General features: G+C 42.1%; 1 protein-coding gene across 1 annotated transcript; it reads left to right on the top strand.

Annotated features, from left to right (window-relative positions):
• The first annotated feature begins 16,272 nt into the window (after positions 1-16,272).
• On the top strand, positions 16,273-57,360 carry LOC126263609 (fibroin heavy chain-like). Its single transcript, XM_049960695.1, has 3 exons — positions 16,273-16,406; positions 51,937-55,429; positions 57,205-57,360. Exons 1-3 carry the CDS (start codon positions 16,273-16,275, stop codon positions 57,358-57,360), a joined length of 3,783 nt encoding a protein of 1,260 aa, XP_049816652.1.
• Positions 57,361-72,089: the final 14,729 nt, after the last annotated feature.

Here is a 72,089-nt window from a genome sequence, read left to right as displayed (position 1 = left end):
GACGGACTGAAAATGAGGGAGAACAAAGCGGTCATGGGGACGCAGCTTTGTTTCCTGGAGACAGAAGGTGACCGGCGAGTAGGATCGTAAGAGGACTGACAATTCATCCCGATTGGCTCGAATGCCGCAGATATTCCAGTGGATAATGGACATATGGTGAACAGAAAATGGAGGAATGTGACCAAGGTCGCTGTCAACTCAATGACTGCTCAGAGCTTGCGACCAACAGCATGGAATGGCATTCAGCCGAAGGCAGAAGATCCTGATCCATGGGTTGTTCAGGAGCAGCTCCTGCCACCAGTGATCAGCCGGTTGATCGGCCGCCAGCAGTGCACCTCGGCGACACAGAAGACTGCCGAGGGCGATTTCTGCCAGGTGGTGCTGTAGATGGGACACGCCTTGGCGGAGAATGAGAGGAACTGGGTTTCTTTGTAGCCTTCTTGGAAATATGGTGTTTAGAAGGAGGAAGAACCGATGGTTGTGAAGTTGGTGTACGTAAAAAGTCTTCACGAGTATGTTCTCTTTTCTTAGTCTTTGTGTCTGATTTTTGGGCTCAAGATTTAGCAGAACCTGATGAAGGGTGAGCCGTAGAGTGGGCAGGCGAAAGTGGTGAGGTTGAACGGGCGATCTTTGCGCTGGCCGATCTGACGACCGTGGCACTAAAGGTGAGGTCGCAAGTCTGTGTGGCCGCCTCCTTTGTTGGCCGAGGAGAAGCAAGGACAGTGCTGTATTTTCCTGTCTGAGGCACAGTGGGCTGTCGACTGGCGAATAATTTTCGAGCAGCAAAGGTCGACACCTTTTCCTTGACTAATTTCCTGGATGAGCTTTTCGTCCTTAAAAATGGGGCAATCTCGAGAGGAAGCAGCGTGGTCACCCATACAGTTGATGCAGCGAGGGGATGGAGGTGGACAAGCACCTTCAAGTGCATCCTTGCCACACGTAACACATTTGGCCGGATTGGAACAGGACTGGCTGGTGTGATTGAACCGCTGATACCGATAGCAACGTGTAGGGTTTGGGACGTAAGGGTGAACGGAAATTCTCATAGCCTGCTTTGATTTTCGATGGGAGTTGAACTTTGTCAAATGTCAAGAAGACAGTACGGGTTGGAATGATGTTCGTGTCAACCATTTTCATAACTCTATGAACAGCCGTTACGCCCTGGTCAGACAGGTAGTGCTGAATTTCTTCGTCAGACAAACCCGTCGAGGGAGCGTGTATAAATGACTCCATGCGAGAAATTTAAAGTGCGGTGCGCTTCAACCCAGACAGGGAAGGTGTGGAGCAGTGAAGTACGCAGCAATTTTTGTGCCCTGAGGGCACTCACTGTTTCTAACGACAAGGTGCCATTCCGTAATCTGGAACAAGACTTTACAGGACCTGCAATTGCGTCGACACCTTTATGAATAATGAAAGGTTTGACCGTGGAGAAGTCGTGACCTTCGTCAGACCAAGAAACAACAAGGAACTGTGGCAACGATGGAAGAACTGTCTGTGGCTGAGACTCACTGAACTTACGCTTGTGAGCAGACATAGTGGAAGGGGAGGAAACCATTGCGGAAGAATCCTCCATGATTACCAGCGTCTCCGAATGCGCGCTCCTCCCTTGTGGGGGCCCTCTCTGAGGGCACTCCCGCCTCAGGTGATTGTTCACACCTCAGGTCACACCTCCCGACAAATGGATGGAGGTACCAATCGGCACTTTCGGAAGGTATCAGCTCGGGTAATCACCCCTCCCTGGGCCTGGCCGTTACCAGGGGGAACGTACGTGTCCTACCTGTCCACCCAGGGCAGGGAATTATGCGTTACCCCGTCACCGGTTACGCACAAAAATGCGTGGGTCGGCCTTCAGACACGCACAGGGAGGAAGAAAGAGAAAGGGAAAAACAAAGAAAGAGAAAGGAAAGAGGAGAGGTCTCAAACGCTGCAGCGGAGAAAAGGGTAAAGAGAAGAGGTAAGGAAAAGAGAAGGACAAAGTAAGGTTAAAGACATACAAGCAGAGAAGGCGAAGAATGCGGTACATTTACGAGCGTCCGTCTCCGGACATAGGCACAAACCATACTCCCAGAGGGGGAGAAAGGGAATGAAAGAGCCAGCGGTGAGGGGAGGAGGGGAGAAGGGGAGGAGGGGCGAAGATGTGGGACAGGGAAGGATGCAGAAAAGGAAGGTATGCAGCCCGGAAAGGAAGGAGGGCCACATTAGCTCGGGGTCCCGTGCTCGCTACGCATGTATCCACAAAAGAGTAGTGGACCCCCTGGGGGGGATCAAGTCAATCATTTAGATGCCATGTTTCTTGATTTTCAAGAAGCATTTGACTCACCTATGCTTATTGTCAAAAGTATGATCATATGGAGTACAAAGTTAAATTTGTATTGAGGACTTTTTGGTAGGAATGGCACAGCATGTTACCTTGGATGGAGACTCATCAGATGTAGAAGTAACTTGGGGTGTGCCCCAGGGTAGTGTGTTGGGACCCTGGCTGTTCTTGCTGTATATTAATGACCTCACAGGCAATATTAATAGTAAAACCCGGCTTTTTCCATAAGATGCAATTATCTATAATGAAGCACTATCTGAGAGAAGCTGCATAAATATTCAGTCAGATCCTGAAAAGTTTTCAACATGGTGCAGAGATCGACAACTTGCTCTAAATGTTCACAAATGTAATAATGGGTAAAATGGGGTGTACCCTCTGCCGTGCACCTCACAGTGGTTTGCAGAATATAGAAAGGGAAACATGACATCAAAACTGAGGGCTCAAAGTTAATGTTTAAGAGTGCAGCTCAACAGAGCTACCATCAATGGATGAATTCTCTATTGTTGTCACATTCAAGCATGTAATACAGAAACTGCTAGATCAGTTGCTCTGTACAATTTTAAGGCTTCTTCACATTTTGTCCACGCAAATCACTATGGTGAGCAGGGCACAACTGGACTGAGGCAACCAGGAAACTAGGGGGTACACTGGCACAAGGAAATAATTAAATAATGAAAAAGTAAAATGCGTCTAGAATATACATCATATGTAAAGTGTGTACTGTAAAATCCACCTTCGTTCAGGAAATGAATGGCTTTCTTAGCTACTATCTCATCATCCCATGTATTTGGGGTGTGTGGTAGACAAGTTGATGGCTCATCTTACATCAAGTAGCAGGGCACATTCTACAGAAATATGAGTTGGCATAAGATGATCAGCACAGTTGCATCAAGGGGTGTCCTCTATTAAAAAGGAACCTGTGGGAAACTGTGTAGTGGTCACTATGCAGTCGACAGTAAAATTGCACCTTTCTGAGTGGCCGGGAGTGACATACACCACAGCGGTCCCATCAGTTATTCTCAGCTCGCTGAGGGTTGTTGTAGCCTGCCATTCATATCCTAGGCTTTCAAAATCTTATGTTGCAGCTGAGATCTTAGGTCTCTCTCTCCAGTACACACATTCAAGCTTGCCTCTTGTGGTTGCCTCTTTAGCCGATTTGTCAGGTCATTTCACAGAAAACCCACATTGCTCTGTGTCCAGATGAATGTTAGTACTCTTTACCTGTGTAGGTCATCTACTATGACTTGGATGTTCACTTCTGAAATGTACATGGGGTGATATGTCCTTTGTAAGCAGTTCACGTAGTCCCTAGAAACCAGTTGTCCTTTATGGTGATTTTTTCAATAAACTGCAGAGCCTGGCCATGATGACCAACTCTCCAGTGTGTACACTGTATGCGTGAGGCAGGAAATACATTCTGCATGTGAAAAACCACAACCAAACCTGCCATTAACTTTCAGTCTGTCCATGTACATGCTCGTCGAATTAGGGTAGTTGTGGGGAACTGAACACAAGTTACCTGAGGGTGGTGGATCTGCATTTTTCTTATGGCCACAAGAGAGATCTACTTGAATCATAAGGCTGGAGGCATATCACAGGAGATGCTGAGAAGGAGTTATGTAAACAGACAAGTGGGGCCCAGTCCTCGCATACAGTTTCCAATGTTATCTAAACTAGTTTAACCATTTTTGGAGTATTCAGAATGAATATGAACAGTTAGTTGTGAAACAGAGTTGACTAATATAGATGTTTAGGTATGTGGCAAATTTAGATTGAATTCTTCACCAAGAGCTGCTGGCACTTGACCCTCAATAGTGGGATACCAACTCCCAGCAGTATTTTGTGTATGGGACTCTTCACAGAAAGCACCAGCTGCCAACCGCACACCATTGAAGTGGATACTGGTAAGGTCTAACAAACTCAGAATTTATGTGGTATTGACTCACAAGCAACACATCCATTGATCAGGTGGGATAAAACCAAAGCTCTGCAAAATTGTAGGAGAGCTGTGCAGTTGGGGCTCCAGGTAGTGCTGCTGAAAAATCTGAGGGTATTGAGTTTCTTTGTGCAATTTGGAGAAATTACTAACAAACACACAACCATCCACTATACTGAAACATCTGAAGTTCAATCTTCATACAAAGTCAAATATTATGTGGACGCAGTGAAGAATTACATACCACAGACAATGTCAACACAATGAAAACTGTAACTTTGGAGAAGTTTAAATCCTCTTGGGACAAAGCGATTCATAATGTACATAATGTGGGAACTGTTGTGTATCACAGTAAGTGAAACTAAAGATAAAAGTATCATTTATGGATGGCTGAGTTAGAGTAGTGTTGGGTGAGGGACGTCAAATATCCTTCTGACTTTCTCAAATGAAGTAAGATGAGGTATATCAGTTCAACATCATGTCTCAGTAGAAAATAATTTCAGGAATGACACAGTAGCAAGATAAGAGACACTGTTTTGAAAACTTTGATGATGCACCAGTGGATGTTGAAGATAAAACTGATATGCCTGGGAAGAAATGTAGTACATTTTAATACAGCTGATGTTCCATTGCTGGAAAATTTTTAATTTATTTGTGTGAAACATCTGATCACATGCATTGCATTTGGTAGTACAACAAACACAGCAGTATGCAATCTATGTTATAAAAGGTACTGAAGTATACACTAAATTGTTTTGCATAATAATATATTAAATTTTAGTGTCTATGGTAGGCTCTAGTAGAATTGCTCAGTGAGCTATGATTTTCAATGCATTTAGAATTTTTGAGTAGTTAACAGCTGGGCATTGAAATATTTTGCTCCTTTAGTGTATGGACATTTTGCAATTCTTTTTCAGTTTCTGTCTGCCACATGGTAATTTTCTACTTGTACAGAGTTATGTTCATGAATTTCTGTTTTATGACATGTATATTTCTTGTCTTCTATAGCCAGTACTATTGCTTCAAATACATACATAGAACAGATAGTCATTATTTTAAAATCTATTAATCCCTGAAAGATGTTCTTGCATCTTTCTTACCTAATATTCTCAAAGCTCATTTCTGCAGCTTAAAAACTCTGCCCAAATGAGGTATTGAAGCCCCACACAATAATACTGAAGCATATGGAAGAAAGGGTTGCATTAAACTGAAATGCATTAGGCCTACCCTCATTGTTGGGTGTTGACATATGGAGCTATTCTTCTTGAAACATGTAAGCTGGATATTAGTCTAACAAACACACATTGCCAACTTCTTGTGTCCATAACCGTTTTCTGTCTACACATATACATACAAACTTACACTCACTGCAGATTTTCCCTAACACATTATATCTTGACTATTGGTACAATTTTGGTTTGGGTTGTTTGGGGAAGGAGACCAGACAGCGAGGTCGGTGGTCTCATTGGATTAGGGAAGGATGGGGAAGGAAGTCGGCCGTGCCCTTTCAAAGGAACCATCCCAGCATTTGCCTGGAATGATTTAGGGAAATCATGGAAAACCTAAATCAGGATGGCCGGACGCGGGATTGAACCATCGTCCTCCCGAATGCGAGTCCAGTGTCTAACCAGTACAATTTTCCAAGTCCCCAACATTGAACGAAATTATACTTCTTTTTTGTGAGTTGACTTAAAATGTTATTTTCAAACTCTGACTTTGCCATATCTATAAAATTTTTTACCTTCATGACAAGCTTAAACATACAGTTTCCCCAATAAATTCTGAACCGTCATCTGCATATATTGTAATGAAGGTACCAGTTTTGAATTTATTTGGGAACTCACTGGCACAGCTTACATAAAGGAGGGCATCAATTATCAATCCCTCATGATCACAGTATTTAATATTCCTGGCCCTTGATGTGTAGATTTTTAATATTTCTCCATTATTGTGTGGGATTTTGGTACACTGTCTTCTGTTTTCTAATATGACGTATGAAGGTGCTAAAGTTTTCCACTGATGCCATCTCTGGCCAGTTTTGACCAGAGTACCTCTTTATCAACCCTATCAAAAGTCTGTGATAGATCTAGGAAAACTCAAGCTCCTTGCATGCCTTCATTGATTTTCTCAAGAAATTTCAGCATAAATTGTAGTGCTGCTGTCATGGCCCTGTGACCACTTGCAAAGCCCTGCTGAAAATCTCTCAGGAGTTTGTGCATATTATACTACTCTAACACATTTCAGAATGATTTTGTTGATTGACTTACTATAAACAGAAGCTGAAGTGAGTGCTCTGTAATTTTCTACTAACTGTTTATCACCTTTTCTCTAGGGAGGTTTAATGGTGGGTAATTTTAGTCTATCACAGACTACTTCTCCTTTTAAGATGCTATTTACCAGAGCCATCAAATGATATGCTAGATTATATTGGCACTGTGTAAGTAAAAATGGAGAAATTTCATCCCAGCCAGAAGATTTTATGTTTTTACATTCTCTGATGAGCTGCAAAGTGTCCTCGAGTTCAAGTTCAGGGAGTTGATCAGGTTTAGATTAGATTAATACTAGTTCCATGGATCATGAATATGATATTTCGTAATGATGTGGAACGAGTCAAATTTTCCAATACATGACATAATTAAGTTAATTTAACAACATAATTAAGTTAATATAACAAATTTTTTAATTTTTTTATTTTTTTATAATTTTTTGTTTGTTTTTCCCTTTTTTCTTAATTTATATCTAAAAATTCCTCTATGGAGTAGAAGGAGTTGTCATTCAGAAATTCTTTTAATTTCTTCTTAAATACTTGTTGGTTATCTGTCAGACTTTTGATACTATTTTGTAAGTGGCCAAAGACTTTAGTGCCAGTATAATTCACCCCTTTCTGTGCCAAAGTTAGATTTAATCTTTAATAGTGAAAATCATCCTTTCTCCTAGTATTGCAGTTATGCACACTAATACTTTTGAATTTGGTTTGGTTGTTAATAACAAATTTCATAAGAGAGTATATATACTGAGAAGCTACTGTGAATATCCCTAGATCCTTAAATAAATATCTGCAGGATGATCTTGGGTGGACTCCAGGTATTATTCTGATTACACGCTTTTGTGCAATAAATACTTTATTCCTCAGTGATGAATTACCCGAAAATATGATACCATATGCAAGCAATAAGTGAAAATAGGCATAGTAAGCTAATTTACTAAGATGTTTGTCACCAAAATTTGCAATGACCCTTATTGCATAAGTAGCTGAACTCAAACATTGCAGCAGATCATCAATGTGTTTCTTCCAATTTAATTTCTCATCAATGGACACACCAAAAAATTTTGAATATTCTACCTTAGCTATATGCTTCTGATTAAGGTCTATATTTATTAATGGCATCATACCATTTACTGTACAGAACTGTATGTACTGTGTCTTATCAAAATTCAGTGAGAGTTCGTTTACAAGGAACCACTTAGTAATTTTCTGAAAGACATTATTGACAATTTCATCAGTTAATTCTTGTTTGTCAGGTGCGATTACTATACTTGTATCATCAGCAAAGAGAATAACTGAGTTGACCTCAGTCGAGGCCCGTGAGAAAGACAGACCACGGCGCAGAGGTCACTAATGTAGGCTTGAGTGCGCTCACTCACTTAACTCAGCATACAAACTGTGTTTTTAGACCTGTTAGCTCTCAACTGGGTGTATGTGTACTAACAAGAATTGCATTTTTTACTGGAATCTGCTATTATGATGTCTCACTTATTACTAGTCATACAATGAAACAAGATCAGTTCTCATCAAACAGCACAATGGTTTGTTTATAGCATTTAGTCTCTTCTGATTAAGAGTCCTCATTTCATGCAAGATGTAGAGCCTTATGCAACAGATAGTAATTTAGGCATGATTTTAATTTTATTATACCACAGTACCACCATAACAAATTATCAGTAACCTTGTGGACTTACTATCATTGTAGGACTAGTAACAGTAAGACTTCATAGTAGTGACTCCCAGTAGAAGATGCAATTCTTGTTTATACATACACGTCTAGTTACTAGTTAATAGGTGTATAAATGCAGTTTGTGTGCCGAGTTGGGCGAGCTTGGCCTACCGTCGGGTTGTACGTGCCATGGCCTCTTTCTCGTGGGTCTCGCCTAGGTGCGATTTCCAACATTTACTTTATCTGCAGTACAGAAGTCAGATTCTGCAATGTGTATGAAGTAATGATTAAACTTATTACTTAGCCCCTCTCAATTGGTGACAATAATGTTATTAGATATCTGTTATTAGATTGTAAATGTGGTAGGGGTAAAATACAGGGAGCGAAAGGCTATTTACAATTTGTGCAGAAACCACGTGGCAGTTATAAGAGTCGAGGGACATGAAAGGGAAGCAGTGGTTGGGAAGGGAGTGAGACAGGGTTGTAGGCTCTCCCCAATGTTATTCAATCTATATATTGATCAAGCAGTAAAGAAAACAAAAGAAAAATTTGGAGTAGGTATTAAAATCCATGGAGAAGAAATAAAAACTTTGAGGTTCGACGATGACATTGTAATTCTGTCAGAGACAGCAGAGAACTTGGAAGAGCAGTTGAATGGAATGGACAGTGTCATGAAAGGAGGGTATAAGATGAACATCAACAAAAGCAAATCGAGGACAATGGAATTTAGTCGAATTAAATTGGGTGATGCTGAGGGAATTAGATTAGGAAATGAGAAACGTATAGTAGTAAAGGAGTTTTGCTATTTAGGGAGCAAAATAACTGATGATGGTCGATGTAGAGAGGATATAAAATGTAGACTGGCAATGGCAAGGAAAGCGTTTCTGAAGAAGAGAAATTTGTTAACGCTGAGTATAGATTTAAGTGTCAGGAAGTCGTTTCTGAAAGTATTTGTATGGAGTGTAGCCATGTATGGAAGTGAAACATGGATGATAAATAGTTTAGACAAGAAGAGAATAGAAGCTTTCGAAATGTGGTGCTACAGAAGAATGCTGAAGATTAGATGGGTAGATCACATAACTAATGATGAAGTATTGAATAGAATAGGGGAGAAGACAAGTTTGTGGCACAACTTGACCAGAAGAAGGGATCAGTTGGTAGGACATGTTCCGAGGCATCAAGGGATCACAAGTTTAGCATTGGAGGGCAGCATGGAGGGTAAAAATCATAGAGGGAGACCAAGAGATGAATACACTAAGCAGATTCAGAAGGACGTAAGCTGGAGTATGTACTGGGAGATGAAGCACTTTGCACAGGACAGAGTAGCATGGAGAGCTACATCAAACCAGTCTCAGGACTGAAGACCACAAAAACAAACAACCATCTCATCCAACAGTTGTGATGTTACTCATTTTGACTTTCTAGCATCAGAGATAAATTTGTGCAGTGAGGGAGGAAACACTGTTGTGACTGGATCAGTGGTACTTGAGCTTAGTATCATTGAAGATGATATTAATTCTTTGAAGATAAAAAGAGTTCAATGATACAGGCACTGTCATTAGTGCAGTGCCACAATGTGAATTTTGAGTGGATATCAAGATCAGTCATAATGTTACAGCACTGAATAACAGAGTCAAAATGTTTCCACTGTTAACACACCGAGCATTTTTGTGTCAAACTTTGAAAATGAATTGTGTTCATTGTTATATGAAGTATCTGCCATGAGCTACATCTGTAAATAATGAGAGTTGAAATTAAAACCATTAATTTTTCAGGAGAACAATATTAATTTGTCAACTGTTTGCTGGCCTTCATCATCCCTAGTCCATGTTCCCTTTTCTCACACAATATATTGTGATATTTCAAATGAGCAATGCCTTCTAAATATCATGCTGATTTGTGGACATAAGCTTCTCAGTCTCAAGAAAGTTCATGATATTTGAATTGAAAATATGTCCATGAATTCTGCATCAAACTGATAAGGTTATTGGTCTGTAATTTTTGGATCCATTCTTTCACCCTGTATATATACAAGAGTCACCTTTGCTGTTTACGTCACTTGGGACTTTGCACTAAGCGAAAAATTCATGACAAATCAAAGCTAAGCTAAGCAAAGTGCCAATTCCATAATATACTCTTTGTAAAACCAAATTGGGATTCAACCTCGACCTGATGACTTCATTGTTTTCAACCCTTTCAGTTGTTTCTCTACACTTGGGATGTTTACTACTATGTTACCCATATGGGACATTGTGTGATGATCAAGCAATGGTGGGATTTTACAATTCTCCTGCATGAATGTTTTCTTCAACAAAAAATTCAAAATTTCAGCTTTTATTTTTCTATCTTAAACTGCCACACTGAACTGGTCAATGAATGACTGCAAAGAAGCTTTAACCCTAGACACTGATTTTACATAGAACCAGTATTTTCTTAGATCCCCTGACATCTTTTTTGCTACAGTGTAACAGCGGCAGTAGTTTTACACTTCACACACCCACACATCTTTTCATAGATGCATGAATCTTTCTACTAATCTTTGCTTCAGTATTTTCCTGATTTCATTATTAAACCCCAGTAGGTCTTTCCCAACCTTAATTCACTTCATAGGCACCTATTTCTCCAGAGCACAACTAGCAATCTGTTTAAACTTTGCTTGTAATACCTCTACAACCATCATAAGCGTAATAAGCGATGTCAATTCATTGCCAAGTGATATACTAACAGCTGCTTACCTGCCATTTCTCCACTGGCCTTCTTGACTGGTTTACACACTGCTACATGGGCAGATTCCCTTTTGTTAAGCAATGAGGTGCATCAAAAGCAGAGTGAAACAAGTGACACCCAAGGTGTCCCATGCGATACACCAGATTGCCTGCTACTGCTACCACCTGAGGCATCAGTCTGAAAGTGGCTGACCATAGACATGCATTCAGCTGTTTGCTAGCTGTGGCCAGCTCCACCTGCATCCGCACACAGTATGCACCCATCCTACCCATCCTACTAGCAAGACTAACTGAAGATGTTAACGGTAACAACTGAAAAATTTAAAATGTAACTTGCTACCTGCCCCCCAACATTTCACCAATGCACACATGGCTTACTGAGCTGTGTAGCTGGCTGTTTACAAGAGATGAAAACAGCACTAATGACTGTCTGAATTAATATTTACAGTTAAAAACATGAGCTTAAACCTCTTAAATAGAAGAACATGCACAAAACTTAAGAAATATACTACCATTAGGAAAACACTGGAAAACCTGTTCTCCTTTAGAATTTTCACTTTACAACTGACCCTAAACTTAGAATATTACAAATTTGGATGAGAAAACCACCACAGTGCAGCAAGACTCTGCCCAATGTCCACTGAAGTGACAGGGAGAGTAGTGAGAGTCCTCAAAGTTTTGTCAGTTATGTGAGAGGCAGTTAGGTCACAACAAACAAAATCAGTGATTTAAAAGAAATCTCTTAACATAACTGGGCAACCTGCCATTACTGTTGCATTTTTCTTTCTTACTGTACATTTTCCTGTCATCTCAAAATCAGCAGTATTAGTATCAGAATTTCAGTGTTCAAAAAACATTTAATATGAAAGAATAGCTGAAGTTAAGGTGAAACAGTTTTGGGGACTTGGCAATGATAACTGCAGGTGAGTGAAAAAATTAGTTACCAGTACATGGTTAATTTGTTAAAAAGTAATTTTCCAGTATTTTCAAGTGTAAAAGATAATGTCCATCTGAGATAAAAGTTTCTAATGTGATAAATACTGAACAAAGGACTTCTTTTAGTAGATAGTGCCCTTCATGGAGGTATTGCTGAGTGTGTATACACAAATTTCATTCATGGAAGTGAAAGTAAATACAGTGAAAAAGCAATTTAAAACAACTGAGCATTGGCAGCATCTGTGGAATATTACAAACAGTAGTAACTTGGCAATAAAAACATTTTTATGGGTTTCCACTGCTGGATTTGATATCTTCTGAGGTGCAACATTTTCCTTTGTCATTCTGTATTAATGAAGAAAGGACAGGAAGAATTACCACAAAATGGGAAAACTTTGCCAGGGTTACTTTCTTCTTACAACAGAAGAAAATAATGATTATTTGAAGAACTCTGTTGTTGAGGATACTGTTTCAGGTGGTGCCCAAATCAATGGCTATGGGGCTCACATGCCAACTGAGAAATCATGGTCCATAGAGAGTGGGCAACAGGTTGACTGACTCTCTGCCTGAGGACAGCTGGAATTGAGATCTTTGAAGAAAACAGTGGTCAAATCTACCATTGAACATCAAACAGTACAAAATCCCTAGATGAGACTTGTTCAGATTTGATTCAGGTAGCAACATGCACAATAAAATTACTGTAATTCATTAACTGACTAATATCAAGTAGGTACAAATATCCTGATATTTAACATGCTCTCTTGATTTATGTTTCCTTAAACAAAAGTTAATTTTTTATGAAACTGGGATACTGTTTGTGGGTGTCTGCTGTGTAGGGAAGTTCCAGCCAGAGAACCCACAAGGATATATTGTGGTGTGTCTCCTTGGGTCAGCCACAATAGAATAACTTGTCAATGTATGAGCCAGTGTGAGGAGTGTTCTCTCACTGTAAGATAAAATCAAGAGCGAACCCAGTGTGGACATTCCAATCTGCATAAAGTGATAACATATTTTCCACAATGGTTGGTAGTGGCTTTTGCATCCATTCTCAAACTATTAAGGGCAGTAGAAGTTTAGCAATCCCTATCCCAAACCTTCAGAATTACAAGCTTTCCTTGTTTCTTAAGCCAGTACCACTATTCTGACATCTATTAATTCACTCTTACCCATTTCCTCAGTAAGTTGGTCAGTGAACTCATTCCTGGTATACTGATGTGCCTCAGTCACCATTCGATAACATATTACCAAGCCAGCCCTTAATTATTTCCCAACTAATTGCCAGGTTTGTCAAAAGTATTGTTTCTATAATTATGTGTGTTAATTTCATTATTTAAAAAATAATTTGGCCTGACTTTTCTGATAGAAGAAACTGTTAAAAAAGATGGAATTTTTCAATAGATTCAGTTAATTGAATGAGTTATGTTTTAATTGTCATTTCTATAACAAACATGAAACAAAGTATACCAACAGTATCTATTATTGTGAGGATACATAAAGACCCGATTATTAGTCCTGAGACAATCAGACCATGGCCAATTTTCAAACGAGACACCTATATTGCTTAGATCAACAACAATGCATCAACTTAATCATGAAATAAGTGCAACACAAATAGGCATGTGTTAAAATAATGATAGTGTCTGTTCAATAGTGTCACACATACCATATTATTCTGCAAGAACTGTGTGGTTGGGGTTTAACTGCTCATAGACTTTCAGTGGTAAACTATTGTAGCAGTATGCTGATGTCTGCCTGCAAACTATTAATGAGGTTTATCAAAAGCTAACCAATAGCAAACTGGCCATATTAACTGTGTAATATTGTGGGGTTGTGAGTGAACTGTGAAATGCAACTGAGCAACTGTCAGCTACATCATTTACAGTAGTCAGTGTTGAACTTCCATCCCCAATTTTTCAGCCACTATAACAACGCAATACTTTGACTCCAAGAACTATCAAAGAAGACATAAAGCAGGCAAACGTCAAAATGGGGTAGTGCTGGCTAATAACTTGAAGGTAGCACAATGAGCCACACCAAGACAGGAACTTCTAATTGTCATTGGTTCTGTTGGCTCCAAAGTAAATGTGCTGCATATATTTGGCAGGGACTGTAGTTTGTAGTTACCAATGTACAAAAACACATACTGAACGCCACTATTAGTTCAGTAGGTGGGTGGGGTATGTGGCTGTTACCAGAAATAATACACTTCTGCAGGGGAACATTTAGTCTCAGATTAAGAAAATAGTTAGAGAAAGGTATATCAGCACACAAAAGGAAGGCCTATTGTAATCACTTGGAGATCCATGCACATGAAAACAGAGTGCCCTGAAAGGAAAACAAGAAAGATTGTGGGGGTAAACATATGCTACTGACAAAACTCACAATTACTGCTTCTTTTTCTCCTAATTCTTCTTTTTCTTCTTCCTCTCCTCTCTCACCACCCGCCTCCTCTCTGGCTGGTTGTTGGGCTCCTGATCGTCATGGAAAAAAAATATCATTTTTGAGTTACTGTCAAAATTTAGGCACAAATATATGACAAGTAAAAGACAAACTAAGGATGTCTCATCATGGAATAAAATGGCACTAATTAAACAGTAGAAAACACAAGTTGGAATATTAACAACATTCTGAAGAAGATAGATTGCTATCCACCATAAAGATGACATGTTGAGCTGCAGACAGGCACAATTTTGTGTGTGTGTGTTTTCTGAAATGCAAGGTGAACTACTGCATGCCATCATTTTAAAAGGTGTGGCCTTCTGCTAACCTCTTCCTACATAAGAATTGCCTCCAAGCCAGAGATATTGCCCATCTCTGCAGTAGCAGATGGATGGGTAGCTTTGGGATATAAAATGGTGAAGGCAGCAGAAGATCAGTTATGTAACAAGACAAGGCTTAGTAGAAATCTTTGTAAAACAGAAGAGAACAGAATTTAATTGATAAAAGAAACGAAATATAAAAAGGCAGCAAATGAAGCAAGTAAAAGTGAACACAAACATCTACAAATGAGTGACAGGCAGTACAAAATTGCTAAGGAGAAAGGCTAGAGTTCAAATTTAACGATTTAGAAGCATATTTCACAAGGCAAGAGATTGGCACTGCCAACAAGAAAATTTAAGAGGTCTTTGGAAGTAACTGAAGCAGCTGTATGAATATCAAGAACTGAAAGACAGAAACAAGTAAATAAAGAAGGTAATACTGCAAGGAGTATAATAGAGGGTCTATACATAGGAGGTGAAGCTGTAAGCAATTTTATGGAATCAGAAGACTATATAGATGAAGATGGGATGGGAGATATGATACAGCAGGAGGAATTTGACAGAGCAATGAAGGACCCAAGTCAAAACAAGGTCCCTGGAGTACACAACATCCAATCAGAACTACTGATAGCCATGGGAGAGCAGCCTCGACAAAATAAAACTATTCCATCTGATGAGCAAGGTGTATGAGACAGGAGAAATACCCTCAGACTACAAGAAGAGTGTAATGATTCCATTTTCAAAGAAAGCAGGTACTGACAGGTGAGAGTACCTCATGGCTGCAAAATACTAACACTAATTCTCAGCAGAAGAATGGAAAAGCTGTTAGAATCCAACATCAGGGAAGGTCTGTTTGGGTTACAGAAAACAACACAAATGACACAGGAATGCTAAATGAAAGCACGCAAAGAAAGAGACGAAACAAATGCTGAGATGGTAGGGAAATTGAAGAACATGAGGGATATTGCAGTAGGTGACACATGATGGTGCCCCAGCCCTGCTGCCAACCCATCCCAGTCCCCACACCATAGTATGACTGACAACACCAGTGGAAGAAGAAATGTGGAAAGGTGAAGCAAAATGGCACAAAGAACCACACAACATGTAGGGGAAAGGGGAGGGAGGAGGGCAGGAATCAACCCCATCCTCACAGCTTTACTGGAGACAAGATACTGGCAGAAGTAAAGCTGTGAGAACATGGTGTCAGTCATACTTGCGTAGCTCAGACGGTAGAGCACTTTACAGTAAAAGGCAAAGGTCCCAAGTTCGAGTCTCGGTCCAGTGCACAGTTTTAATCTGCCAGGAAGTTTCAAGAAAGGTATTAAATTTGCTAGTTTTTGGAGCCAGTGGCTCCTCCTCCTGGCAGAAGTGTTCAAGGGTAAGGATGTGTTGTGAAGGATAAGGACTAGAAAGAGATTTAGGAAAAGACGCAGAGTTCAGAAAAGTCAGCCTGAACCCCAGGTCAGGGGAGGCTTACCAGACAGAATGAGAAGGAAAGCCTCTTTCCTTCTCATGCCATCTGGTCATTGATCTGGTGGGAGTAAGTGCATGACAGAAAAGTATTGTGTTGGAGAGGAAGTGAAAGTGAAGAGAGAGAAAGACAAGGCACAGGACAGGGGCAGAGGTGGATGAGTGTCTGGGACAGGAGCTGGTGAAGACTGACATGGAGGATTCTGAGACTGAAAGCAATGACAAGGCAAAACCCTCTACTTATATCAGAGAATCTGATATAGGAGATGAGGGCGGTGATGAGGCGGGAATGCTTGGGAATTCAGATGCTATGGATTATGAAGTGAGGTAATAGCTGAGTATCGCTTTCTTGGCAGAATATTCTGCCACTGTGTAGTCAATCTTGCTCTTTGCTGCAATTCGAGATGGCCCCTGAACAGCTGTTTGATGATCCAGTTCAGGTTAAACATGATATGGAAGTTACAGCACAGCTGGTATACACTATGATTTTTATGAATGGCCCTGCCTCTGATAATGTAGAACATGACTCTGAAGCTGTGGTAAATTCCTCTAAATGAACTGCAATATGATCAGTCACGTTGTTGCACAAGGCCGGTCTTGCATTTGGTTATTCCAGAGGGGCATGACTGACGCTGCTACGGGTTGGGAGGAAGTACGACAATGACAGACCAGGTTATTTGATATGCCAGTTAAGTGGCAAATTTCCACTTACAGAGAGACAGACAGACAGACAGACAGACAGACAGACAGACAGAGAGCAGTCTAATAAGCCACAGTAGCAATCTTATTGGTGTACAAATTTTCAGTGGTATAAACTGTGCAAAACATGCTGTTTAAGGAATCAGCAGAGAAGTGCATCATGTGATTATACTGAAATGTACTGACATTTATCACAATAGCAGGGGCAATAACTGAAATACAGTAATAAATTTGATAATTTGTCAAACATGAAATATACATGGAAATGTGTTCAGGTGGAGGGGGGATGGGGGAGGGGGGAGGGGAAGTGTCAAGGAAGCTAAGAGGAGTGCCTAGTACACAACAGGAAGATTTGGGTCATAGAACCTCAGCTCGTGTCTGAGACAATTTTCACAACTGTAGTTTTGACACAAATTCAAATGGCCCACTTGGACCACCAGTCTCACTCACGCATTCATCCCTGCTGAAAGCTTAGCAGTGTCATGCTGACACAGGGAACTGAACACTGGTTCTTAGGTCAGTCTGAGTGTGACAAGAGCTTCCAGCCCCAATATGAGGACAGAAAGCAGCAAAAAGACTTCCCACTGAACTGCCAAAGTTGCCAATGAAAAGCTTTTTGTGTGTCCAGTTAACAGTAGATATGGCGGATCTCCTTTCAGAATGTCTTGTACTTTACTGAAAAATCTATATATTGAATAAATTTGTTTGACAAGTTAATGAGACCTCTGATTTCTTCCACATTAATCAAAGCTGCTGCTGCTTCTGGACTGAGCCTCTGTCGTAAATATAAGTGAAGACAGTGATTCAAGTCACTGGTGTAATGAGTTATTGTTTGAAAGTTACTTGTAATACAAGTGTCAAGATTACAACCAAAACAAAAATTTGATCTGGAAAGAATCACTGTCTGCTTACCACTGAAAAGATGAGTGAAATAAGTATGAGGGTGAGTCAAATGAAACCTTCAATATTTTTTAAAATATTATTTACTGTGCAGAAATGGTACAAAGCTGTCTCACTTTTCAACATAATCTCACCCACACTCAATCCAAGTCCTCCAGCACTTACAAAGTGTATAAATTCTTTTAGAAAAAAATTCTTTGGTAGTCCGCACAACCAATCATGCACTGCGTGGTGTACTTCATCAGAATGGAACTTCTTTCCTCCCATTGGGTCTTCCAAACATATGGGAATCACTTGGTGATGAGGAATGGTGCCATTCCTTGCTGGCTTTCTTCGTTTCCAGCTGGTGGAAGTGAACCCAGGTTTTGTCCCCAGTAACGATTCTTGCAAGGAAGCCATCACCTTCTTGTTCAAAGGGCTCAAGAAGATCTTCACAAGCATCAACATGTCATTAACTCATTTCAGGAGTCAGTTGCCATGGGACCCATCTTGCAGACACTTTGTGAAACTGGAGCACATCATGCATAATATGGTGTGCTGACCCATGACTAATCTGTAAACATGCTGCATTGTCATTCATTGTCACTTCACTATGGCTTGAATTGGTGCAATGTTTGGTGGAGTCACAACTCCTTGTGCATGCCTGACCTGGACGAGGAGCATCTTCCACTGAAGTCACACCATTTGTGAACTTCCTACTTCATTCGAAGACTTGCTGCTGTGACAAACATGCATCCCCTTACTGAACCTTCATTCATCCATGAATTTAAATAGGTTTCACACCTTCACTACGCAAAAACTGAATAGAAGAATGCTTTCCTTCCCTGGTGCGAGTCACAAGTGGGGTGGCCATTTTTATACTCATACTGCGATGGTATGTGTGCATCTGCACTATGCTGACACCTACAGGCCATTCTGCACGCTATTGGTAGCACACTTACCAAATTACAGGATAACAGTGCAAAATTTCAATTTGTTACTACATATTTAAGGTTTTCATTTGAGTCACCCTCTTATTAGTTTCAATGGTGTTCATAGACAGCTTAAGTTCTAAAAACTGAACCAAGCTCCAGATCCTGTCAATCCATTGCTGTTCCTATACTGAATTTGCAGCTGATTTAGCCCCTCTTAACTATAATAATATCATTGATACCAGGAAGAGAAAACAGTACTGAGTAGTCCGAGTGTAGGTCGCACCTGTCTATGAGAAGGGTAGAAGAATTGATCCACAGAACTACCATCCTACATCCAAGACACTGATTTGTTGTAGAACATTGAAACACATTCTCAGCTCAGACATAATGAGATAGCCCTAGCAGAATAATATCCATGCCAGCCACATGTATTCTGATAGCAATGCTCATTTGAAAATCAACTCATATTTTTCGCATGACATGCTGGAAGCTTTGGATGGAGGCAATGAAGTAACGGCAGTATTTTTTAATTTCCAAAATGTATTTCTGATAATACCACATTTACACTTGTTATCAAAAGTATGGTTGTTAGGGAGTATCAAGCAAAAAATTTGACTGGATTGACTACGTTTTTTATGGAAGGACATGGTAAGAGTCATCAACAGATGTCGAGGTAACTTTGGGTGTGCCACAGGGAAGTTAGTTGCGGATGTTGCTGTTCAGATCTTATATGAATTACCTTGCAAACGTTATCACTAGTGTCTTAACATTTTTTTCAGGTGATTGATTTAGCTATACACTGAGGTGACAAGTCACGGGATACCTCCTAATGCTGCATCAGACCACCTTTTGTGTGGCACAGTACAACATCTCAGCATGGCATGGATTCGACGAGTCACCGGAAATCCCCTGCAGAAATACTGCACCGTGCAGCTTCTACAGCCATCCATAACTGCAGAAGTGTTGCCACCGCAGGATTTTGTGAACAAACGGACCTCTCGATTATGTCCCATAAATGTTCAGTGGGGGTTCACATCAGGCAATGTGGGTAGAAAAATCCTTCATTGAAATTGCCCAGAATGTTCTGACATGGCACAGTGTCATCCATAAAAATTCTTACATTTTTTGGAAACATGAAGTCCATGAATGGCTGCCAGTAATCTCCAACTAGCTGAACAAAACCATTTCCAGTTCATGATCAGTTCAGTTGGACCACAGAACCCAGTCCGCTATATGTTGACAGCGTCCACACTATTATGGAGCCACCAACAGGTTACACGGAGCCTTGTTGAGAACTTGGGTCCGTGGCTTTGTCGGGTCCATGCCACACACTAATCCTACCATGTGATCTTACCAGAAGAATTCTGGACAGTTTTCCGGTCATATTCTGTCCAAGTGACATAGTCACAAGTGCAGGAGAGGTGCTGCAGGCATTGCCGTGCTGTTAGCAAAGTCACCCTTGTCAGTCATCTGCTTGCATAGTCCAATAACACCCAATTTCAAGGCACTGTCTTAACAGGTGCATTTGTCATAGATCCCAAATAGATTTATGTGGTTATTTCATGCAGTATTGCTTGTCTATTAGTACTGACAACTCTACACAAACACCGCTGCTGTGTTGTTGATTGAAGCCCACTCGCCACTGCATTGTCTGTGGTGAGAGAGGATGCCTGAAATTTGCTATTTTGGCATGCTCTTGACACTGTTGGTATTTTAATATTCAATTCCTTAATAATTTCAGAAATGGGTGCTCCATACATCAAATTCTAACTACCCTCCTGTGTTGAAAGTCTTAATTCCCATCACGTTGCCAGAATCATGCTTGATACCACCTCACACGAATGACTTTTGTACAAATGACAGCTCCACCAATGTACTGGCCTTTTATGCCTTGCATATGCAAAACTACTGCCATTTTTATATGTGCTTATCGCTACCCCACAACTCTCGTCACCTCAGTGTAAAGAAGTACAGCGTGACAAGTGACATCGATGTTCAGTTACAGCCTGATAAGATTTAAAACTGGTGCAAAGAATGGCACCTTGGTTTAAATGTTGAGAAATTAAAAACTGTGCACTTCACAAAATGAAAAACTTAGTAATACAATATTATCACATAAATATGTTTAAGTTCTGTCATGGTTAAAGCTCGCAGCAGACTTCAATTTATTGGTAGTATACTAGGGAAATCCAGTCTGTCTACAAAGGAGATTGCTTGTAAATCACCCATCCTAAAATACTGCTGAAGTGTATGGGACCCATATCAAATACGACCCAACAGGTGATACTGAACACATACAGAGAAGGGTTGCACAAATGGTCACAGGTTTGTTTGATCCATGGGAGAGTATCACAGAACTGCTAAAAAAATGAGCTAGCAGACTCTTTAAGGTGGACATGAATTATTCCAAGAAAGCCTGCTGACAAAGTATTAGGAACTGGATACAAATTATGCCACTCTCAACATATTACAACCCCATATATACCACTTCCACAGGAATTCTGAGGAGGTGGTTAGATTAATTACAGCTTGCATGGAGACATTAAAACAATTATTCTTCTTGCACCCCATACACGAATGGAACAGGGGAAGAACCCCTAATAACTGGCAGTGAGGCATACCCCCTGTTATGAACTGTATAGTTGTTTGCAGAGTGTAGATGTAGAGTGTAGATAATGTTATTAGATGAGCAGATCCATAAACAGCATGGTGTCAAGTAACCACCAGCAAATATATAGTCTAACACAGGTGGCTTGAGGTGAATGAAGTAGTGAATAAATGCCAAACATGAAATTGAATTCTTACATTCTAGAAAATTCAGAAAGTTATTTTCACTTCTAATGACCTCTGATTTCAGGAATGCAGACAGCTCAAAGAAATTCCCAACATGAACCATGAACAACATTTTTGTTTGATTTTTCCTGGAACAGGAATATGAATTACCAAGTGGGTGACAAGTGCCACTTATGTAATGGAGAATCACTTCCCATTTGCTGAGTATGGAAGAACACATTTCACAGAATTCTCATAACAGAGACATTGCAGTAGCATGTAAACAGCTTACCTGCATTATCACTTCGTCTTCGCTTTCTACGAGACACTGATGAGTCGCCATCGCCATCGTCAGATTTTCTTTCCTGAAAGAAAAGAAAGTTCAGCACTTAAATAAATGTAAATCAACAAAATTTGAGTGTAAATCACTATCACAAAGACTGCAATATGTCTACATATATACTCTGCAAACCACTGTAATAAGAATAGAAGAGGGCTCCTCTCACTATACTATTTGTTAGGGTTATGGGAGAAGAAGTTTTACAATGGAGATAAAGTGTCAAACAATAGGCATATGTGTAAAAACTACATCCTTTACTAGTGCTGGAGCAACCAAAGAGTGTTTGGACAGTATAGAAAGTCTCTTCTTTTACTTTCCTCTATCCTCTCACCCCATTTCCATTTTGTCAACACCACTCACACTGGTTGGGAGAGTTAGCTAAGACCCTTTGACAGATGTGGAAATAGGAAGTGTGTGTCAGCACATTCCATAGGTCAGCACTGTTGGTTCAAGCAAACCTGGGTCAAGCACTAAAAGGGAATCAAGAAATTTATTACCTGCCTGTTGGCAGGGAGGCACTTCCACAATAATGTCTTCTGAACTCAGGACCATGAGTTTAAAAAAAGAAAAAAACTGTATGAACATTCAATCATTTGATAAAGTGATGCACTAGATAAATGAAGTATGAAATTTTGGCTGGAGACTCATCAACCCAAGTAAGAATAACTTCTGACTTGCACCAGATGACAGTGCTGGAACTCTAGTCATTCTTATTTTATGTTAATGAGCTGACCAGCAGTACTATTAGCAATCCCAGACTTTTCACAAATGATACTTACCAATAATGAATTATTGACAGGAAATATTTCCAGAAATAATCAATCAGATATGAAAAAGAATTCAAAGTGGGGCAAAGATTGGCAACTTGATTTGATGGATAGAAAGGTAAAACTCTGGATTTCACAAAATGAATAAAAAAGTGTCATACTTTTACTACATTATCAATGATTCAAAATTATGAACAGTAAACTAAGACAATAACAATTTTCAGGAAATCAAAATGAAACAGTTTTACAGGGTCCATAACAGGTGGATGACTCCAGTTCATGTGTGTGACCAAACTTAGATAATTGCTAAAAGTGTCAGGGATCAGACCATTTGTTCAACTGACTGAACATATACGAAGAAGGATGTCACAGATGGTCACAGGTTTGCTTTACTGATGGGAGCAATAATCCTGAGAAAACAGATACAAATTATTCCACATAAGTCACCTTATGAGAATACAAGAACCAGTATTAGTGAAGAATCTAGAAATATTCTTCAGCCTCTTGCATTTAGCTCCCTTACAAACTCTGAAGACCAAATTAGGCTATTTACTGTACACATAAAGGCAGTTAATAATCCATTATTCGCTCAGTCCATACTCAATTGCAATGAGGAAAAATCCTAACACATGGTGCCTTCCAAAATACCCTCTGCAACACACTTCAGAGTAGTTTGAGGAATATTTATGCACACACAAAAATTTATGCACACACACTTCTTAACTGATATTAGAAGAGAGGAAAAATAAAAGAAAGTACTCAAGTCTCAGGAGATTATATAAAGAAAAATTATTTAAATACAAGACAGAATTAATCCTAAATTTTTCAGCTTATCTTGGTACTAACCATTTCGTCCTATTGCATATGAAATGCCGTAACACTAGAACCATGGCTGGGTCACTCGTAACCCACTTAATAATTCTTTTGTTTGTCACTCTTTTGTATTGTTGCCTAGAGTGTTACATTTCTGTGACTTTTTATGAAATAATGTAATTAGTGATTATACTTCATTTCACATTTTATGGTGAAAACATAAAAGAGAAATATGAAGATGCACCTACAACTGCGGAAGGGTCAGTTCTGACCCGTCCAGTGCAGTCGCTATAACAATCGCATTTTTCATGTAGCTTCATGCCTATTGTTAGTGTGTGTTTGGTCAACAATCGGGAAACTCATTTTTACTCCACATTCGGCCGTCGTTCCAGTTTTCAGCAGGGGACGAAAGGGAGAGAAGTTCAAACAAGCCTGACCTTGTATGCAGATATTGCGCACCCAGAGCTTTGTACCACGGAAACAGGTTTAGTAGTGCTTTCTGTCTGTGTAGATAGTGCTTGTAACTTACGAATATATTATGGCCAAATTTCTACGCACAGAAGCGGACATTATAAATGCTCTAAATGAGATTTTAAATAATGAATCTGAGGGTGAGCTGCTGGAGTCTTTATGTGAGGAAGAATTTCCATCACCAATAGTTCCGGATTCTTCATCAGCAGACGATGTTACTACTGAGAAGGTTCTACTGAATGCTGATGAGAAAGGTATGTTTGTTTATGTTTTTGTTTTATAATAATTTTTGTTTATGTATATGTTGCATAGACAGTAATTTGAATTGCAACACTTATGTTTATACATTGTTTCCTGTTGAATATTTACAAGTTATATATTACATTTAGGAAGGTGTTTTTTGTTCTAATATTACACAATATATTCAATATTATGTCGCGTTCTAATATGTATAACTACTATTACAGGAACAGCTGCCACAAAGACTAAGTCAGCTCGAGGAAGTGGATGTCCTGAAGGTCGGTGTGGGCAGCAAACTGCCCAGGGTTCTGGACTACTTCAGTTTCCTTCAGGTAGCGATATTGTAGCACCCGATGGAACAACCTGGAAAGTTGGAGTAATAGGTGACTGTTCAGCTGGAAGATATTGACAACAGAATGTTTTCAAAGATAGGACAGGGCCACCTCCGCATGCAAAATGAAACGTGAGTGAGACCTGTTAGAGTGCACAGCATGTAATGATAACGGACAAAATTTTGAAACATATTGTAAAATGTACAGAAATTGAAGCACCTTGTGTACTGAGCTCAGATGAGTGGACTATAAAAATTGAAGAACTGGAAGTTTTTATAGCTATATTGTACGTCCATGGTGCTATTGGAGCTAAGAACTTAGATCTGGACACATTGTGGTCAGTGAAGTGGGGAAATAATTTTGTGAAATCAACAATGGCTCATGACAGATTCAGAGATATAATGCGTTATCTCAGATTTGACATTAGATCCACAAGATCAGAATGACTAAGAGAAGACATGTTTGCTTTGGTAACAGAAATCTGGAATGAGTTCATTGCGAATCCACAGTCTAGCTACATACCGGGTCCATATATAACAATCGCTGAACAGCTTTTTCCTTCAAAGTGCCGTTGCACATTCACGCAGTTTAAGGCATCAAAACCAGACAAATATGGGCAAAAGTATTGGATGGTGGTAGATAAAGACTCAAAATATATTGTGAATGCTATCCCTTATATAGGAAAGGATGACACTAAGCGGTGTGACGAGTGTCTTGGTGGCTTTGTTGTAAAAAAATTTATGCAACCTTACCTCAAAAAAGGAATAAATGTCACATGTGACAATTTTTTCACCTCCTTAGAACTCTCTGAGACACTGAAAGCTAATTCTACGAGTCTTGTGGGCACAATAAATTGATCTCGCAGGGATATGCCAATCTGTATCAAGAAGGCAAGAGAACAGTTATAAAGCACAGTATTGTTGAAAAAAGATGATACCACACTTGACTGTTTATCATTTTAAGAGCAGCAAGAATGTCCTGATTCTGAGCACTATGCATCCTTATGTGACGATTGAGGATGGTATAAAAAGAAGCCAGATACTGTTACGTTTTATAACTGCTCTAAATATGGAGTGGACATGGTCAACCAAATGGCTCGCAAATACTCTGTCAAAGCACCAGCGAGACGTTGGCCTGTTCACATATTTTACAACTTGTTGGATTTGGCTGGGATAAATGCGAGGGTACTGATTAATTCTCTAAATGAGAAAAAATTGAAACGCAGGGATTTCATCCTGCAGCTGGGGGAGGAGCTTGCTGAGAAGTATGCAGCGACTAGAAAGACTAGCATCCCTGTCAGACCTGAAGATATTCCTGACAGACAAAAAAAGCAAACACGCTGCCTTGTAAAGTCTAACTGTGAAGGAAAGAAATCATTTGTTAAGTGTCACACCTGCAAGAAACTGTGTGCAACAAATGTACATCAAAAGACTATCATTTGTGTTCATTATGTAATGGTAGCCAGTAAAAACACTCAGCATATACATGTAAGTTTTAAAATATTAAATTATAATTTGTGTAAACATGGTTTCTTTTTGTTAACTTCATTCTAAATATCGTAGTGCTTCTAACAATAGATTCATTGGCAGTAACATTAACCCACTGACATAGGGGAAATAAAGGAAAAGATCGCAGGTCATTAGTGACCCAGCTGTGGTTCTTGGTATGTCCAAATATCAGCGGTTCTAGTGTTAAAGCACTTCATTTTTGTTACTGCACAATGGGACTACATACTTTTCACAATCAACCCACATAAATTCATTATATTCAGGAAATTTGCATCTCTGCCTTACTTCCAAGTGACATACGTGGTCCTGTCTTATATCCTTTGGTGGCGCATGAGCTGTTCGTACTCTACTGTTATTTGCTTGGATATTTGATTCACTTCATTGCTTGATCTCCCTCATTTTGCTGCAGTGGTATCTATCTGGCACAAGAATTCATCAACCTCCACACTAAATTGCATCCTGAGACCCAAAGAGCCAACACAGCTGCTGCCTCACCCTGCATTCATGAAAATTACATAGAGCATTGGTGATACTAATTGGGCTATAATGGTCCATCTCTAGAAGGGGCGTACGCAGTTTCAGTACTGGGACAAATATACTTTCTTGCCATTGTGTTATGAACTCGCCCTCACCCCTGATGCTGTTAAAGATGGTAAAGCTATGACACCAACAGTACCCTGATAGACATTTGATCACTTGAATGTGGATGTGGTCTGGCATTAGGGCTGTATCAGGGCAGTGGACTAAGACACCGACAAATTCCCACTTGCTGAATGGAGCATTACATGGCTCCAGTGGGGTGTAAAAGATAATTGCTTTTGCTCCATCCACTCTTTCAGGGCACAAATGGCAGGTTGATAATTCTCAGATGCAGATGCCCAGGCACAAAGAAGAGCAGAATGTTCAGTAATGGCACCTAGGTCGTTGCAGACAGTGCCATTCAAGGTAATACGAGGCACATCTGTAGGTTTCTGGTATCCGTAGAGATCTCTGATCTTAGCCCAAACCTCAAAGGACAGGTACATAGTCTGATGGTTTAAAGATTCCATTGCCAGCACACTTATTTCCATAGTTTTATTAGGTGGCAGGTCCGAACATGAAGCTGCTTACAGGCGATAAGGTACTTTGTTGGTGAGTGCTGCTTAGAGCATTGGAGAGCCAACATACAATCTCTAATGGCCTCTGAGACTTTTAATGACCACCAAGGTACTGTCTTCTTCTGGGGCAGGTCCACGAACAGGGGATCACAAATCCAGCTGCCAATGATTGAGTGCAGTCGTATTCTCAGCTGCCTCATCAATATCTCCATGCAGCAGGGAGCCCAGGGTGACAGGAGATGTGAAAGTACCCCGGTCAACACTGTCGAGAGCCCATCTCGGCAGAGAAGGGCATCGGGAAGTCATCACCACATGTCATCGTGGACTCTCTTGGGGGTGGATGGATGGATGGGAGAAGACAAGGAATGCAGATACTAAGGTAAATAACCAAGAAAGTTGCACGCACCAAGCTGAAGTTTGTGGGGCTACCAGAAATCAGTAGGCAAAGGTCAGGTTGTGGCTGTACACTTTCATGGCCTTTGCCATGGCCAATGATTGTAGTTCCACCCCAAAAAGAGTTATGGGCATTGAAATCCCCAAAAGGGTGGGGGAAGCTGAGAAACAAATGATTACAGTATATTCTGACACACTTTACCGTTGGGGGTGGGGAGGTTAACACTGCAGTAGGTGATATTCTGAAATGCCCTTACTCAAACAGCAAGAACCTCTAAAGGTGTATTAAGAGGCATAAGTTCACTACAAAGAGTGTCCCGAACATACGTGCAAACTCTGCCCGACTCCCTGTCATAGGGAGCACGAGTCTTATAATGCCCCCGCTATCAATGAAGGGCCAGGGTATGTGTTGGTGGAAACCGAGTCTCCTGAAGGGGAATATGAAAGGCAGGGGAAGTGTTCGAAAGATGTCATAGCTCAGCCTGGAGGTGGAAAAAACTGCTATAGATCCACTGGAGAATAATAATGTTCAAGTACTGTGGGGCCGTAAAGCGACCAAGGAGGTGGCTTATGCCTTAGGGTCACGTGCTGCCATAGCTTGAGGGGTCATAGCATCAATATACACAGGTTCTGGGTTCCACTATATGGTACAAACTGGGCCTCATGGGCCACCAGAATCTCTTCCTTGGTCACAGGAATGGAACAGGTGCGATTTGGTGGTGTGGGGGCTACCAGAATTTCCTTGTTTGAGGACTTTTGATATTTCTTCTTCTTAGTGTTTGCAGACCAGTGGAAACAATGGAAGCCAGTGTCCCATGTCCGAAGGGACCTCTTTCTGGCTAGGCAAGCCAGAGGAACATGACTTGTCTGGCTGGGAGGTGGGGGACCAATGCCCCTGATGGGTGGGAAGTCTATGATTTTCAAGTATGTGAGGTGGAAGTAGCAGGAGGAGAGTTGCCAACTATGGGTGGGGAGTGGGGGGTGGGGGGGGCGGAGGGGTGGGTGGGGGTAGGCTTGGTCAAGCAGCCCTGAAGCCCCACTGTAGGAGACGTAGCTGGTGACAGTACTGTTGCCAAAACATGCAAGGTCATGACAGCTGCAGCATATGACATTTGTAAGTGCTGGGTGCAAACACTAATACTTTGCCTCTTGATAAGTTAGTTCATCCAGGGTCTCATATTCTTGTCTTTGTTGTCTCTGGAAATTGGTGAATTCTGGTGAGCAGGGAGGAATGGTGCATTCCACAGTTGACACTTTAAGCACTGAATGGTGGAAGGGGGGAGGGGGGGCATACAGTTTCACATCAGATATCGGTATATAATCACCTTGACCTTTTCAGGCAATTAATTGCCCTCACAGGCCAAGATGAAGCCACCTATAGCAACCCATTGTCCTTTGGTCCCCTATGTTCATGATGAATGAAGTGTACACCTCTCACCCCAAACTGGTGCATAGCTCATCAGATTCCAAGAGCAGGTCTTGGCAGAAAATGATGCCCTGAATTATATTTCGACTGTTATGGAGCAGTCACCTGTATGTCACCCAGCATGTTGCAAGCAAGCAGCACCTGTGACTGGGCAGGGGATGCTGTTTTGATCAAAACTGACCCACTTTTCATTATAGAGATGACTGCCACTTACACAAACTTGTCTTGTAAGTTTGTTTTGTGGCCAACAAGGAATCCCCATCAGTCCTTACACAAACCATGTGTTTGAGAGAATCTCTCTCTGCTTGTCACTTAGCCTTATGGTTCTCCCCTTGGCATAGCCAAGGAAGGGAACATTTTAGGGTCATACCTCTATGCATGAAGTCAGGCCTTTCCTTCACCAGAGACTGCTGGGCTGTATGACCGCCAGTGGAAGATAACTTCATCTACTACATTTGCAGCTCATCTACTGTAGTGACACCATTCTGAATTGAAACTCTTCCCATGCGCACCACCCAGCCTCACCAATGGCTACCTGGCCAGTAATGCATTGCGAAGGGTGCAAAGATGGAAAGACACGAAATGGGAGCATACACTGCATTGGGTGACTTTCGCTGCATGATCTGCACTTCCGGAGAACTTTGGAAATAGGTGGAAAGTTAAACCCAAGAATGGGGACTATGTTTTTATTTAATTAATGTCTGAATTGAAAACTCGATTCCCTTCCATAAACCAGGTCCCAGCATGGTGTGAACCAAGGAAACATCTGGTGTGGCAGGGAGGGGGGGGGGGGGGGATCGGATAGTGGAAGCATTTATTCAGAAGAGCTGTTAACCCCCTGGGGGTTCAGATCACCAGTTCTTTACAGTACCTTCTCAACAGAGAATGCTGCTGTATTTCACTGATTTTTGTGGAACAAACTGTTACTTAACTAAGTCATCAGACAACAATTCAGCTACCCATTGCGTTAAATGAACCAGCAAGCCATCTGATGAAAACCAAGATTAGTCCTCTCCAAATAAGAACTGTGACTCGTAAATGATCCCATTATGGTTACAGGAAGAAAATTGCCTAGCCTGCAGAGTACTGGCAATGAATGATCTTATTGGAGGTAGTGTTGTAATGCTCCACAACGAAATAGGTTTCAATAGTTCCACACATCAGATCTAACCAGGCATCTTGTATACATTCCACTCTAAACAATAACTCGGAATATCACACCACCAGAAAGTTTAAAACGGTTTAACACTGACTAAAATTCGTTCGAAACTGGTGTAAGATTACGAAATGTCCACTGCCACAATAACGGCTGTTCAGAAATGGTCGACTGAAGGGGATTCAGAAGTTGGAATCACACATTAACATATCGACAAAGTGCAGAGTCATCTACTACACAATTAACAATTCAAGGTGTTGGGAATAGGAGATGCCATAGGAATATCATAAAAAAGAATATTGTCTTTCCAAAGTTTCCTAAACATTCGTAATTGCGCTAGAGGTGTGTTGGAACGAAATAGTGCTGCCATCCTTGTACTCGCCTGTATTTAATGTGTAACTGTCTAAAGTTTCATTGCTGTACATCCGTTAGATATTGCTCAGAGCTTCACAGAGTGGAATGTTTTGTCGTACAGTTTGCGAATTTCGAGGTAGCAGAGATAGAGGAGAAACACGTTGCATTACATTTTGCGTGAAACTCTCTAGCAAACATTTACAGACACACACAAGATGATGCGGAAATTCTACATTGATGAGTGCTTAAGCTGTACTCGGTGTTTCAAATTGTTCACACAGTTTAAATATGCGAAGGCGGAAGTTTAAGGTGAGGCCCATTTAGGATGCCCTTTGACGTCTACCGACAATGCTCATGTCAGGAACTTCAATGAAACTGTGCGTACCAATCTAAGACAGACTGTCCGAGAGACTGCAGAAGAATGTAATATTTCAGTTGGATCATGTCACAAAACCCTAAAACTGCATCGGGTTGCCGCCAGGTTGGTCACACGGCTATGGAGTCAAGACCAGACAGACCTTCACCTCTGAATCTGTGAAGAGCTTTTGTGTGGCGCTAATAGGAACCAGATGTTCGTTAAGATAATCTTAACTAATGAGATGTGGGTCTACGATTATGATATCGAGATGTTTAAAGAACGAAGATTTGCAACGATACGCAAGACAAGAAAATTCGCAGGCAACACTTCACACGAACCAGCAAAAGGCATACCAAGGCTGCTTCCGGCAGTAGAAACGGCTTTTGGAGTGGTGTATCAATTGTGCAAGATAGTATTTAGAAGGAGACCAAGCACAATTAGTAAAAGGTAAGCGTAGAAACTTTTGTGGACAAAGTTGAGGAATTTTTTCAAGAGACAATGTTAACTGATCACAAAGAGGTGTCATACTTTGGCCATGAAGAGAAAGTCTTATTCAAGGTGAACATGATGTTCGTTTAGTATTAAAATGAAGTGAAAAAAGTAGTTCACTAAATTTTGGAGCTTATCAAAAAATTCAACTGAGGTTTTGTTTGATAATTTGCTACAATGACAGGGCACATTGCTTCATGTGATGAAATCAGTAGCATCATAGTAAGTGGCACACAGGTGCCACGCACCAGAGATTGAAAGGTTTATGTCAGGAGCATTGCGAGTTTTCTTCTCTGCAATAAAAAAATTAATGCTTCTTATTTACAGTTCAACTTGCAATGGGGAAAAAATACTATGCAAGTTTTGGTCACCAACCGAGTGGCGACAGACATGTGAGAAGAAGATTGGATTACAAACAGAAAGAAGTCATCTTATCAGGAAAATGTACCTGCACACGAAGCCGTTGTGGCAGTTTGAAACAAGTATTGTACCCACTGACGACCACGTATTCCAACTTCTAAGGAACCGAGTCACCACCACCAGGCTAGCTCGAGACAATTGCATCCCCTGGGTGTTGTCCTCTAGACCAACAACGTTGTTATTCCCGCCAATGATTGGTTTGAAAATCTTCCAGCCACACTTGGGCAATGGCATCTCCTCACTGGAAAAATGTTGTACAAAGTATACAGACATAAAAGGGATGGTGACATACAACTGGTGCATTTATATCAAAAATACACTTTTTCTGTCTCCTTACCGACAAACTACATACACACACCTACACCAAAGGCACTGTACAGTGCATGGCAGAGAGTATCCTGTATCACTTCTTGTCATTTCCTTTGCCGTTTCACTTGCAAACAGAGGGAGATGAAAATGACAATTTGCTTGCATATGAGCCTGATTTTCATCTGTCTTAACTACATGATTCTTATGCAACATGTATATTTGGTGGGACTAGAATCATTCTGCAGTCAGCTTCAAATTCCAGTTCCCTATATTTTCTCACGATTTTCTCAAAAAGAACGTCGCCTTCTCTCCAGTGATTCCTGTTTGAGTTCACAAAGAATCTCTAATATTCTTGTGTTGTTCAAATCTACCAGCAACAAACAAGTAAACTGCTTCTGAATTGCTTTGATATCTTCCTTTAATCTGACCTGGCATAGATCGCAGACACTAACAGTGCCCTTTATGTCGTCTCATTTACAGATGAACCACACTTTCCCAAAACTTTTCCCAATAAACCAAAATTGACCATTTGCTTTCACTACCACAATGCTCACATGCTCATTCCATTTCATGTAACTTTGCAACGTTATGCAGAGATATTAAATGATGTGTGTGTGAAGCAGAGCACTACTCACACTGTATCTTAACATTATGAGTTTTTTTTTCATGATCATCTGCATTAATGTACACTTCTATACTTTAGAACCAACTATAAATTTTGGCCAAGTCATCATCTATCATAATACTGTCACCCTCAACACCCTCCCATACTCCAAAGCATCAGCAGCAAACAGCAGATTGCTGCTCACTGTCCGCCATATCATTTGTGTGCATAGACAACAACAGCGGCTCTATCTTACTTTCCTGAGGCACTGCTGGCACTAACCTTGTCTCTGATGAACACTCGCTGTTGAGAACAATGTACTTGGCTCTTTTACTTACGAAGCCTTCGTGCCACACTCATACCTAGGAACCTATTGCACATGATCAGACCTTCCTTAACAGTGTTACTAATGTTTGTAGCAGTTCTTGTTCCTTTCACCACACGTGAGATGATGCAAAAAACTGAGATTGCGTGTGAAAACTTTGTCATAGCAAAATTTCTTTACAGTTAGTCACCTAGAATGAGAAATTTCTCAATTGCCCTTTTCAGTACCATGATGATTTTTTTTTTCTTGTATGTAACATTGTGATAATGACATTCATTTTTTGAATGTATGTTTTCACTTTATATTTATTCACACGCAGTGGATCTTAAAGGTTCAGAAAACTCGACTTCACTTTGCCAGTTTTCACTGTTAAGTTTGCTTACAAATCCATTACTGCTTTTGAGAGAGGGATTTTCATTTTCACATATTTAAAAAAAATTATGTTTCCATGTCTCATGAGCTCACTGTTTACTTGTATATTTCCAATTTTAGACTGTTTCAGGTATGAGGGATTTAAGAACTTTTTCCTTTTCTGTTTGCTGCTGTCATTAAAAGTACATTTGCTGTATGTAAATAATCGGAACACGGTCACTGAAAATTATCACAGATCAATTTTAAAAACATTCCTAAACACTTTTTTGTGTAGCCAAGAGTTATACATCAAACACCCAACTCCTTTTATGACTTTTTTTGGGATAGTTTTTAGAAGATGAAGTCTTTAATTTATTGTTTGTGGAAAGCATTGTGTCACTACACCTTCCTACTACTGCCATCCTGGAATATATCGGAGTGATAAGAGTATCATACAGATTGACAGTAAGACTGGAAGTCATAACTAAGAGCAGAGTGAAGCTGGTCTCAAGGAATTAAATATGGAAAATCCAGATTCTGAAAAACGTGTAGACAACATTGATACTGAGCTTGAAAATAGCTCCAGTAATGAAGGTAAAGGAGGAAAATGTCAAACATTTCACTTTACAGAATGAAATTGGTTTGGTAATGCTACCCACAGGAGTTTGCCATCTCCACACAAACAGAGAGCTGAAACTGCAGTGAAAGGGAAAGGACGTGACAGTATAGTGGTGGACAGTAGGCTTCAACATTGGAATGATGTGTGTTGTGTGGAAAACACCGTACTGCGATCTCAAGAACATTACTTACCAGTGCTGAAGGATCAGACTTAGTGGTTGGTAGAATCTCTCATTAATTTAGAGGCAACCTTAACCACCACAGCAATTCGAACAGTGGTAGCTGAAAGTGATACGTATCAGCAGTCTGGTAACTTAACTGAAACCAGATACAAGTGGTTCAAATGAAATGTCACATTTGTAAATGAGAATACCCATCGACTCCATCTGGCAGACAATACCCCCACTGTCACAAATGGGGATAGTGACATAACAGTATGGACAGATACTGCTAATCACTCTGACCAGACAGAGCAGTTACAGCAATGGAGAATGAAAGAAATTGGCTGTGACCAGAATATCTAATTTCTGAGCCAGTTTGTACCTATGTGTTGGTAACTGAAATTGGAGGTGCTGATACTAATACATACACATGTTTAGGACCCAGCATAAATGGTAATATGGACAGTAATGACAAGCTTCTCCATAGAAGTTATGATTTAGGTGGTATGTAATATGAAGGCTGGTGGTCATGCTAACTGGAAAAAAATAAAATAATAAATAAAAAATTTAAAAAAATAAAAAATAAATGGAAGTGGTGGTATCAAAAATTCTATATCTGGAAGTAAAATTACCAGCAGAAATCAGTCTTTTTTTTTGAAGGGGTGAGACCCAAGCTCAGAGAGAGGCGTGTGTGTGTGTGTGTGTGTGTGTGTGTGTGTGTGTGTGTGTGTGTGTGTGTGTGTGTGAGAGAGAGAGAGAGAGAGATAGAGAGAGATAGAGAGAGATAGAGAGAGATAGAGAGAGATAGAGAGAGATAGAGAGAGATAGAGAGAGATAGAGAGAGATAGAGAGAGATAGAGAGAGATAGAGAGAGATAGAGAGAGATAGAGAGAGATAGAGAGAGATAGAGAGAGATAGAGAGAGATAGATAGAGATAGATAGAGATAGATAGATAGAGATAGAGAGAGATAGATAGATAGAGATAGAGAGAGATAGAGAGAGATAGAGAGAGATAGAGAGAGATAGAGAGAGATAGAGAGAGATAGAGAGAGATAGAGAGAGATAGAGAGAGATAGAGAGAGATAGAGAGAGATAGAGAGAGATAGAGAGAGATAGAGAGAGATAGAGAGTGCGCAGAGAATACACACAGCAATGAGCAGTGTGAGGATTTCAATGACAATGTAATAAGTTTACATTCAGAATTCAGATCCAGCTGTATAATAAAATTATAAAGTTCCTTCCCCCTACATGAGATGATGAGGAAAAGATTATACACTCCTGGAAATGGAAAAAAGAACACATTGACACCGGTGTGTCAGACCCACCATACTCGCTCCGGACACTGCGAGAGGGCTGTACAAGCAATGATCACACGCACGGCACAGCGGACACACCAGGAACCGCGGTGTTGGCCGTCGAATGGCGCTAGCTGCGCAGCATTTGTGCACCGCCGCCGTCAGTGTCAGCCAGTTTGCCGTGGCATACGGAGCTCCATCGCAGTCTTTAACAGTGGTAGCATGCTGCGACAGCGTGGACGTGACCCGTATGTGCAGTTGACGGACTTTGAGCGAGGGCGTATAGTCGGCATGCGGGAGGCCGGGTGGACGTACCGCCGAATTGCTCAACATGTGGGGCGTGAGGTCTCCACAGTACATCGATGTTGTCGCCAGTGGTCGGCGGAAGGTGCACGTGCCCGTCGACCTGGGACCGGACCGCAGCGACGCACGGATGCATGCCAAGACCGTAGGATCCTACGCAGTGCTGTACGGGACCGCACCGCCACTTCCCAGCAAATTAGGGACACTGTTGCTCCTGGGGTATCAGCGAGGACCATTCCCAACCGTCTCCATGAAGCTGGGCTACGGTCCCGCACACCGTTAGGCCGTCTTCCGCTCACACCCCAACATCGTGCAGCCCGCCTCCAGTGGTGTCGCGACAGGCGTGAATGGAGGGACGAATGGAGACGTGTCTTCAGCCTTGGTGCCAATGATGGTCGTATGCGTGTTTGGCGCCGTGCAGGTGAGCGCCACAATCAGGACTGCATACGACCGAGGCACACAGGGCCAACACCCGGCATCATGGTGTGGGGAGCGATCTCCTACACTGGCCGTACACCACTGGTGATCGTCGAGGGGACACTGAATAGTGCACAGTACATCCAAACCGTCATCGAACCCATCGTTCTACCATTCCTAGACCGGCAAGGGAACTTGCTGTTCCAACAGGACAATGCACGTCCGCATGTATCCCGTGCCACCCAACGTGCTCTAGAAGGTGTAAGTCAACTACCCTGGCCAGCAAGATCTCCGGATCTGTCCCCCATTGAGCATGTTTGGGACTGGATGAAGCGTCGTCTCACGCGGTCTGCACGTCCAGCACGAACGCTGGTCCAACTGAGGCGCCAGGTGGAAATGGCATGGCAAGCCGTTCCACAGGACTACATCCAGCATCACTACGATCGTCTCCATGGGAGAATAGCAGCCTGCATTGCTGCGAAAGGTGGATATACACTGTACTAGTGCCGACATTGTGCATGCTCTGTTGCCTGTGTCTATGTGCCTGTGGTTCTGTCAGTGTGATCATGTGATGTATCTGACCCCAGGAATGTGCCAATAAAGTTTCCCCTTCCTGGGACAATGAATTCACGGTGTTCTTATTTCAATTTTCAGGAGTGTACATACTGAGGAAACAGACTGTAGGCAGCACCCAACTGGCTGAATAAAGCGGACTAGAAATTAAACATAACGTGTTTATAACTGATAGTACAACACAAAACAGATGCATCCAGACAACCTGTTAGTCCTAATAAACAAGTATAGTCAGGATACCATCTCATCGAACAGTTGTGATGTTACACATTTTTACTTTCAAGCATGAGAGGTAAGTTAGTGCAGTGAGGGAGGAAACACTCTTGTGACTGGATCAGTGGTACTTGATCTTAGTATCATTGAAGATGATATTAATTCTTTGAAGATAAAAAGAGTTTGATGATACAGGCACTGCCAGTAGTGCAGTACCACAATGTGAATTTTAAGTGGATATCAAGATCAGTCACAATGTTACAACACTGAATTACAGAGTCAAAATGTTTCCATTGTTAACACACAAGCATTTTTGTGTCAAACTTTACAAATGAATTGTGTTGATTGTTATATGAAGTATCTGCCATGAGCTACATCTGTAAATAATGAGAGTTGAAATTAAAAGCATAAAATTCTGAGGAACAATATTAATTTGTCTACTGTTAGTCCAATTTGTTTTAATATATAGGAAAGGGTACAGTCCGAAGTGAAAATCACAAGCATTATCAATGAGGTATGATCACGGATGACTTTAGTGGAAAGAAAACAATCTCTACCTCCTGCCTTGGATAAACAAAGACTAATTTTGTTGCCTAATCTGTCTACATCTATGTCTGTACTCTGCCAGACACTGTGTAATGCATGGCAGAATGTGATTTCCATAGCTATACATCATAGGGTTTCTTCCTGATCCATTTCCATATGGTACATTGGAGAAGTGTGGGATGGGTGAGAGAATTGAACCCTGTCTCAGCTTTTGTACTTCAAGTGAGTTGAACATATGGAGGGAAATGAAAATAATTTAAAAAATCGAAAGATATGTCGCAAATAAAAGTATTTTAAAATATGTGGTGCAGTCAACATATAGGAAAAATCAGTATCAATATAGAGATTACAAATTAATTTAAAAGCATTCAAAGGTGTGAGCAGAGGTCACGCAGCTAGCTAGAAGGCTTTCCCTCAGTTATGACAAGTTACAGAGGTGTGTGCAGAGAAAGAGAATGTCCAACTTAAATGGAAACCGATATGGGGCTTGCAATTTGACTGAATGGGAGAAAGGAAGTGCTTAAGTTCAAGTGTGTGTATGTGAGAACAATGTTCACATGTATAAGGTGCTCTAATTCAAATAAGCAGTGCAAAAATTTACATTCCCGCACAGTGGTAACTGTAGGTGCGAATATGGATAATTGAGGGTGCATGTTTCCTGACACAATATATCAAGTAAAATGTGCACAAATGTTGCAAAGGAGACTTAGCCTGATTTAATTATAGAGTGAAAGTCTGGATGCACTAAGTGTCAAATTTTATTGAAAATTAGTTATTGCCATATTATTGAGCTATGTGACAGTGCCAGCTGCTAAAAATGCTACGACATCTTTCTGCTGCAAGTAGTTCATATGGCTAGTCATAGATGGCTCTGTGTGGTGCCTGCCACCTATCTTGAGAAGTTCTGCACACACTCTGATTTCCACTTAATATATCTACAATCGATGTAGTTTGTACTTGCAATATTGATACAATATCTAAATCTGAACAGGAGATTGTGAGTTGGAGGAAACAACAGAATTCAAAAACTAATGGTAAAATTTATTATACCTACAGAGATGTTGAGAAGCCACAAAAGAAATTACCATTACCTGAAGTAAATAGACATTTAGGGTAATATTATTTCACACCTGAATCCTTGGAACAATGGTTGTATTATATTTATTTATTTATATTCCATATCAACCAATACAAGCTAAATCAAAACATTGTTTTGTCACTCCTTAGAAATTTAGCTGAACAAAGTATTTGTCAACTTTTCAACTTTTGGGCTATATGCAGCTGATAGTATGAATATAAGGCATCACTTTTGATATGCAGAAGACACTCTTCCAAGCATTTAGCAAGTGAGATGTTAACAGTCAGGGTAGCTATATACTTGTCTCATTAGAAGTATTGGAAGTTGTGCGCCATCAACATGGCTCATACATTGATCCTATCGGAAGTCAATGATAATGCTCAGTAAGATTCACTGTTCCAGAAAGGAATGGGAAACATTATCAAGGTATTCAAGGAGACCTCTGGACATTTTTTGAATTACTTCAAGACAAAGTGAAACCCTGGTGGAGTGAAAAAAAAATAAGGAGAAATTGCATATAAAGATATTAAGGTGTGTGTGTGTGTGTGTGTGTGTGTGTGTGTGTGTGTGTGTGTGTGTGAGGGGGGGGGGGGACCCATTATGATGTCTCACCTTCTGATAGGAAACAAATTGAATAACTTTAATTGCATGCCTATGGACCTAAATCATAACAGACTGAAATCACATGATAGTTGTGATTTAAATATCCATAACCTGTGGAAGGAATTTCTGATGAAATATCCTAGTAGTAAGATGACAGGTTTTCTATAATGGCATTCATCACCCTCCTTTCCAGGAACCTTGGGCACACACTTCCAAAGACTGTGACTGCTGCCCTGAAAGATAGCTACAAAAAGTACGGTGAGAGCTAAAGCTGCTTGAGCAAAATTAAAATTTGAGCACCAACTTAGAGCAGTTTAATTCGTTTTCAACTCCATGAAAAGTGACAGTATTGCCTCAATATTACACAACAGTGACATGTGCACTACAACTATGAACTTACAGAAAATGTTCCAGCTACCTAAACTCTCACATTCAAACATGTACTACTCTTGGCAACTTCATGTATGCAATTTTGGCATTCACATTTGTGACGATGGGATTGTGTGTTTCTCATGAGTGAGTCATCTTTATATGAAAACCAGATGGTATCCTTTTTGTAAAGCTGTTAATGACCCTGACAGCCCTTTGAAACACAAAAAAAGAATGTGTTTGACATGATAACTTTGTGGAAAAAAACAAGAAACCACATGATGTTATCCCTCTACATGACCCTGTGCAGCACAGCAGTTTTACAGTTTTTAATGGTCAGGTTTCTCTTCTTCCAACCAGAATTTTGCTCTGAGAGGCACTGGAAAAAATCTAAGTGTGACGTTCCAACTGGTATTGTGCAAATTATCATAAATGCAAGGCCCAAGTGCCTATTTACAATGACAGGAAAGTTTTTGACTTCAATAAACCATTTGCAAGTGCTGATGACTGAAAACTACTGACAGTCCTGAAAAGTGAGAAAGCATTCAATGAACTGGAAATATGATCACAATGCAAGGTTTTGAAGTCAAAACATAGTGTATATGATATACTGCCCACTGAGTTAGATGAGCAAGGAATAACAGCTTTAAAAATTTGCTTTACATCATAGCTATTACACTCATCATCTGATTTCTGTCTTTTATAACGATTTAGGTCTACAGGCATGCAATTAATGTTGTTTAATTTGTTTCCTATCCGAAGATTAGAATTTGCAACGGTTGTGTTGATGAAGGGCAAAGCAATTTTATCTTTAAGTGAAAAATAAGTGTCACATTCTTTTCAGTATCACAACATATCACAAGTTGTCACATATCTCAGTGTTTGATAATTTAAGTACAGTATTTTTCCAACATCACCTTGCAGAGTTTTTCAAGTTGAGTTTTTATTATGCAACTACAATGTTAGTATTATGGTACATACCCCTCTTCTATTTTATAGGACAATTTTGCAAAATAAAAATTATTTCCACTTATTCTCTTTATAATGAAGCACTTAAGTACTAGCTCACTAAAGAATTTTGAAGATACAGATAATGTTCTACACCTACATCACCATTTACATATATACTCCACTTGCCACCATATTGTGGAGGGTACCCTGTATCACTACTAATAACTTTATTTCCTTTACCACTTGCAAAGAGAGTCAGGGAGGAATGATGGCTATATGCCTCCATACAAGCAATAATTTATCTTCCTGATCCTTATGAAAACTTATCTTGGTTGCAGTATAATCATTCTGCAGTCTGCTTCAAATTCAGGTTCCTTAAATTTTCCCCAGTGGTATTCCTTAGAGCATCACCTTCCCTCCAAGGATTCCCATTTGAGTTTCCAAAGCATCTCTAATACTTATGCATTGTTCAGACCTAATGGTACAAGGGTAGGAGCCAGAGGGTAGGGAAGATGGTTTGGTGATTTGATAGGGATGAACTAAGAGGTTACGAAGGTTAGGTGGACAGCGGAAAGACACTCTTCACGGAGTGGGAAGGATTTCATGAAGGATGGATCTCATTTCAGGGCAGGATTTGAGGAAGTCGTATACCTGGAAAGTATCCTGTCACAAGTGGGGCACTTTTGGGGTTCTTCTGTGGCAGGGTTCTGGGTTTGAGGGGATGAGGAAGTGGCTCTGGTTATTTGCTTCTGTACCAGGTCGGGAGGGTAGTTGTGGGATGCGAAAGCTGTTTTCAGGTGGTTGGTGTAATGGTTCAGGGCTTCCGGACTGGAGCAGATTCATTTTCCACGAAGACCTAGGCTGTAGGGAAGGGACCGTTTGATGTGGAATGGGTGGCAGCTGTCATAATGGAGGTACTGTTGTTTGTTGGTGGGTTTGATGTGGACGGACGTGTGAAGCTGGCCATTGGACAGGTGGAGGTCAACATCAAGGAAAGTGGCATGGGATTTGGATTAGGACCAGGTGAATCTTATGGAACCAAAGGAGTTGAGGTTGGAGAGGAAATTCTGGAGTTGTTCTTCACTGTGGGTCCAGATCATGAAGATGTCATCAATAAATCTGTACCAAACTTTGGGTTGGCAGGCTTGGGTAACCAAGAAGGCTTCCTCTAAGCGACCCATAAACAGGTTGGCGTACAAGGGGGCCATCCTGGTACCCATGACTATTCCCTTTAGTTGTTGGTATGTTTGGCCTTCGAAAGTGAAGAAGTTGTGGGTCAGGACGAAGCTGGCTAAGGTAATGAGGAAAGAGGTTTTAGGTAGGGTGGCAGGTGATTGGCGTGAAAGGAAATGCTCCATCGCAAAAAGGTCCTGGACGTGCAGAATATTTGTGTATAGGGAAGTGGCATCAATGGTTACAAGGATGGTTTCTGGGGGTAGCAGATTGGGTAAGGATTCCAGGAGTTCGAGGAAGTAGTTGGTGTCTTGGATGAAGGATGGGAGACTGCATGTAATGGGTTGAAGGTGTTGATCTACGTAGGCAGAGATACGTTCGGTGGGGGCTTGGTAACCAGCTACAATGGGGCGGCTGGGATGACTGGGTTTGTGAATTTTAGGAAGAGGGTAGAAGGTGGGGGTGTGTGGGGTCGGTGGGGTCAGAAGGTTGATGGAGTCAGGTGAAAGGTTTTGTAGGGGGCCTAAGGTTCTGAGGATTCCTTGAAGCTCCGCCTGGACATCAGGAATGGGATTACTTTGGCAAACTTTGTAAGTAGTGTTGGTCTGAAAGCTGACGCAGTCCCTCAGCCACATACTCCCGACAATCAAGTACCATGGTCGTGGAACCCTTGTCCCCCGGAAGAATGACGATGGATCGGTCAGCCTTCAGATCACAGATAGCCTGGGCTTCAGCAGTGGTGATGCTGGGAGTAGGATTAAGGTTTTTTTAAGAAGGATTGAGAGGCAAGGCTGGAAGTCAGAAATTCATGGAAGGTTTGGAGAGGGTGATTTTGAGGAAGAGGTGGTGGGTCCCACTGTGACTGAGGACGGAACTGTTCCAGGCAGGGTTCAATTTGGATAGTGTCTTGGGGGAGTTGGATCATTAGGAGTAGGATTAGGATCATTTTTGATCATTTTGTATTCACCTTCTCCTTTTTACCGTAATGTACCATACAATTTCATCCCGCCTATATATACTCAATAATACGTAACCCACTTTCAAACCATAACAAAAAAAAAAAAAAAAAAAAAAAAAAAAATTCTTTTTCTTTTCCGCTTTCAACACTACTGCTGCTATAAAATCCACCATTTCCAGTTCACAAAGGTTCCTTTCACCTATTAAACAACCATTTTGGCTAGTTCTAATAACTCTCGCTTTATGTCCATTTCCATTTTTCCCAAAATCACTGATCATTTTTAGCCGCTTACCCACAGGTTTTAACGTCATTATTTCTTCGTCAGACAATTGTTAGCCTCATTTTCATAATCTGCCACCACAAAACCACTCCTTTTAATACATTTACACGCAGTTTTTTCGAAATTTTCCCGAATTTCTCCACCCTTTAACATGTTTTGGAGACAACACAACCACCCAACCTTTGTGCACATCGTTGTATACCAACCCAAGTTCACCACAGGATCAACATAGCACAGCTTTTACCAACACATTTTCGCCTTTTTTCACACCAGATCTCCAGTTGCTTTCCAGTTCACCTTTATCTCTCTCCATATATTTTTATTTTCATTTCAGCCTCATGTCGCACTTTCCACCTTCTAATACCATGTCACCATCACAACATCCCCACAACGACCCCCGTAAGTTTTATTTACATTCCCTCTGCAAACATGCCTTCGCCATAACCAGTTTAAGATTACGCTCCCTCTGTCCTATCCAAAGGCCTCACCTTCAGCCCCACTCCCAGATTCAACCAAACAGCCCTCGTCAAAGATTTACTGTCCTACACTCCTACTCTCTGCTGGAAATATCACTTTGCCACGAAAAAAAAAAAAAATGATCCTAATCCTACTCCTAATGATCAAACTCCCCAAGACACTACCCAAATTGAACCCTGCCTGGAACAGTGCCATCCTCCGTCACAGCGGGACCCACCTCCTCTTCCTCAACATCACCCTCTCCAAACCTTCCATGAATTTCTGACTTCCAGCCTTGCCTCTCAATCCTTCTTAAAAAACCTTAATCCTACTCCCAACATCACCACTGCTGAATCCCAGGCTATCTGTGATCTGAAGGCTGACCGATCCATCGTCATTCTTCTGGTGAACAAGGGTTCCACGACCATGGTACTTGATCGTCGGGAGTATGTAGCTGAGGGACTGCGTCAGCTTTCAGACAACACTACTTACGAAGTTTGCCAAGGTAATCCCATTCCTGATGTCCTGGCGGAGCTTCAAGGAATTCTCAGAACCTTAGGCCCCCTACAAAACCTTTCAACTGACTCCATCAACCTCCTGACCCCACCGACATAAATCAACACATTCAACCCATTACATGCAGTCTCCCATCCTTCATCCAAGACACCAACCACTTTCTCGAACGCCTGGAATCCTTACCCAATCTGTTACCCCCAGAAACCATCCTTGTAACCATTGATGCCACTTCCCTATACACAAATATTCCGCACGATCAGGGCCTTTTTGTGACGGAGCACTTCCTATCATGCCGATCACCTGCCACCCTACCTAAAACCTCTTTCCTCATTACCTTAGCCAGCTTCATCCTGACCCACAACTTCTTCACTTTCGAAGGCCAGACATACCAACAACTAAAGGGAATAGCCATAGGTACCAGGATGGCCCCCCTCGTACACCAACCTATTTATGGGTCGCTTAGAGGAAGCCTTCTTGGTTACCCAAGCCTGCCAACCCAAAGTTTGGTACAGATTTATTGATGACATCTTCATGATCTGGACCCACAGTGAAGAACAACTCCAGAATTTCCTCTCCAACCTCAACTCCTTTGGTTCCATCAGATTCACCTGGTCCTACTCCAAATCCCATGCCACTTTCCTTGATGTTGACCTCCACCTGTCCAATTGCCAGCTTCACACGTCCGTCCACATCAAACCCACCAACAAACAACAGTACCTCCATTATGACCGCTGCCACCCATTCCACATCAAACGGTCCCTTCACTACAGCCTAGGTCTTCGTGGCAAACGAATCTGCTCCAGTGCGGAAGCCCTGAACCAATGCACCAACAACCTGAAAACAGCTTTCGCATCCCGCAACTACCCTCCCGACCTGGTACAGAAGCAAATAACCAGAGCCACTTCCTCATCCCCTCAAACCCAGAACCCTGCAACAGAAGAACCCCAAAAGTGCCCCACTTGTGACAGGATACTTTCCAGGACTGGATCAGACTCTGAATGTGGCTCTCCAGCAGGGATATGACTTCCTCAAATCCTGCCCTGAAATGAGATCCATCCTTCATGAAATCCTCCCCACTCCATGAAGAGTGTCTTTCCGCTGTCCACCTAACCTTCGTAACCTCTTAGTTCATCCCTATGAAATCCCCAAACCACCTTCCCTACTCTCTGGCTCCTACCCCTGTAACTGCCCCCCCCCCCCCCCCAGTGTAAAACCTGTCCTATGCACCCTCCCACCACCACCTACTCCAATCCTGTAACCCAGAAGGTGTACACGATAAAAGGCAGAGCCACGTGTGAAAGCACCCACGTGATTTACCAACTGACCTGCCTACACTGTGAAGCTTCCTATGTGGGAATGACCAGCTACAAACTGTCCATTCGCATGAATGGACACAGGCAGACAGTGTTTGTTGGTAATGAGGATCACCCTGTGGCTAAACATGCTATGGTGCACGGCCAGCACATCTTGGCACAGTGTTACACCGTCCGGGTTATCTGGATACTTCCCACTAACACCAACCTGTCAGAACTCCGGAGATGGGAACTTGCCCTTCAGTATATCCTCTCTTCTCGTTACCTGCCAGGCCTCAACCTCTGCTAATTTCAAGTTGCCGCCGCTCATACCTCATCTGTCATTCAACAACATCTTTGCCTATGTACCTCCGCCTCGACTGACATCTCTGCCCAAACACTTTGCCTTTACGAATGTCTGCTTGTGCCTGTGTATGTGTGGATGGATGTGCGTGTATGCGAGTGTATACCTGTCCTTTTTTCCCCCTAAGGTAAGTCTTTCCACTCCCGGGATTGGAATGACTCCTTACCCTCTCCCTTAAAACCCACATCCTTTCGTCTTTCCCTCTCCTTCCCTCTTTCCTGATGAAGCAACCCTTGGTTGAGAAATATTGAATTTTGTGTGTGTGTGTGTGTGTGTGTGTGTGTGTGTGTGTGTGTGTGTGTGTGTCAACCTGCCAGCGCTTTCGTTTGGTAAGTCACATCATCTTTGTTTTCAGATATATTTTTCCCACGTGGAATGCTTCCCTCCACAAACACACAAACACAAGAGTCACCTGTGCTGTTTACCAGTCACTTGGGACTTTGCACTAAGCGAAAAATTCACGACAAATCAAAGCTAAGCTAAGCAAAGTGCCAATTCCATAATATACTCTTTGTAAAACCAAATTGAGATTCAACCTTGACCTGATGACTTCGTTGTTTTCAACCCTTTCAGTTTCTTGACACTTGGGATGCTTACTACTATGTTATCCATATGAGACATTGTGTGATGATCAAGCAATGGTGAGTTTGTACAATTCTCCTGCATGATTGCTTTCTTAAACACAAAATTCAAAATTTCAGCTTTTATTTTGCTATCCTAAACTGCCACACTGAACTGGTCAATGAATGACTGCAAAGAAGCTTTAACCCTAGAAACTGATTTTACGCAGAACCAGTATTTTCTTAGATCCCTGACATCTTTTTTGCTACAGTGTAACAGCGGCAGTAGTTTTACGCTTCACACACCCACACATCTTTTCATAGATGCATGAATCTTTCTACTAATCTTTGCTTCAGTATTTTCCTGATTTCATTATTAAACCCCAGTAGGTCTTTCCCAACCTTAATTCACTTCATAGGCACCTATTTCTCCAGAGCACAACTAGCAATCTGTTTAAACTTTGCTTGTAATACCTCTACAACCATCATAAGCGTAATAAGCGATGTCAATTCATTGCCAAGTGATATACTAACAGCTGCTTACCTGCCATTTCTCCACTGGCCTTCTTGACTGGTTTACATACTGCTACATGGGCAGATTCCCTTTTGTTAAGCAATGAGGTGCATCAAAAGCAGAGTGAAACAAGTGACACCCAAGGTGTCCCATGCGATACATCAAATTGCCTGCTACTGCTACAACCTGAGGCATCAGTCTGAAAGTGGCTGACCATAGACATGCATTCAGCTGTTTGCTAGCTGTGGCCAGCTCCACCTGCATCCACACACAGTATGCACCCATCCTACCCATCCTACTAGCAAGACTAACTGAAGATGTTAACGGTAACAACTGAAAAATTTAAAATGTAACTTGCTACCTGCCCCCCAACATTTCACCAATGCACACATGGCTTACTGAGCTGTGTAGCTGGCTGTTTACAAGAGATGAAAACAGCACTAATGACTGTCTGAATTAATATTTACAGTTAAAAACATGAGCTTAAACCTCTTAAATAGAAGAACATGCACAAAACTTAAGAAATATACTACCATTAGGAAAACACTGGAAAACCTGTTCTCCTTTAGAACTTTCACTTTACAACTGACCCTACACTTAGAATATTACAAATTTGGATGAGAAAACCACCACAGTGCAGCAAGACTCTGCCCAATGTCCACTGAAGTGACAGGGAGAGTAGTGAGAGTCCTCAAAGTTTTGTCAGTTATGTGAGAGGCAGTTAGGTCACAACAAACAAAATCAGTGATTTAAAAGAAATCTCTTAACATAACTGGGCAACCTGCCATTACTGTTGCATTTTTCTTTCTTACTGTACATTTTCCTGTCATCTCAAAATCAGCAGTATTAGTATCAGAATTTCAGTGTTCAAAAAACATTTAATATGAAAGAATAGCTGAAGTTAAGGTGAAACAGTTTTGGGGACTTGGCAATGATAACTGCAGGTGAGTGAAAAAATTAGTTACCAGTACATGGTTAATTTGTTAAAAAGTAATTTTCCAGTATTTTCAAGTGTAAAAGATAATGTCCATCTGAGATAAAAGTTTCTAATGTGATAAATACTGAACAAAGGACTTCTTTTAGTAGATAGTGCCCTTCATGGAGGTATTGCTGAGTGTGTATACACAAATTTCATTCATGGAAGTGAAAGTAAATACAGTGAAAAAGCAATTTAAAACAACTGAGCATTGGCAGCATCTGTGGAATATTACAAACAGTAGTAACTTGGCAATAAAAACATTTTTATGGGTTTCCACTGCTGGATTTGATATCTTCTGAGGTGCAACATTTTCCTTTGTCATTCTGTATTAATGAAGAAAGGACAGGAAGAATTACCACACAATGGGAAAACTTTGCCAGGGTTACTTTCTTCTTACAACAGAAGAAAATAATGATTATTTGAAGAACTCTGTTGTTGAGGATACTGTTTCAGGTGGTGCCCAAATCAATGGCTATGGGGCTCACATGCCGACTGAGAAATCATGGTCCATAGAGAGTGGGCAACAGGTTGACTGACTCTCTGCCTGAGGACAGCTGGAATTGAGATCTTTGAAGAAAACAGTGGTCAAATCTACCATTGAACATCAAACAGTACAAAATCCCTAGATGAGACTTGTTCAGATTTGATTCAGGTAGCAACATGCACAATAAAATTACTGTAATTCATTAACTGACTAATATCAAGTAGGTACAAATATCCTGATATTTAACATGCTCTCTTGATTTATGTTTCCTTAAACAAAAGTTAATTTTTTATGAAACTGGGATACTGTTTGTGGGTGTCTGCTGTGTAGGGAAGTTCCAGCCAGAGAACCCACAAGGACATATTGTGGTGTGTCTCCTTGGGTCAGCCACAATAGAATAACTTGTCAATGTATGAGCCAGTGTGAGGAGTGTTCTCTCACTGTAAGATAAAATCAAGAGCGAACCCAGTGTGGACATTCCAATCTGCATAAAGTGATAACATATTTTCCACAATGGTTGGTAGTGGCTTTTGCATCCATTCTCAAACTATTAAGGGCAGTAGAAGTTTAGCAATCCCTATCCCAAACCTTCAGAATTACAAGCTTTCCTTGTTTCTTAAGTCAGTACCAACTATTCTGACATCTATTAATTCACTCTTACCCATTTCCTCAGTAAGTTGGTCAGTGAACTCATTCCTGGAATAGTGATGTGCCTCAGTCATCAAACAAATATCATGGTAGCACTAAACTGCCCAAGTTCAACGAATTTGTTCCATGGTGTCATTAAGCAAGATGGGATCTTTTTGAACTTCCTGGCAGATTAAAACTGTGTGCCAGACTGAGACTGTAACTTGGGACATTTATCTTTCATGAGGAAGTGCACACAGTTTTAATTTGCTATGAAGTTTCATATCAGCACACACTCCATTGCAGAGTGAAAAATCTCATTCTGGGATCCTTTTAGTTCCTCTCTTGTTTTGCAGTCTGCCTTCTCATTCACTTTATTTTCATTTTTTACTAATTGCCGTTAACATACATGAGTATAATCTGCATTTTAATAAAAGAGAAAGGTTGTCCCTCAGTCTCAAAAATAAAGCACCAGATCTAATGCCATGAATTACATAATTTATTTTAACTATTCCTAGTTCATATCATTTGTTATAGGGTGACATCAGTAATTGTTTTGTGACTTAAATTCTATTGTTGACTTATAAATTAATATAAATTATGTAATAATTATAAACATTTGGAAAAAGGACTGCTAGGATTCCTAAAGTATTCATTTTACTCCGTTCAAAAACATATCAGCACAGCGAAGCCAGTGCTTAATTATTTCCCCTAGTTTGTCAAAAGTATTGTTTCTATATTTATTTCTGTTAATTTCATTATTTAAAGAAATAATTTGACCTGACCTTTCTGGTAGAAGAAACTGCTAAAAATAAGGAATTTGTCAATAGATTCAGTTAATTGAATGAGTTATGTTTTAATTGTCATTTCTATAACAAACATCAAACAAAGTATACTTACAGTATATTATTGGGAGGATATATAAAGACCCAATTTTTAGTCCCAAGACAATCAGACCATTGCCGATTTTTAAACGAGACACTTATATTGGTTAGATCAACAACAATGCATCATCTTAACCATGAAATTAGCGCAACACAAATAGGCATGTGTAAAAATAATGACAGTGTCTGTTCAATAGTGTCACACATACCGTATTATTCTGCATGAACTGTGTGGTTGGGTTTTTACTGCTCATAGACTTTCAGTGGTAAACTATTGTAGCAGTATGCTGGTATCTGCTTGCAAATTATTAATGAGGCTTATCAAAAGTTAACCAATAGCAAACTGGATATTAACTGTGTAACACTAGGGGGTTGTGAACAGTGAACTGTGAAACAACTGTGCAACTGTCAGCTACATCATTTATGGTAGTCAGTAACTTCCATCCCCAATTTTCAGCCAGTATAACAACGCAACACTTTGACTCCAAGAACTATCAAAGAAGACATAAAGCAGGCAAACGTCACAATGGGGTAGTGCTAGCTAATAACTTGAAGGTAGCACAATGAGCCACTCCAAGACAGGAACTTCTAATTGTCATTGGTTCCGTTGGCTCCACAGTAAATGTGCTGCATACATTTGGCAGGGACTGTAGTTTGTAGTTACCAGTGTACAAAAACACGTACTGAATGCCACTATTAGTTCAGTAGGTGGGTGGGGTATGTAGAAAGGAAATTAATTGATGACATAAATTGTGACTTACCAGAAATAATGCACTTCTGCAAGGGGACATTTAGTCTCAGCTTAAAAAAATAGTTAGAGAAAGGTATATCAGCACACAAAAGGAAGGCCTATTGTAATCACTTGGAGATCCATGCACATGAAAACTGAGAGTGCCCTGAAAGGAAAACAAGAATGATTGTGGGGGTAACCATATGCTACTGACAAAACTCACAATTACTGCTTCTTTTTCTCCTAATTCTTCTTTTTCTTCTTCCTCTCCTCTCTCACCACCCGTCTCCTCTCTGGCTGGTTGTTGGGCTCCTGATCGTCATGGAAAAAAAAAATCAGTTTTGAGTTACTGTCAAAATTTAGGCACAAATATATGACAAGTAAAAGACAAACTAAGGATGTCTCATCATGGAATAAAATGGCACTAATTAAACAGTAGAAAACACAAGTTGGAATATTAACAACATTCTGAAGAAGATAGATTGCTATCCACCATAAAGATGACCTGTTGAGCTGCAGACAGGCACAATGAAAAGACTTTCTTGTGTCCGCCTGAATGAACATTGGTGTGTGCGCATGTGCGCGTGGGACAAACATGATCCATTCTAAGAGTCACCACGTACATTTTCTTTGGGATTTTGCATGCCTCAGTGGTAACAGACAGCTGTACTATAGATGTAACCACGAAGGAGTATTTGGTCAGAGATTAGACAAAAGTGTGGTTGCTGAAGAGAAGTGCAGGACCCTTTTCGGTAGTTGAAGGTGCAACAGTCTGAGCAAGTGACTGTTCTGGCCTTGTGACACCAACTTACATGGCCTTGCAGTGCTGGTACAGTGAACAGCTTCATGCAAGAGGAAACTACAGCCGTAATTTGTCTTTAGGCCGTGCGACTTTACTGTACAGTTAAACGATGGCATCCTCTTGAGTAAAATGTCCCACACATGTAAATGATTCCCATGTGGATTTCTAAGTAGGGACTGCTCTGGAGAATGTTGTCAGGAAAAACAACTGGTATTCTACATGTTGGAGGATGGTAAATTGTGTCCTTTAATCATGGAGGGATGCCTGAAAATTTAAAAAAGGAAATGTATAGCTTAAAGTTAGAATATAATGAGAATTATTGAAGTTCAGTGACGAGAGGAACAGGACTTCTGGCTAGATGAATACAGGGCTGGAAATATAAATCAAATAAAGTAATGTAGGAGTAGATGTAATAATGAATAAGGAAACAACAATTCAAGCAAGCCACTATGAACAACATTGTTAACAGATTATTGTACACACGATACATGAAGCTAAAACCCATTGCTGTAGCCCAAGTTTACAATACCCCGAGGTCTGCAGATGGAGAAATTGAACAAATGTGTGGTGAAACAAAAGAGATTATTTGGACAGTTAAGTGATACAGAAATTTAATTGTGATGGTGGATGGGAATACAATAGTAGGAAAAGAAAGAGGAGGAAAAAATAGAAGGAAAATGTGGACTAGGGAAAGAAATGAAAGAGGAAGCTGCCTGGTAGATTGTTTCACAGAGCACAAATTAATCATGACTAACACTTGGTTTAAGAATCATGAAAGAAGGTTACAGACACTTAAGAGTTGCAGACACCAGCAGGTTTCAGATTGATTACATAATTTTGAGAGAAAGACTAAATTATGGGTCCAAATTTTAAGATATATCAAGGTGCCCATGCAGACTGATCACAATATACTGATTATATACTGTAGATTGTAACTGAAGAAATGGCAAAAGGGTAGGATATTATGGAGATGGTATGTGAATGAGCTGAAACAGCCAGAGGTCATTGTAAGTTATGGAGGGAGCATTAGGCAATTACTGACTAGGACAGGGGCAGGGAGCGCAACAGGACAGGGGCAGGGAGCACAACAGGACAGGGGCAGGGAGCACAACAGGACAGGGGCAGGGAGCACAACAGGACAGGGGCAGGGAGCACAACAGGACAGGGGCAGGGAGCACAACAGGACAGGGGCAGGGAGCACAACAGGACAGGGGCAGGGAGCACAACAGGACAGGGGCAGGGAGCACAACAGGACAGGGGCAGGGAGCACAACAGGACAGGGGCAGGGAGCACAACAGGACAGGGGCAGGGAGCACAACAGGACAGGGGCAGGGAGCACAACAGGACAGGGGCAGGGAGCACAACAGGACAGGGGCAGGGAGCACAACAGGACAGGGGCAGGGAGCACAACAGGACAGGGGCAGGGAGCACAACAGGACAGGGGCAGGGAGCACAACAGGACAGGGGCAGGGAGCACAACAGGACAGGGGCAGGGAGCACAACAGGACAGGGGCAGGGAGCACAACAGGACAGGGGCAGGGAGCACAACAGGACAGGGGCAGGGAGCACAACAGGACAGGGGCAGGGAGCACAACAGGACAGGGGCAGGGAGCACAACAGGACAGGGGCAGGGAGCACAACAGGACAGGGGCAGGGAGCACAACAGGACAGGGGCAGGGAGCACAACAGGACAGGGGCAGGGAGCACAACAGGACAGGTGCAGGGAGCACAACAGGACAGGGGCAGGGAGCACAACAGGACAGGGGCAGGGAGCACAACAGGACAGGGGCAGGGAGCACAACAGGACAGGGGCAGGGAGCACAACAGGACAGGGGCAGGGAGCACAACAGGACAGGGGCAGGGAGCACAACAGGACAGGGGCAGGGAGCACAACAGGACAGGGGCAGGGAGCACAACAGGACAGGGGCAGGGAGCACAACAGGACAGGGGCAGGGAGCACAACAGGACAGGGGCAGGGAGCACAACAGGACAGGGGCAGGGAGCACAACAGGACAGGGGCAGGGAGCACAACAGGACAGGGGCAGGGAGCACAACAGGACAGCGGCAGGGAGCACAACAGGACAGGGGCAGGGAGCACAACAGGACAGGGGCAGGGAGCACAACAGGACAGGGGCAGGGAGCACAACAGGACAGGGGCAGGGAGCACAACAGGACAGGGGCAGGGAGCACAACAGGACAGGGGCAGGGAGCACAACAGGACAGGGGCAGGGAGCACAACAGGACAGGGGCAGGGAGCACAACAGGACAGGGGCAGGGAGCACAACAGGACAGGGGCAGGGAGCACAACAGGACAGGGGCAGGGAGCACAACAGGACAGGGGCAGGGAGCACAACAGGACAGGGGCAGGGAGCACAACAGGACAGGGGCAGGGAGCACAACAGGACAGGGGCAGGGAGCACAACAGGACAGGGGCAGGGAGCACAACAGGACAGGGGCAGGGAGCACAACAGGACAGGGGCAGGGAGCACAACAGGACAGGGGCAGGGAGCACAACAGGACAGGGGCAGGGAGCACAACAGGACAGGGGCAGGGAGCACAACAGGACAGGGGCAGGGAGCACAACAGGACAGGGGCAGGGAGCACAACAGGACAGGGGCAGGGAGCACAACAGGACAGGGGCAGGGAGCACAACAGGACAGGGGCAGGGAGCACAACAGGACAGGGGCAGGGAGCACAACAGGACAGGGGCAGGGAGCACAACAGGACAGGGGCAGGGAGCACAACAGGACAGGGGCAGGGAGCACAACAGGTCAGGGGCAGGGAGCACAACAGGACAGGGGCAGGGAGCACAACAGGACAGGGGCAGGGAGCACAACAGGACAGGGGCAGGGAGCACAACAGGACAGGGGCAGGGAGCACAACAGGACAGGGGCAGGGAGCACAACAGGACAGGGGCAGGGAGCACAACAGGACAGGGGCAGGGAGCACAACAGGACAGGGGCAGGGAGCACAACAGGACAGGGGCAGGGAGCACAACAGGACAGGGGCAGGGAGCACAACAGGTCAGGGGCAGGGAGCACAACAGGACAGGGGCAGGGAGCACAACAGGACAGGGGCAGGGAGCACAACAGGACAGGGGCAGGGAGCACAACAGGACAGGGGCAGGGAGCACAACAGGACAGGGGCAGGGAGCACAACAGGACAGGGGCAGGGAGCACAACAGGACAGGGGCAGGGAGCACAACAGGACAGGGGCAGGGAGCACAACAGGACAGGGGCAGGGAGCACAAAAGGACAGGGGCAGGGAGCACAACAGGACAGGGGCAGGGAGCACAAAAGGACAGGGGCAGGGAGCACAAAAGGACAGGGGCAGGGAGCACAAAAGGACAGGGGCAGGGAGCACAACAGGACAGGGGCAGGGAGCACAACAGGACAGGGGCAGGGAGCACAACAGGACAGGGGCAGGGAGCACAACAGGACAGGGGCAGGGAGCACAACAGGACAGGGGCAGGGAGCACAACAGGACAGGGGCACGGAGCACAACAGGACAGGGGCAGGGAGCACAACAGGACGGGGGCACGGAGCACAACAGGACGGGGGCACGGAGCACAACAGGACGGGGGCAAGGAACACAACAGGACGGGGGCACGGAGCACAACAGGACGGGGGCAAGGAACACAACAGGACGGGGGCAAGGAACACAACAGGACGGGGGCAAGGAACACAACAGGACGGGGGCAAGGAACACAACAGGACGGGGGCAAGGAACACAACAGGACGGGGGCAAGGAACACAACAGGACGGGGGCAAGGAACACAACAGGACGGGGGCAAGGAACACAACAGGACAGGGGCAAGGAACACAACAGGACAGGGGCAAGGAACACAACAGGACAGGGGCAAGGAACACAACAGGACAGGGGCAAGGAACACAACAGGACAGGGGCAAGGAACACAACAGGACAGGGGCAAGGAACACAACAGGACAGGGGCAAGGAACACAACAGGACAGGGGCAAGGAACACAACAGGACAGGGGCAAGGAACACAACAGGACAGGGGCAAGGAACACAACAGGACAGGGGCAAGGAACACAACAGGACAGGGGCAAGGAACACAACAGGACAGGGGCAAGGAACACAACAGGACAGGGGCAAGGAACACAACAGGACAGGGGCAAGGAACACAACAGGACAGGGGCAAGGAACACAACAGGACAGGGGCAAGGAACACAACAGGACAGGGGCAAGGAACACAACAGGACAGGGGCAAGGAACACAACAGGACAGGGGCAAGGAACACAACAGGACAGGGGCAAGGAACACAACAGGACAGGGGCAAGGAACACAACAGGACAGGGGCAAGGAACACAACAGGACAGGGGCAAGGAACACAACAGGACAGGGGCAAGGAACACAACAGGACAGGGGCAAGGAACACAACAGGACAGGGGCAAGGAACACAACAGGACAGGGGCAAGGAACACAACAGGACAGGGGCAAGGAACACAACAGGACAGGGGCAAGGAACACAACAGGACAGGGGCAAGGAACACAACAGGACAGGGGCAAGGAACACAACAGGACAGGGGAAAGGAACACAGAACAGGTATGGGCAAACAGTGGCCCACTAGTGATTTTCGTCTGGCCTCCCAAGACAGAATTTCTTGCAACAATTTATAACTTTTCTGAAATGCAAAGTGGACTACTGCATGCCATCATTTTAAAAGGTGTGGCCTTCTGCTAACCTCTTCCTAGATAAGAATGGCCCCAAGCCAAAGATATTGCCCATCCCTGCAGCAGCAGACCAATGGGTAGCTTTGAGATATGAAATGGTGAAGGCAGCAGAAGATCAGTTATGTAACAAGACAAGGCTTAGTAGAAATCTTTGTAAAACAGAAGAGAACAGAATTTAATTGATAAAAGAAACGAAATATAAAAAGGCAGCAAATGAAGCAAGTAAAAGTGAACACAAACATCTACAAATGAGTGACAGGCAGTACAAAATTGCTAAGGAGAAAGGCTAGAGTTCAAATTTAACGATTTAGAAGCATATTTCACAAGGCAAGAGATTGGCACTGCCAACAAGAAAATTTAAGAGGTCTTTGGAAGTAACTGAAGCAGCTGTATGAATATCAAGAACTGAAAGACAGAAACAAGTAAATAAAGAAGGTAATACTGCAAGGAGTATAATAGAGGGTCTATACATAGGAGGTGAAGCTGTAAGCAATTTTATGGAATCAGAAGACTATATAGATGAAGATGGGATGGGAGATATGATACAGCAGGAGGAATTTGACAGAGCAATGAAGGACCCAAGTCAAAACAAGGTCCCTGGAGTACACAACATCCAATCAGAACTACTGATAGCCATGGGAGAGCAGCCTCGACAAAATAAAACTATTCCATCTGATGAGCAAGGTGTATGAGACAGGAGAAATACCCTCAGACTACAAGAAGAGTGTAATGATTCCATTTTCAAAGAAAGCAGGTACTGACAGGTGAGAGTACCTCATGGCTGCAAAATACTAACACTAATTCTCAGCAGAAGAATGGAAAAGCTGTTAGAATCCAACATCAGGGAAGGTCTGTTTGGGTTACAGAAAACAACACAAATGACACAGGAATGCTAAATGAAAGCACGCAAAGAAAGAGACGAAACAAATGCTGAGATGGTAGGGAAATTGAAGAACATGGGGGATATTGCAGTAGGTGACACATGATGGTGCCCCAGCCCTGCTGCCAACCCATCCCAGTCCCCACACCATAGTATGACTGACAACACCAGTGGAAGAAGAAATGTGGAAAGGTGAAGCAAAATGGCACAAAGAACCACACAACATGTAGGGGAAAGGGGAGGGAGGAGGGCAGGAATCAACCCCATCCTCACAGCTTTACTGGAGACAAGATACTGACAGAAGTAAAGCTGTGAGAACATGGTGTCAGTCATACTTGCGTAGCTCAGACGGTAGAGCACTTTACAGTGAAAGGCAAAGGTCCCAAGTTCGAGTCTCGGTCCAGTGCACAGTTTTAATCTGCCAGGAAGTTTCAAGAAAGGTATTAAATTTGCTAGTTTTTGGAGCCAGTGGCTCCTCCTCCTGGCAGAAGTGTTCAAGGGTAAGGATGTGTTGTGAAGGATAAGGACTAGAAAGAGATTTAGGAAAAGACGCAGAGTTCAGAAAAGTCAGCCTGAACCCCAGGTCAGGGGAGGCTTACCAGACAGAATGAGAAGGAAAGCCTCTTTCCTTCTCATGCCATCTGGTCATTGATCTGGTGGGAGTAAGTGCATGACAGAAAAGTATTGTGTTGGAGAGGAAGTGAAAGTGAAGAGAGAGAAAGACAAGGCACAGGACAGGGGCAGAGGTGGATGAGTGTCTGGGACAGGAGCTGGTGAAGACTGACATGGAGGATTCTGAGACTGAAAGCAATGACAAGGCAAAACCCTGTACTTATATCAGAGAATCTGATATAGGAGATGAGGGCGGTGATGAGGCGGGAATGCTTGGGAATTCAGATGCTATGGATTATGAAGTGAGGTAATAGCTGAGTATCGCGTTCTTGGCAGAATATTCTGCCACTGTGTAGTCAATCTTGCTCTTTGCTGCAATTCGAGATGGCCCCTGAACAGCTGTTTGATGATCCAGTTCAGGTTAAACATGATATGGAAGTTACAGCACAGCTGGTATACACTATGATTTTTATGAATGGCCCTGCCTCTGATAATGTAGAACATGACTCTGAAGCTGTGGTAAATTCCTCTAAATGAACTGCAATATGATCAGTCACGTTGTTGCACAAGGCCGGTCTTGCATTTGGTTATTCCAGAGGGGCATGACTGACGCTGCTACGGGTTGGGAGGAAGTACGACAATGACAGACCAGGTTATTTGATATGCCAGTTAAGTGGCAAATTTCCACTTACAGAGAGACAGACAGACAGACAGACAGACAGACAGACAGACAGAGAGCAGTCTAATAAGCCACAGTAGCAATCTTATTGGTGTACAAATTTTCAGTGGTATAAACTGTGCAAAACATGCTGTTTAAGGAATCAGCAGAGAAGTGCATCATGTGATTATACTGAAATGTACTGACATTTATCACAATAGCAGGGGCAATAACTGAAATACAGTAATAAATTTGATAATTTGTCAAACATGAAATATACATGGAAATGTGTTCAGGTGGAGGGGGGAGGGGGGAGGGGGGAGGGGAAGTGTCAAGGAAGCTAAGAGGAGTGCCTAGTACACAACAGGAAGATTTGGGTCATAGAACCTCAGCTCGTGTCTGAGACAATTTTCACAACTGTAGTTTTGACACAAATTCAAATGGCCCACTTGGACCACCAGTCTCACTCACGCATTCATCCCTGCTGAAAGCTTAGCAGTGTCATGCTGACACAGGGAACTGAACACTGGTTCTTAGGTCAGTCTGAGTGTGACAAGAGCTTCCAGCCCCAATATGAGGACAGAAAGCAGCAAAAAGACTTCCCACTGAACTGCCAAAGTTGCCAATGAAAAGCTTTTTGTGTGTCCAGTTAACAGTAGATATGGCGGATCTCCTTTCAGAATGTCTTGTACTTTACTGAAAAATCTATATATTGAATAAATTTGTTTGACAAGTTAATGAGACCTCTGATTTCTTCCACATTAATCAAAGCTGCTGCTGCTTCTGGACTGAGCCTCTGTCGTAAATATAAGTGAAGACAGTGATTCAAGTCACTGGTGTAATGAGTTATTGTTTGAAAGTTACTTGTAATACAAGTGTCAAGATTACAACCAAAACAAAAATTTGATCTGGAAAGAATCACTGTCTGCTTACCACTGAAAAGATGAGTGAAATAAGTATGAGGGTGAGTCAAATGAAACCTTCAATATTTTTTAAAATATTATTTACTGTGCAGAAATGGTACAAAGCTGTCTCACTTTTCAACATAATCTCACCCACACTCAATCCAAGTCCTCCAGCACTTACAAAGTGTATAAATTCTTTTAGAAAAAAATTCTTTGGTAGTCCGCACAACCAATCATGCACTGCGTGGTGTACTTCATCAGAATGGAACTTCTTTCCTCCCATTGGGTCTTCCAAACATATGGGAATCACTTGGTGATGAGGAATGGTGCCATTCCTTGCTGGCTTTCTTCGTTTCCAGCTGGTGGAAGTGAACCCAGGTTTTGTCCCCAGTAACGATTCTTGCAAGGAAGCCATCACCTTCTTGTTCAAAGGGCTCAAGAAGATCTTCACAAGCATCAACATGTCATTAACTCATTTCAGGAGTCAGTTGCCATGGGGCCCATCTTGCAGACACTTTGTGAAACTGGAGCACATCATGCATAATATGGTGTGCTGACCCATGACTAATCTGTAAACATGCTGCATTGTCATTCATTGTCACTTCACTATGGCTTGAATTGGTGCAATGTTTGGTGGAGTCACAACTCCTTGTGCATGCCTGACCTGGACGAGGAGCATCTTCCACTGAAGTCACACCATTTGTGAACTTCCTACTTCATTCGAAGACTTGCTGCTGTGACAAACATGCATCCCCTTACTGAACCTTCATTCATCCATGAATTTAAATAGGTTTCACACCTTCACTACGCAAAAACTGAATAGAAGAATGCTTTCCTTCCCTGGTGCGAGTCACAAGTGGGGTGGCCATTTTTATACTCATACTGCGATGGTATGTGTGCATCTGCACTATGCTGACACCTACAGGCCATTCTGCACGCTATTGGTAGCACACTTACCAAATTACAGGATAACAGTGCAAAATTTCAATTTGTTACTACATATTTAAGGTTTTCATTTGAGTCACCCTCTTATTAGTTTCAATGGTGTTCATAGACAGCTTAAGTTCTCAAAACTGAACCAAGCTCCAGATCCTGTCAATCCATTGCTGTTCCTATACTGAATTTGCAGCTGATTTAGCCCCTCTTAACTATAATAATATCATCGATACCAGGAAGAGAAAACAGTACTGAGTAGTCCGAGTGTAGGTCGCACCTGTCTATGAGAAGGGTAGAAGAATTGATCCACAGAACTACCATCCTACATCCAAGACACTGATTTGTTGTAGAACATTGAAACACATTCTCAGCTCAGACATAATGAGATAGCCCTAGCAGAATAATATCCATGCCAGCCACATGTATTCTGATAGCAATGCTCATTTGAAAATCAACTCATATTTTTCGCATGACATGCTGGAAGCTTTGGATGGAGGCAATGAAGTAACGGCAGTATTTTTTAATTTCCAAAATGTATTTCTGATAATACCACATTTACACTTGTTATCAAAAGTATGGTTGTTAGGGAGTATCAAGCAAAAAATTTGACTGGATTGACTACGTTTTTTATGGAAGGACATGGTAAGAGTCATCAACAGATGTCGAGGTAACTTTGGGTGTGCCACAGGGAAGTTAGTTGCGGATGTTGCTGTTCAGATCTTATATGAATTACCTTGCAAACGTTATCACTAGTGTCTTAACATTTTTTTCAGGTGATTGATTTAGCTATACACTGAGGTGACAAGTCACGGGATACCTCCTAATGCTGCATCAGACCACCTTTTGTGTGGCACAGTACAACATCTCAGCATGGCATGGATTCGACGAGTCACCGGAAATCCCCTGCAGAAATACTGCACCGTGCAGCTTCTACAGCCATCCATAACTGCAGAAGTGTTGCCACCGCAGGATTTTGTGAACAAACGGACCTCTCGATTATGTCCCATAAATGTTCAGTGGGGGTTCACATCAGGCAATGTGGGTAGAAAAATCCTTCATTGAAATTGCCCAGAATGTTCTGACATGGCACAGTGTCATCCATAAAAATTCTTACATTTTTTGGAAACATGAAGTCCATGAATGGCTGCCAGTAATCTCCAACTAGCTGAACAAAACCATTTCCAGTTCATGATCAGTTCAGTTGGACCACAGAACCCAGTCCGCTATATGTTGACAGCGTCCACACTATTATGGAGCCACCAACAGGTTACACGGAGCCTTGTTGAGAACTTGGGTCCGTGGCTTTGTCGGGTCCATGCCACACACTAATCCTACCATGTGATCTTACCAGAAGAATTCTGGACAGTTTTCCGGTCATATTCTGTCCAAGTGACATAGTCACAAGTGCAGGAGAGGTGCTGCAGGCATTGCCGTGCTGTTAGCAAAGTCACCCTTGTCAGTCATCTGCTTGCATAGTCCAATAACACCCAATTTCAAGGCACTGTCTTAACAGGTGCATTTGTCATAGATCCCAAATAGATTTATGTGGTTATTTCATGCAGTATTGCTTGTCTATTAGTACTGACAACTCTACACAAACACCGCTGCTGTGTTGTTGATTGAAGCCCACTCGCCACTGCATTGTCTGTGGTGAGAGAGGATGCCTGAAATTTGCTATTTTGGCATGCTCTTGACACTGTTGGTATTTTAATATTCAATTCCTTAATAATTTCAGAAATGGGTGCTCCATACATCAAATTCTAACTACCCTCCTGTGTTGAAAGTCTTAATTCCCATCACGTTGCCAGAATCATGCTTGATACCACCTCACACGAATGACTTTTGTACAAATGACAGCTCCACCAATGTACTGGCCTTTTATGCCTTGCATATGCAAAACTACTGCCATTTTTATATGTGCTTATCGCTACCCCACAACTCTCGTCACCTCAGTGTAAAGAAGTACAGCGTGACAAGTGACATCGATGTTCAGTTACAGCCTGATAAGATTTAAAACTGGTGCAAAGAATGGCACCTTGGTTTAAATGTTGAGAAATTAAAAACTGTGCACTTCACAAAATGAAAAACTTAGTAATACAATATTATCACATAAATATGTTTAAGTTCTGTCATGGTTAAAGCTCGCAGCAGACTTCAATTTATTGGTAGTATACTAGGGAAATCCAGTCTGTCTACAAAGGAGATTGCTTGTAAATCACCCATCCTAAAATACTGCTGAAGTGTATGGGACCCATATCAAATACGACCCAACAGGTGATACTGAACACATACAGAGAAGGGTTGCACAAATGGTCACAGGTTTGTTTGATCCATGGGAGAGTATCACAGAACTGCTAAAAAAATGAGCTAGCAGACTCTTTAAGGTGGACATGAATTATTCCAAGAAAGCCTGCTGACAAAGTATTAGGAACTGGATACAAATTATGCCACTCTCAACATATTACAACCCCATATATACCACTTCCACAGGAATTCTGAGGAGGTGGTTAGATTAATTACAGCTTGCATGGAGACATTAAAACAATTATTCTTCTTGCACCCCATACACGAATGGAACAGGGGAAGAACCCCTAATAACTGGCAGTGAGGCATACCCCCTGTTATGAACTGTATAGTTGTTTGCAGAGTGTAGATGTAGAGTGTAGATAATGTTATTAGATGAGCAGATCCATAAACAGCATGGTGTCAAGTAACCACCAGCAAATATATAGTCTAACACAGGTGGCTTGAGGTGAATGAAGTAGTGAATAAATGCCAAACATGAAATTGAATTCTTACATTCTAGAAAATTCAGAAAGTTATTTTCACTTCTAATGACCTCTGATTTCAGGAATGCAGACAGCTCAAAGAAATTCCCAACATGAACCATGAACAACATTTTTGTTTGATTTTTCCTGGAACAGGAATATGAATTACCAAGTGGGTGACAAGTGCCACTTATGTAATGGAGAATCACTTCCCATTTGCTGAGTATGGAAGAACACATTTCACAGAATTCTCATAACAGAGACATTGCAGTAGCATGTAAACAGCTTACCTGCATTATCACTTCGTCTTCGCTTTCTACGAGACACTGATGAGTCGCCATCGCCATCGTCAGATTTTCTTTCCTGAAAGAAAAGAAAGTTCAGCACTTAAATAAATGTAAATCAACAAAATTTGAGTGTAAATCACTATCACAAAGACTGCAATATGTCTACATATATACTCTGCAAACCACTGTAATAAGAATAGAAGAGGGCTCCTCTCACTATACTATTTGTTAGGGTTATGGGAGAAGAAGTTTTACAATGGAGATAAAGTGTCAAACAATAGGCATATGTGTAAAAACTACATCCTTTACTAGTGCTGGAGCAACCAAAGAGTGTTTGGACAGTATAGAAAGTCTCTTCTTTTACTTTCCTCTATCCTCTCACCCCATTTCCATTTTGTCAACACCACTCACACTGGTTGGGAGAGTTAGCTAAGACCCTTTGACAGATGTGGAAATAGGAAGTGTGTGTCAGCACATTCCATAGGTCAGCACTGTTGGTTCAAGCAAACCTGGGTCAAGCACTAAAAGGGAATCAAGAAATTTATTACCTGCCTGTTGGCAGGGAGGCACTTCCACAATAATGTCTTCTGAACTCAGGACCATGAGTTTAAAAAAAGAAAAAAACTGTATGAACATTCAATCATTTGATAAAGTGATGCACTAGATAAATGAAGTATGAAATTTTGGCTGGAGACTCATCAACCCAAGTAAGAATAACTTCTGACTTGCACCAGATGACAGTGCTGGAACTCTAGTCATTCTTATTTTATGTTAATGAGCTGACCAGCAGTACTATTAGCAATCCCAGACTTTTCACAAATGATACTTACCAATAATGAATTATTGACAGGAAATATTTCCAGAAATAATCAATCAGATATGAAAAAGAATTCAAAGTGGGGCAAAGATTGGCAACTTGATTTGATGGATAGAAAGGTAAAACTCTGGATTTCACAAAATGAATAAAAAAGTGTCATACTTTTACTACATTATCAATGATTCAAAATTATGAACAGTAAACTAAGACAATAACAATTTTCAGGAAATCAAAATGAAACAGTTTTACAGGGTCCATAACAGGTGGATGACTCCAGTTCATGTGTGTGACCAAACTTAGATAATTGCTAAAAGTGTCAGGGATCAGACCATTTGTTCAACTGACTGAACATATACGAAGAAGGATGTCACAGATGGTCACAGGTTTGCTTTACTGATGGGAGCAATAATCCTGAGAAAACAGATACAAATTATTCCACATAAGTCACCTTATGAGAATACAAGAACCAGTATTAGTGAAGAATCTAGAAATATTCTTCAGCCTCTTGCATTTAGCTCCCTTACAAACTCTGAAGACCAAATTAGGCTATTTACTGTACACATAAAGGCAGTTAATAATCCATTATTCGCTCAGTCCATACTCAATTGCAATGAGGAAAAATCCTAACACATGGTGCCTTCCAAAATACCCTCTGCAACACACTTCAGAGTAGTTTGAGGAATATTTATGCACACACAAAAATTTATGCACACACACTTCTTAACTGATATTAGAAGAGAGGAAAAATAAAAGAAAGTACTCAAGTCTCAGGAGATTATATAAAGAAAAATTATTTAAATACAAGACAGAATTAATCCTAAATTTTTCAGCTTATCTTGGTACTAACCATTTCGTCCTATTGCATATGAAATGCCGTAACACTAGAACCATGGCTGGGTCACTCGTGACCCACTTAATAATTCTTTTGTTTGTCACTCTTTTGTATTGTTGCCTAGAGTGTTACATTTCTGTGACTTTTTATGAAATAATGTAATTAGTGATTATACTTCATTTCACATTTTATGGTGAAAACATAAAAGAGAAATATGAAGATGCACCTACAACTGCGGAAGGGTCAGTTCTGACCCGTCCAGTGCAGTCGCTATAACAATCGCATTTTTCATGTAGCTTCATGCCTATTGTTAGTGTGTGTTTGGTCAACAATCGGGAAACTCATTTTTACTCCACATTCGGCCGTCGTTCCAGTTTTCAGCAGGGGACGAAAGGGAGAGAAGTTCAAACAAGCCTGACCTTGTATGCAGATATTGCGCACCCAGAGCTTTGTACCACGGAAACAGGTTTAGTAGTGCTTTCTGTCTGTGTAGATAGTGCTTGTAACTTACGAATATATTATGGCCAAATTTCTACGCACAGAAGCGGACATTATAAATGCTCTAAATGAGATTTTAAATAATGAATCTGAGGGTGAGCTGCTGGAGTCTTTATGTGAGGAAGAATTTCCATCACCAATAGTTCCGGATTCTTCATCAGCAGACGATGTTACTACTGAGAAGGTTCTACTGAATGCTGATGAGAAAGGTATGTTTGTTTATGTTTTTGTTTTATAATAATTTTTGTTTATGTATATGTTGCATAGACAGTAATTTGAATTGCAACACTTATGTTTATACATTGTTTCCTGTTGAATATTTACAAGTTATATATTACATTTAGGAAGGTGTTTTTTGTTCTAATATTACACAATATATTCAATATTATGTCGCGTTCTAATATGTATAACTACTATTACAGGAACAGCTGCCACAAAGACTAAGTCAGCTCGAGGAAGTGGATGTCCTGAAGGTCGGTGTGGGCAGCAAACTGCCCAGGGTTCTGGACTACTTCAGTTTCCTTCAGGTAGCGATATTGTAGCACCCGATGGAACAACCTGGAAAGTTGGAGTAATAGGTGACTGTTCAGCTGGAAGATATTGACAACAGAATGTTTTCAAAGATAGGACAGGGCCACCTCCGCATGCAAAATGAAACGTGAGTGAGACCTGTTAGAGTGCACAGCATGTAATGATAACGGACAAAATTTTGAAACATATTGTAAAATGTACAGAAATTGAAGCACCTTGTGTACTGAGCTCAGATGAGTGGACTATAAAAATTGAAGAACTGGAAGTTTTTATAGCTATATTGTACGTCCATGGTGCTATTGGAGCTAAGAACTTAGACCTGGACACATTGTGGTCAGTGAAGTGGGGAAATAATTTTGTGAAATCAACAATGGCTCATGACAGATTCAGAGATATAATGCGTTATCTCAGATTTGACATTAGATCCACAAGATCAGAATGACTAAGAGAAGACATGTTTGCTTTGGTAACAGAAATCTGGAATGAGTTCATTGCGAATCCACAGTCTAGCTACATACCGGGTCCATATATAACAATCGCTGAACAGCTTTTTCCTTCAAAGTGCCACTGCACATTCACGCAGTTTAAGGCATCAAAACCAGACAAATATGGGCAAAAGTATTGGATGGTGGTAGATAAAGACTCAAAATATATTGTGAATGCTATCCCTTATATAGGAAAGGATGACACTAAGCGGTGTGACGAGTGTCTTGGTGGCTTTGTTGTAAAAAAATTTATGCAACCTTACCTCAAAAAAGGAATAAATGTCACATGTGACAATTTTTTCACCTCCTTAGAACTCTCTGAGACACTGAAAGCTAATTCTACGAGTCTTGTGGGCACAATAAATTGATCTCGCAGGGATATGCCAATCTGTATCAAGAAGGCAAGAGAACAGTTATAAAGCACAGTATTGTTGAAAAAAGATGATACCACACTTGACTGTTTATCATTTTAAGAGCAGCAAGAATGTCCTGATTCTGAGCACTATGCATCCTTATGTGACGATTGAGGATGGTATAAAAAGAAGCCAGATACTGTTACGTTTTATAACTGCTCTAAATATGGAGTGGACATGGTCAACCAAATGGCTCGCAAATACTCTGTCAAAGCACCAGCGAGACGTTGGCCTGTTCACATATTTTACAACTTGTTGGATTTGGCTGGGATAAATGCGAGGGTACTGATTAATTCTCTAAATGAGAAAAAATTGAAACGCAGGGATTTCATCCTGCAGCTGGGGGAGGAGCTTGCTGAGAAGTATGCAGCGACTAGAAAGACTAGCATCCCTGTCAGACCTGAAGATATTCCTGACAGACAAAAAAAGCAAACACGCTGCCTTGTAAAGTCTAACTGTGAAGGAAAGAAATCATTTGTTAAGTGTCACACCTGCAAGAAACTGTGTGCAACAAATGTACATCAAAAGACTATCATTTGTGTTCATTATGTAATGGTAGCCAGTAAAAACACTCAGCATATACATGTAAGTTTTAAAATATTAAATTATAATTTGTGTAAACATGGTTTCTTTTTGTTAACTTCATTCTAAATATCGTAGTGCTTCTAACAATAGATTCATTGGCAGTAACATTAACCCACTGACATAGGGGAAATAAAGGAAAAGATCGCAGGTCATTAGTGACCCAGCTGTGGTTCTTGGTATGTCCAAATATCAGCGGTTCTAGTGTTAAAGCACTTCATTTTTGTTACTGCACAATGGGACTACATACTTTTCACAATCAACCCACATAAATTCATTATATTCAGGAAATTTGCATCTCTGCCTTACTTCCAAGTGACATACGTGGTCCTGTCTTATATCCTTTGGTGGCGCATGAGCTGTTCGTACTCTACTGTTATTTGCTTGGATATTTGATTCACTTCATTGCTTGATCTCCCTCATTTTGCTGCAGTGGTATCTATCTGGCACAAGAATTCATCAACCTCCACACTAAATTGCATCCTGAGACCCAAAGAGCCAACACAGCTGCTGCCTCACCCTGCATTCATGAAAATTACATAGAGCATTGGTGATACTAATTGGGCTATAATGGTCCATCTCTAGAAGGGGCGTACGCAGTTTCAGTACTGGGACAAATATACTTTCTTGCCATTGTGTTATGAACTCGCCCTCACCCCTGATGCTGTTAAAGATGGTAAAGCTATGACACCAACAGTACCCTGATAGACATTTGATCACTTGAATGTGGATGTGGTCTGGCATTAGGGCTGTATCAGGGCAGTGGACTAAGACACCGACAAATTCCCACTTGCTGAATGGAGCATTACATGGCTCCAGTGGGGTGTAAAAGATAATTGCTTTTGCTCCATCCACTCTTTCAGGGCACAAATGGCAGGTTGATAATTCTCAGATGCAGATGCCCAGGCACAAAGAAGAGCAGAATGTTCGGTAATGGCACCTAGGTCGTTGCAGACAGTGCCATTCAAGGTAATACGAGGCACATCTGTAGGTTTCTGGTATCCGTAGAGATCTCTGATCTTAGCCCAAACCTCAAAGGACAGGTACATAGTCTGATGGTTTAAAGATTCCATTGCCAGCACACTTATTTCCATAGTTTTATTAGGTGGCAGGTCCGAACATGAAGCTGCTTACAGGCGATAAGGTACTTTGTTGGTGAGTGCTGCTTAGAGCATTGGAGAGCCAACATACAATCTCTAATGGCCTCTGAGACTTTTAATGACCACCAAGGTACTGTCTTCTTCTGGGGCAGGTCCACGAACAGGGGATCACAAATCCAGCTGCCAATGATTGAGTGCAGTCGTATTCTCAGCTGCCTCATCAATATCTCCATGCAGCAGGGAGCCCAGGGTGACAGGAGATGTGAAAGTACCCCGGTCAACACTGTCGAGAGCCCATCTCGGCAGAGAAGGGCATCGGGAAGTCATCACCACATGTCATCGTGGACTCTCTTGGGGGTGGATGGATGGATGGATGGGAGAAGACAAGGAATGCAGATACTAAGGTAAATAACCAAGAAAGTTGCACGCACCAAGCTGAAGTTTGTGGGGCTACCAGAAATCAGTAGGCAAAGGTCAGGTTGTGGCTGTACACTTTCATGGCCTTTGCCATGGCCAATGATTGTAGTTCCACCCCAAAAAGAGTTATGGGCATTGAAATCCCCAAAAGGGTGGGGGAAGCTGAGAAACAAATGATTACAGTATATTCTGACACACTTTACCGTTGGGGGTGGGGAGGTTAACACTGCAGTAGGTGATATTCTGAAATGCCCTTACTCAAACAGCAAGAACCTCTAAAGGTGTATTAAGAGGCATAAGTTCACTACAAAGAGTGTCCCGAACATATGTGCAAACTCTGCCCGACTCCCTGTCATAGGGAGCACGAGTCTTATAATGCCCCCGCTATCAATGAAGGGCCAGGGTATGTGTTGGTGGAAACCGAGTCTCCTGAAGGGGAATATGAAAGGCAGGGGAAGTGTTCGAAAGATGTCATAGCTCAGCCTGGAGGTGGAAAAAACTGCTATAGATCCACTGGAGAATAATAATGTTCAAGTACTGTGGGGCCGTAAAGCGACCAAGGAGGTGGCTTATGCCTTAGGGTCACGTGCTGCCATAGCTTGAGGGGTCATAGCATCAATATACACAGGTTCTGGGTTCCACTATATGGTACAAACTGGGCCTCATGGGCCACCAGAATCTCTTCCTTGGTCACAGGAATGGAACAGGTGCGATTTGGTGGTGTGGGGGCTACCAGAATTTCCTTGTTTGAGGACTTTTGATATTTCTTCTTCTTAGTGTTTGCAGACCAGTGGAAACAATGGAAGCCAGTGTCCCATGTCCGAAGGGACCTCTTTCTGGCTAGGCAAGCCAGAGGAACATGACTTGTCTGGCTGGGAGGTGGGGGACCAATGCCCCTGATGGGTGGGAAGTCTATGATTTTCAAGTATGTGAGGTGGAAGTAGCAGGAGGAGAGTTGCCAACTATGGGTGGGGAGTGGGGGGTGGGGGGGGCGGAGGGGTGGGTGGGGGTAGGCTTGGTCAAGCAGCCCTGAAGCCCCACTGTAGGAGACGTAGCTGGTGACAGTACTGTTGCCAAAACATGCAAGGTCATGACAGCTGCAGCATATGACATTTGTAAGTGCTGGGTGCAAACACTAATACTTTGCCTCTTGATAAGTTAGTTCATCCAGAGTCTCATATTCTTGTCTTTGTTGTCTCTGGAAATTGGTGAATTCTGGTGAGCAGGGAGGAATGGTGCATTCCACAGTTGACACTTTAAGCACTGAATGGTGGAAGGGGGGAGGGGGGGCATACAGTTTCACATCAGATATCGGTATATAATCACCTTGACCTTTTCAGGCAATTAATTGCCCTCACAGGCCAAGATGAAGCCACCTATAGCAACCCATTGTCCTTTGGTCCCCTATGTTCATGATGAATGAAGTGTACACCTCTCACCCCAAACTGGTGCATAGCTCATCAGATTCCAAGAGCAGGTCTTGGCAGAAAATGATGCCCTGAATTATATTTCGACTGTTATGGAGCAGTCACCTGTATGTCACCCAGCATGTTGCAAGCAAGCAGCACCTGTGACTGGGCAGGGGATGCTGTTTTGATCAAAACTGACCCACTTTTCATTATAGAGATGACTGCCACTTACACAAACTTGTCTTGTAAGTTTGTTTTGTGGCCAACAAGGAATCCCCATCAGTCCTTACACAAACCATGTGTTTGAGAGAATCTCTCTCTGCTTGTCACTTAGCCTTATGGTTCTCCCCTTGGCATAGCCAAGGAAGGGAACATTTTAGGGTCATACCTCTATGCATGAAGTCAGGCCTTTCCTTCACCAGAGACTGCTGGGCTGTATGACCGCCAGTGGAAGATAACTTCATCTACTACATTTGCAGCTCATCTACTGTAGTGACACCATTCTGAATTGAAACTCTTCCCATGTGCACCACCCAGCCTCACCAATGGCTACCTGGCGAGTAATGCATTGCGAAGGGTGCAAAGATGGAAAGACACGAAATGGGAGCATACACTGCATTGGGTGACTTTCGCTGCATGATCTGCACTTCCGGAGAACTTTGGAAATAGGTGGAAAGTTAAACCCAAGAATGGGGACTATGTTTTTATTTAATTAATGTCTGAATTGAAAACTCGATTCCCTTCCATAAACCAGGTCCCAGCATGGTGTGAACCAAGGAAACATCTGGTGTGGCAGGGAGGGGGGGGGGGGGATCGGATAGTGGAAGCATTTATTCAGAAGAGCTGTTAACCCCCTGGGGGTTCAGATCACCAGTTCTTTACAGTACCTTCTCAACAGAGAATGCTGCTGTATTTCACTGATTTTTGTGGAACAAACTGTTACTTAACTAAGTCATCAGACAACAATTCAGCTACCCATTGCGTTAAATGAACCAGCAAGCCATCTGATGAAAACCAAGATTAGTCCTCTCCAAATAAGAACTGTGACTCGTAAATGATCCCATTATGGTTACAGGAAGAAAATTGCCTAGCCTGCAGAGTACTGGCAATGAATGATCTTATTGGAGGTAGTGTTGTAATGCTCCACAACGAAATAGGTTTCAATAGTTCCACACATCAGATCTAACCAGGCATCTTGTATACATTCCACTCGAAACAATAACTCGGAATATCACACCACCAGAAAGTTTAAAACGGTTTAACACTGACTAAAATTCGTTCGAAACTGGTGTAAGATTACGAAATGTCCACTGCCACAATAACGGCTGTTCAGAAATGGTCGACTGAAGGGGATTCAGAAGTTGGAATCACACATTAACATATCGACAAAGTGCAGAGTCATCTACTACACAATTAACAATTCATGTCATCGTGGACTCTCTTGGGGATGGATGGATGGATGGATGGATGGATGGATGGGAGAGGACAAGGAATGCAGATACGAAGGTAAATAACCAAGAAAGTTGCACGCACCAAGCTGAAGTTTGTGGGGCACTGCTGACGTTAACCTTGTCTCTGATTAACACTCGGCGTCGAGAACGATGTACTGGGCTCTTTTACCTACGAAGCCTTCGTGCCACTCTCTCACACCTAGGAACCTATTGCACATGCTCTGACCTTCGTAACAGTGTTTGTAGAATCCTGTAGCCTACTCGTTCCTTTCACCACACGTGAGATTATGTGCAAAACTGAGGTTGCGTGTGAAAACTTAATTGACGTCAGACATACGAAAAGTCATTCTCCGAATGGATTAGCAAATCTTAGAAGTGTTTATCACCACGCACCACCGGGAAAGCTTACAAGGGAAGGTTCCCATCTGAATCTAAGTCTGAGACAGATGGCGAACATGACAGAAGGGAACTATGGATATGACTCCCGCTCTGGACCAAGAACTGCCTCACTATAAATAACCAAGCACTTAAATTTTCATCCTCTTGTTTTCTTGATAAGTCTCCGAATAGACACCATATATGTATTTTTGGATTACGCAGACGTTTGCAGCTTGCTTACACACTAGCGAGCCTTGCTTACTCCAGCCCACAAATCCGCCCCTTTAGAGTAAACAAAGATGTGAAGAGCATATGTTTGGAGCCTTCCAGTGTCATCCATTTATGTGAATTTATCTCCTGCTCGATTTGTCAGGTTTCCTCCACACAAGCCATCGACAGTGCACGTCCGCGTGTTCAGATGAGTCGTTTCCAATTCGTACACAGTATTTCGACGACCGACGTGATCGTCCCCTCTCAGTGCCACAAGTTTAGTCGTCGCATGTCCTCGCCACCCAGACTCAACCCTAAGAAAATGATCTGGTCGGTCGTCAAAATATCGTAAACAGAACGGAT

Source organism: Schistocerca nitens, chromosome 6 (assembly GCF_023898315.1).
Source record: "Schistocerca nitens isolate TAMUIC-IGC-003100 chromosome 6, iqSchNite1.1, whole genome shotgun sequence".
Classification (NCBI taxonomy): domain Eukaryota; kingdom Metazoa; phylum Arthropoda; class Insecta; order Orthoptera; family Acrididae; genus Schistocerca; species Schistocerca nitens.
This window is presented reverse-complemented; position numbering and strand designations above follow the sequence as displayed.

Excerpts from the sequence above, each read along its gene's own strand:
- LOC126263609 (XM_049960695.1), top strand. The coding sequence starts at position 16,273 with ATGGAGGATTCTGAGACTGAAAGCAATGACAAGGCAAAACCCTCTACT. Across the intron at positions 16,407-51,936 it reads GCTATGGATTATGAAGTGAG|GGGCAGGGAGCACAACAGGA; the intron begins GTAATAGCTGAG and ends GCAACAGGACAG. Across the intron at positions 55,430-57,204 it reads GGGAAAGGAACACAGAACAG|GAGCTGGTGAAGACTGACAT; the intron begins GTATGGGCAAAC and ends TGTCTGGGACAG.